The following is a 72,089-nucleotide window of genomic DNA, read 5'->3' as shown; positions in this document are numbered from 1 at the left end:
AAGCCATCGTCCTCTGTCTCCTTTTTCTTTCATCTCATCTCTCTGACCTAACTAGAAAAGGATTTCTGCTTTAAAAGAATTATGTAATTAAATTGGCCCACCCAGATTATCCAGAATAACTTCAGTGTCTCAAGCTCCTTACATTAATCGCAACTGCAAAGTCGCTTTTGCCATGTAACATGACATATCCACAGGTTCCAGGGATTCCGGAATAGGCATCTTTGAGGTGGCCACTATTCTGCCTCCCAAAGGGTCCTCTACATACATCCCCATAGATGGGGAAAGCTGAACTAAAGCCATATGTCTGCTCCATCTTCTGAGCAGACGTTGTCTAGGTGGACACATGAGCACCTAGGTGTATGGGGCATGTCAGGGAATGATGAATTTCCTGAGAGACCTCATGGAAAATGGAAGTCCTGTAGGTCTCACTGTACTTGTCTGAGATTGGTGAGAGTGAGTAAAAATCCTCAAGTTTACTTTAGGGAAAGAGAGAAACTTTGGATTAACCCATATGTTTTCATCTGAACAGCAAGCTTGTGTTGACGCACTCACACTTGTACACTGTCCAGCATGGTGTTCTTCCATCACTTCTCTCCCAAAGACCCATCTCCTGCAGCATCACTGTGTTTCATAGACATTGCAAGCACATTATGTCACTTCTGAGACCCAGATGTGCCTGGGCTCCTCCTTTACCAAGCCAAACATTCCTGTGAACAGGCTTGAGTGGAAGCCCTGGGGAGGGACACAAAGGCAAGCATCTCCATTCCAACTAGATGGAACCCAGGTGACCTGGAACCCTTTGTGGGCAGGGATGCAGCCAATCTCCCATTGTCTTTGACTCTTAAAATTTAATACCTCATAATAAGCTCTCCAAGAGAAAACTAATGAAAAATTTTGATGATTCGGTGGTTGGATGTTTCCTTCAGCTGCAGAATCTAGTATGCAGGGTGCTCAGTGACTGGCCTCACAAGCCTTGTGGTGGGAATTACAACCCTGGCTTTAGGCAGGGTTTAATTACATGGCATTATCAAACTCTTCTCTAAAAAGAGATCTGGTATCATGGCTTCATTAGGGATATTTGAAAAAGAGAAAAAGATACCACTCCAGAGACCCTGGAGACACCTCCCAGCAAGACAGACATCTGACTTGTCAACAGCAACTGTTAGTGTAAGAGGATCATGGAGTCATGATTTTCAAAGTGTTTCAGAAAAAGAATTGAGCTAAATTTTTTTATTTATTTTTATTTTTAACTTTTATTTTAGGTTCAGGGGTACATGTGCTTTTTTGTTATATACGTAAATTGTGTGTCACAGGGGGTTGGTATACAGGATATTTTGCCATCCAGGTAATAAGCATAGTACTTGATAGGTTGTTTGTTTGTTTGTTTTTTGAGATGGAGTTTCAGCCTTGTTGCCCAGGCTGGAATACAATGCCGCAATCTCGGCTCACTACAACCTCCGCCTCCCAGGTTCAAGTGATTCTCCTGCCTAATTTTTGTATTTTTAGTAGAGATGGGGTTTCTCCATGTTGATCAGGCTGGTCTCAAACTCCTGACCTCAGGTGATCTACCCGCCTTGGCCTCCCAAAGTGCTGGGATTACAGGCGTGAGCCACCACACCCAGCCGATAGGTAGTTTTTTGTTTTTTGATGCTCATCCTCCTCCCTCCCTCCACCCTCAAGTAGGCCTCAGCATATGTTGTTCCCTTCTTTGTGACCATATATGTACTCAATGTTTAGCTTTCACTTATAGGTGAGAATACGCACTATGAAATAGAACTTTATATTCAGGTATATTACCATTTAGGGTGAGGATAAAATAAAGATATCCCCAGATACACTGAGTCTCATAGAGTTTTACTATACAAAAAAAAAAAAAAAACCACACACGCAAACAAACAAACAAAACCCTTTTTGATAACACTCTTAGAGGAAGAATTCTAGCAAGAAGGGAAGTAGTAAATATAGGAAGGCACCTTGGAATAAGGGATATAAGGATGAGTGTATAATTTGGTAACATTTACTGTTTATAAATATTAAATTTACTGTTGTGTCAGTAAGCAAGAGCTTCCAATTTGCTTGTAAGTGTCTTCTCTTAAATATGAATAAGAGGGCCAGGAGCAGTCGCTTATGCCTGTAATCCCAGCACTTTGGGAGGCTGAGGTAGGTGGATCACCTGAGGTCAGGAGTTCAAAACCAGCCTGACTAACAATGGTGAAATCTCATCTCTACTAAAAATACAAAAAATTAGCCTAGCGTGGTGGCACATGCCTGTAACCCCAGCTATTCCAGAAGCTGAGGCACGAGAATCACTTGAACCTGGGAGGAGGAGGAGGTTGCAAAGAGCCAAGTTCGCGCCATTGCACTCCAGCCTGGGCAACAAGAGCGAAACTCTGTTTCCAAAAAAATACATACATACATACATACATACATACATACATACATACATATATATGAATATATATATTCATATATATATACATGAATATATATATGAATGAGAAACCAGAGATCACCTTATAATGGAAGAAAGCCTTTAACATAAAATATATAATATAAAATATATAAATCAAATAAACAACTAGAAAAAGGGGATTTGGAAACTAAGACAATGCAATGAGTAGAAGAAAATGTGTTAAAATTGAATTAATATTCTAGATAGATGTGATAGTTCATCCATTAAATAAGAAGAGGAGGCTATAAAAAAAGGAGCATTCAGAAAACAAGAGCGATCTCCTGGAAATTAGGAATATAATAGTAGAAACTAAGAATTCAACAGAATATTTAAAAGATAAAGTTGAGAAATTCTCCAATAAAGTAGAATGAGAGAGAGAGAGAGAGAAAACACAGAGAAAAGAACTATCAAGGAAATAATTCAAGAATATATAAGATATTTATGGAGACAAAATCTCAAATTAAGAAAATAAAGGAAGAAACATTTGCTTCTACCCAGGATGGGGTAACAGGAACCACATTTACACTCCCGCCTCAAACAAACAAGCAAACAAACAAATCAAGACAAAATATATGAAACAATGGGTTTTAAGACATTGGACAACAGGCAACAAAAAGATTAATCCTGAGAGACAGGAAACAGATGAGGTGAGCCCTATGGTTGTACCAACTTACTGCCTTGAGAGAGTTCCCAGGCTACAGCATTGGAAGAGGAAACCCAGGCACAGCCTAGCGGTCTCCATGAGTCAGAGTCAGAACTGAGAGTCCCAGGTAGATAAAAGTGGCTGAAGTTCTTAAGACAAAGAGAGAAACACAGATATTTGTAGATCGTCACCTTGCATATTCAGTGGAGCAGTGACCAGCACAGGAGTGAGAGGAACCTGCCCAAGACTGGGGGTCGGGGGTGGGAGGAAGCTAGCTGAAAGGATTAGAGAACAGTGCCTGGCATTAACACTGAGCTGGGAATAGTGCTTATTCTCACCAGCCAGACTGGAAAAACTTAATTCACAGACTATTGGATAGGATACCCAGGAAGGTCTTGCCTTAGTAGTGGGAAATAATTAGCCGTACACAGAGCACTACTCTGGCCCCATTAGAATCATAAAAGTAAGACCTGAAAGGATGAAACTATTTCTAAGAAACTTAACTGCATCCCAGAGCAGACCACAAAAATATTCACAGAATAAAAAACTATCAGCGGGCACAGTGGCTCACGCCTGTAATCGCAGCACTTTGGGAGGCCGAGGCAGGTGGATCACGAGATCAGGAGTTCAAGACCAGCCTGGCCAAGATGGTGAAACCCCATCTCTACTAAAAATACAAAAATTAGCCAGGTATGGTGGCGGGTGCCTGTAATCCCAGCTACTCGGGAGGCTGAGGCAGAGAATTGCTTGAACCCAGGAGGAGGAGGTTGCAGTGAGCCGAGATCGCGCCACTGCACTCCAGCCTGGGTGACGGAGCAAGACTCCGTCTCAAAAAAAAAAAAAAAAAAAAAAGTATCCAGCACCCAACAATGTAAAATTCACAATATCTGGCATCAAAACATGGTCATCAGGCAATGAAAAGAAGTAGGAGAATATAATTCACAATGAGAATAATGGATCAACCAAAACTGACCTAGAACTGACACAGGTGTTAGAGTAAGCAGATGAAGACATTAAAGCAATCATTAAACCTGTATTCTGTATTTTTCAAAAAGTTATATAAAAACATGTGAGTTTTTTTTTAAAAGACCTAAACCAAATTTCTAGAAATGGAAAGCTACACTGTTTGCAATAAAAATATGCCCTGGAAGAATTAATGGCAGATTAGACTTGACAAAAGAAAAGGAAAAAAAATAGCGAGCTTCATTAAACTGTGGAACAGCTTCAAGCAGCATGACATATGTAGAATAGAGTGCTCAAGTTCCCACACTGAAGCACGATGGCCAACTAGAAGCCCCTAGCACTCATTCCTCTCACAAAGACAGCCAGAACAATGAATAAACAACTATATTTTAATGAGATTAACTGAGGAAGAGCACCAGGGTGCATCAGAGGAGTAACAGAAACCCCAGTGAGCACAGAAACTTGGGATAGCCACAGAAGGAAACACTGGGCCTCTACAACCCCACCCCTCAACTGGGATCAGCTGGGAACCAGCAAGAACTTCTCCTTAAGGCAAGGAGCTAAGAAAGAAGATCCCAGCAACCCCCATCAATGCCTTGGACATCTAGAGACCTCATTACCAGGTCCCCTGCAGTCCTCACAGGCACTGAGCTCAGGTGAGGGAGCACAGTCCAAATACCTGTGCTTCTCCAAGAGAAGGAGCTGACATTCTGCCCTGCCCACTGTAGCTCACGTGGCTACTACACTATGCCATCTTGGAATTGGAACTACAGCTGAAGTGTCTTACTCTGGGTGTGCGGAGCCATAGCTCCCTTTCATCCCTAAGGCTGAGCCACCACCAAACCACCTCACCCCAGTCCTGAACTGAAGTGGCACATTGCCACCTGGTGAATTGGTGGCCTGGCCACACTGAGCAACTGTGTATCCCAAGGCTGAGCTAACATAGTACCCTGCATCCCAGAGAAATAGAGCAGTGGCTGAGGTGAGATGCCCTACCCTACAGGCCAAACGAATCTAGTATCCTGCTTCCCTGAAGCTGGACTAGCCCTCTAGATTCTGAGCCCTGGAGAGTCAAATGATCACAGTGCTGTGCTCTGCCCTCCCCAGGGCAAAACGACAGCTGTGCTTCACCATTCTGGGGTACTTGCTGTCAATGCATCTGCCCTCACAGTCTGGGACACTGCCAAGCCCCACCATCCCAAGGTCTATAGTCACTACTACATGGTGCCTTATCTCGTGGCGCTCACGGCACTCAAGTTGTTACTGAGCCCTATTGGCTCAGGTTCCTGAATTGCAGCCATACCCTTCTCCCCAGGCCCAAACCTCCAGAGCATCCCTTACTCCCTGGAGTTGGGCCAATGCTGTGCTCTGACTCCCAGGGATATAATCATAGCTACAACCCAGCCCTCTGGGCCTGAGCTGCCAGAAGTTACCTCAAAGTGACAGATTCTATCTCTGTGAGCAACCTACAACTAACCCCACCACAGAGAGCAAACCAGCACCCCAACACCCAGGTGCCAAAATAGGTTCACAAGACACTGAGCCTAGGACCCCAGCCTCACAACTACTGCAAGCACCTGCATCTGGAACCCAGTGTCATTGCAGCTGCTTGTAGGCTGTATCAGACCTGACACCAAGAGAGATTTCCTTGGCTAAATCCCCCCATTGTGTGGAAAATGAGAATATAAGGAACCCCAGATCTCATGAGAACTCACTCACTATCATGAGAAAGCAAGGATGAAGTCCACTCTCATGAGCCAAGCACCTCCCACCAGGCTCCTCCTCCAATATTGGGGATTACAATTCAACATGAGATTTGGGCAGGGACACAAATTGAAACTATATCACAGTGCATCTCAAGGAACTAGAAAAGCAAAAGCAAACCAAACTCAAAATTTGTGGAAGGTAAGAAATAATAAAGATCAGAGCATAAATAAATAAAATTGAGACATAAAAAGATATAAAATATCAATGAAACAAACAATTGGCTTTTTAAAAAGATAAACAAAATCAGCAAACCATTATCTAGACTGACCAAGAAAAAAGAAGATCTAAATAAATAAAACAGAAATGAAAAGGAGGTATTGCAACCAATACCACAGAAATACAAAGATTATTTGAGTCTATTACATTACAAACAACTATATGCCAACAAATTAGAAAACTGAATGGAAATAGATAAATTCCTGGACATATACAACCTATCAAGATAGAAATAATAAGAAACAGAAAACCTGAACAGACCCCTTATTAGTTATGAGTTTAAATCTGTAATAAAAAGCCTCCCATCAAAGAAAAGCCCAGGCCCCAATGGCTTCACTGAGGCATTCGACCAAACATTTAAAGAGCCAGTAACAATATTTCTCAAGCTATTCCCAAAAAGTAAAGAAGATTCAAGCTCAATTCTTTCTCGTAAAAAGGAAAATTAAAAGTAAAGAGGAGGAACTACTTCCAAACTCATTCTATGAGGTCAACATTCCGCTGATACCAAAACCAAAGATACAACAAAAAAAGAAAACTATACGCCAATGTCTCTATGGACTAGTATGCAAAAATCGCAGATGAAATACTAGCAAACTGAATCCAGCAGCACATTAAAAAGATTATTCACCATGATCAAGGGGGATTTATCCCAGGGATATAAAGATGGTTCGAATCAATAAATGTGACACATCATATCAGCAGAATGAAGAACAAAAACCATATAGTCATCTCAATAGCACAGAAAAAGCATTAGACGAAATCCAACATCAATTTTGGTGGGTTTTTTTTTTTTTTTTTTTTTGAGCTGGGTTTACACTTTGTTGCCCAGGCTTGAGTGCAGTGGTGTGATCTTGGGTCTTGGCACAATCTCCACCTCCCAGGCTCATGTGGGCCTCCCACCTCAGTCTTCTAGGTAGCTGGGACCACAGGTACATGCCACCTTGCCTGGCTAATTTTTGTATTTTTGGTAAAAGCAGGGTTTTGTCATGTTGCTCAGGCTGGTCTCAAACTTCTGAACTCAAGCGATCTGCCCACCTGAGCCTCCCAAAGTGCTGAGATTGCAAGTGTGAGCTACTGTGCCCAGCTAATTCTTGTGGGCTTTTTTGTTTGTTTTTTTTTTGTGAAAAAAAAATCCAAATCTCAGCAAACTAGGAATATGAGGGAAATTCTTCAACCTGATAAAGGCTGTCCATAAAAGACTTAGAGTTAGCATTATACTTAATGGTGAAAGACTGAAGTCTTTCCCCTAATATTAGGAAAAGGACAAGGACAACATTTAACATTGCACATTTCCCCTAATATTAGGAAAAGGACAAGGACAACATTTAACATTGCCAGTGCAATAAGAAAGAAAAATAAGTAACAGAAACAAAAATAAATTCCTTTTAGGAATGAACAATCATATATTGATATTAAAATACAATGACATTTCCAAAAAATGAAATACTTGGGATACATCTGACAAAAGATGTGAAAGAGCTCTACACTGAAAAATATAAAACAATGCTGAGATAAATAAAAGAAAATCTAAATAAAAGGAGATTATATTTTGTTCAGTGGTAAGAAAATACAACATATAGTTGTGATGTCAATTCTCCCTAAATTAATCTATACATTCAATGCAATCTCAAAATCCAGTATTATTCATATAGAAATTGATATTTTGATTCTAAAATTCACATAGAAATGCAAAAACCTGAAATATTCAAACAACTTTGAAAAATAAGAGAAAAATTGTGGTTAACTCTACCAGACTTCAAGACATTGTAATGCTGTGATAGTCAAAACAGTGCTGTATTGGCATAGCAATAAACAATCAGATAAATGGAACAGAATACAGAGTCCAGATATAGACTCAAACATATATTGACAAAGGATTTTTGACAAGGGTACAGGGAAATCCAGTAGAGAAAAAGTACCTTAGTTCATTCAGGCTGCTATAACAAAAATACCTTAGACTGAGTAATTTATGAATAATAGAAATGTATTGCTCACAGTTCTGGAGGATAGGAAGTCCAAGATCAATGCACTATCAGATTTAGTGTCTGGTGAGGGAATGATCTCTTCTTCCAAGGTGGCACCTTGTTGCTGCATCCTCACATGGCAGGTCAAGGCAGTTCCCTTCAACCTTTTTTATAAGGGCAGTAATCCCATTCATGGCGTCTCTGCCTCATGAGTTAATCACTTCCTAAAAGTCCCACCTCTCAATACTATCACATTTGTGATTAAATTTCAACATCTGAATTTTGGGAGGACACATCCAGATCATTGCAGATAGCCTTTTTAACAAATGATGCTGGAACAATTGCATATCCACATGAAAACAAATGAACTATTCATACTTCACACTATATATAAATATTAACTCAAAATGGATCTATATTAGTCCATTCTTACACTGCTATAAAGAACTGCACCGGACTGGGTAATTTATAAAGAAAAGAGATTTAATTGACTCACAGTTCCATATTGCTGGGGAGGCCTCAGGAAACTTAAAATCATGATGGAAAGAGAAGCAGGCATGTCTTACATGGTGGCAGCCAAAACAGAGAGAATGTGTGAGAGTGCAGGAAAAGCTACCATTTATAGCCAATTATAAAACCATCAGATGTCATGAGAATTCACTCACTATTACGAGAACAGCATGGGGGAAACGGCCCTCATAATCCAGCCACTTCCCTCTCTCAACACATGGGGATTAAAATTCAAGATGAGATTTGGGTGAGGACACACAGCCAAACCATATCAGGGTCATTGACTGTGGTAAGAAGAATTATGTCCACCAAAAAGTTTCTATACCCTGATCCCCAAGACTGAATATGTTACATAGCAAAAATAACTTTGCAGAGGTAATTAAGGTTACTCATCAGCTGACTTAGAATAGAGAGGCTACCCTGGATTTCCATGTGAGTCCAATGTCCAATGTAATCCACATGCGTCCTTAAAAGCAGAAGCAAAAGACAGAAATGGAAGTTAGAGGGAGTCAAAGCATGAAGAGTAGGTGTACCATTGCTTGTTTGAAGATGGAGCTGGGCCATGTGAGAAGAAATATGGACAGCCTTAAGTTGTTGAGAGAAAGGCCCTTGGCTAACAGCCAGCAAGGAACAGGGATCTCAGTCGTATGACCATAAGTAATTGAATTACTTCAATAAGTAATTACTTTGGCCAACTTCAATTACTTGTATAATTACTTATTGAAGTAATAAGGAACTGTTGATTCATGCTACAAGATGGATGAATCTCAAAATTATCAAGCCAAATGAATGTAATTACTTATTGAAGTAATTACACAAGAAATTGGCCAAAGACCTTAGTTTGCTTGGAAGAGGACTCAAAGACCCAGAACTGCAGCTTTAGCCAATATCTTGATTTTAGCCTGAAGAATACAGTCATGCCATGCTGGATTTCTAACCTATAGAAACAGTAAGATAAGCAATTTGCATTGTTTTAAGCTGCTACATTTCTGGTAATTTGTTATGCTGCAGTAGAAAAGTAGTAAATAGGCCTTAATTTAAAACCTAAAACTACAAAACCTCTAGAAGAAAACATGAAGTGTTCATCATAAACTTGAGTTAAGCAAAGACTTCTTATATACAACACTTACACACCACGCTTCTTATATACACAATTCCTTTACATACAGACGCATTTCATAAAATAACAATTTGATAAAGTAGACCTCATCTATAAAACAGTTGCTCTTCAAGAGACTGTTATGAGAATGAACAGACAAGCCAGAGACTGGGAGAAAATATTTGTAAATTACATATATAATAAAGAACTGCTATCTGGAATATATGTAGACTTCTCAAAGCACAATAAAAGAAAACAGACAAACCAATTTTAAAAGTAGGCAAAAGGCTTGAACACTCATTTCACTGAAAAGGATACATGAATGGCAAATAAGCAAAATATGCCCAACATCTTTGTAATTAGGAAAATGAAAATTAAAACCAAAATAAGATACCTCTGCACACCTGCTAGAATGGCTAAAATTAAAAAGACTAATCATATGACCTGCTGGTAAGGATTTGAAGGAACTAGAACTCTTACACTGCTTGGGGGAATATAAAATTATACCAACACTTTGAAAAACAGTCTGGCAATTTCTTAAGAAGTTAAACATAAACCTACCCTCTAACCCAATCATTTGCTTCCCATGTATTTACCCAAAAGAAAAGAAAGCATATGTTCCTGCAAACAATTTTATGCAAATGTTCATAGCAGCTTTGTTTGTAATAGCCAACAACTGAAAACAACTCAATTGTCCACTGACCAGTGAATGGGTAAATAAATTGTGTTATATCCATACAGTGGAATACTACTCAGCCACAAACAGGAAGGGACTGTTGATTCATGCTACAAGATGGATGAATCTCAAAATTATCATGCCAAATGAAAGAAGCCAGACAAAAAAGTACCTATTATATGATTCCATTTACTAAAAACTTTCGAAAACACAAACTAATCTATAGTGATGAGAGGGCATCACAGGTTACATAAAGACAGGGATGTGGAGAGAGATGGGAGAAAGGAATTACAAAAGGACAAAAGGAATTCTGAGGGGATTATGGATTTGTTCACTATCTTGATATTCCTGATGGTTTCATGGGTTCATCCATATGTCAAAACTTACCAATTTGTGTGTTTTAAACATATGCATGGTTTGTATGACAGTTTTATTTCTATAAAGCTTTTAATTATGAAATAAAAGAATATTTACATAAATGTACATGGATGTAATGAGAACACTTTGCAAAGTTGTTTCTTCCAAACTAATCTGTAAATTAAATGTAATCCTTACTAAAATTGCAACAAGATTTTTTTAAAGATTTGGCAAACTTATTCTAAAATGCAGTAGAATACTAAAGATTCTCAAACAGATTAGTCAATTTTTTTTTGAGACATGGTCTCACTCTATCCCCCAGGCTGGCGTGCAGTGGCATAATCATGGCTCACTGCAGCCTCGAACTTCCAGGCTGAAGCGATACTCCCACCTCAGCCTCCTGAGTAGCTGGGACCACAGGCACATGCCACCATGCCAGGCTAAATTTTTATTTTTGTCTTTTGTAGAAATGAGGTCTCACTATATTGCCCAGGCTGGTCTGAAACTCCTGGGCTTAAGCGAACCCTCCTACCACGGCCTCCCAAAGTGCTGGGATTACAGGCATGAGCCACTGTGCCCAGCCTGATAAGTCAATTTGATAATAAAAAGCAAAGAAGGACAAATTGTCTTACTAATTAATTGTGAAGACATACTGTAGACACAATATTAAAACAGTGGATATTGGCACAGGAGCAGGCAAATGGAAGATCACTTGAGCCTAGGCAGTCAAGGCTACAGTGAGCTGTGATTATGCCACTGCAGTCCAGCCTGGGTGACAGAGGGAGACTGTATCTCAAAAGCAAACAAACAAACAAAATAAATAAAAAACTTCATGCTTCGATGGTGGAAGTGAACACTGATGCAGCCATTCTGTACAGCAACCTGACACTATCTAGTGCAATTAAATGTGTACATACATCTGTGCACGGAAACCCCTTTATGTATACCCTTTATGTATACCCTGTCTGGAAAGCTGCACATTGCATACAACAATTAGAAGTGGAGTACTATATCAAATTTATGGCATAAATTTTAAATCAGCAAAAGTTAAAGTTGAGAAATCTTAAAGGAAGTGAATAATACCAAAACCAAAAACCCCAGGAAATGCAAATAAACGATAAAAGACTGGAAAGTTAGACTTTCGGTTCAGTAGGTCAAATTACAGGATTCTAAAAGCACACTGCCATTAATGTGATTTAAAACACATAATAAAGAGTACCACAGATTTTTTTCAGATTTATGAATTATGCAAGGATGTACATCAGAGATGTCAGAGTAGGACTCTGGAGGAGGGAGCCAAATAGGAGTGACACTCAGAGATGAGAAAAACACAGTTAAGCAAGACGGAATTCATGTGGGCTGATGAAGACCATGTGGGTTTATAAGGAGCATCTGCCCTTACAGAGACAAAAAGGGAAAGGTTATGACTAAAATAAGTGTGGTACTTAGAGAGAAAATAAATCGAAAGGTCAGCCATGTGAAAGCAACTTTGAAAGGGAACTTCTATATTTTCTCTTCCCTTCCTCATCTACTGCCTCACTCTGGCTCCAGAGGAACAAATGAAAGAGGAAATAAGATTCATTGCAACTGGATTCTTTAAAAATGGCAATTCAATAATATGTTCTCACAAGGGAGTGAAAGTACAGAGCAGGCTGAACCGGGCACTTATCTAAATTTCATTTCACTCATAGTAAAGTGGCAAGAGACAGTGTGATTTATACCTACACCAGGAAAATGTCAGAAAGGTTTTACTAGTGGTGTCCTCCCAAGAAACAAGGTAGAGATGCCACAGATACACCTCCAATACTTCCTATCACCTGTAAAATGAGATCATTCACCATCTCGCTCTTACTGACTCTTTCTAACCTCAATTTCCATTCTACCCCTAGTAACAGGAGGTCAGTTTTACCCAAGCAGACTGAATCAGTGTTCCAGCAACAGACCCTGAGATTTCCTGACCACTTGGCTGGAAAACATCACTTGCTAATGCCTCTTTAGTGACCTTCTCAAACCTTACCCATCTCCTGTGACCCTTTCACATCTCTCCTGTCCTAAGTGAATGTTCCCACTTATGAACTGTGGAGAACTTGTTGCCTAAACTATTCATTGGCTAATAGTTATTTTCTTTTAGCATTTAAGGCATCATTCCATTGTGTCCAGATTCCACTGTTTCTGCTTTGAAGTCAGCTTAATTTATGGCTTAATATCTTTCATCAACTTTTAAAAATTTTCAATTATTAACTCTTCAAATACTGCTTCTATTGCACTTCCCTACTCTTCTCCTCTGGGACTCCTTTATCTAACTTCTTTGTCTCTTACCCCAGCTTCTGCCTTTTCCGTCTTTCATCTCCCAATATTGTACTCTGGATATTGTCTTCTGATCCATTGAAAGTTCATGAATTCTCTCTTCAGCTATCTATTCTCCACCTAACTCCATCCACTGAGTTACGAATTTTGATAGTTATATTTACAGTTCTAGAATTTTCTTTTTTATATACTTTATATTTCTCTGTCAAAATCCTCAATCTTTCATCTCTCAATGAACACAACAAGCATAATTATTTTAAAGATTGAGTCTTTTAACTTTATTTTCTAGTTCTCCTGTGGGTAGCTGGTTTTCTTTCTTTCTTTTTTTTAATTTGTTGGGTTTTAATGTTTTGTCTTGTTTTGTTTTTTTGAGTTGGAGCCTCACTCTCTCACTCAGGCTGCTATGGCACGATCTTGGCTCACTGCAACCTCCACCTCCCACGTTCAATCCTCCTGCCTCAGCCTCTTGAGTAGCTGGGATTACAGGTACCCACCACCATGCCCGGTTAATTTTTGTATTTTTTTTCGCAGACACTGGGTTTCACCATGTTGGCCAGGCTGGTCTTGAACTCCTGACCTCAAGTGATCCATCTGCCTTGGCCTCACAAAATGCTGGGATTACAGGCGTGAATCACCGTACCTGGCCTAGTTTCCTTTCTTTCTTTTTTTTTTTTAAGTGAAATCCACATAACATAAAAGTAATTATTTTAAAGTGCACAATTCAGTGACATTTAGTACATTTACAATGTTGTACAACCACTAGCTCTATTTAGTTCCAAAATATTTTCAACCCCCTAAAAGAAAATCCATTAAGCAGTCACTATTCATTTCCTCCTCCTTATAGCCCTTGGCAATTACCAATTTGCATTCTGTCTTTGTTTCTGTCTTTATATTTAAAATGGGTTTCTTATAGGCAACATGTAGTTGGGTCTTGCTTTGCTTGGGTCTCCTTCCCTGTACTGTTGCCTAAAAATCTCAAACCAATAAGCTGGGGCAATCATTTGTTTTCCTTTTCTCAAGGATCACTGTCTTTTGTTGCCTGATGTCCAGTGTCTTCAAACAATTACTTCATATATTTTGTGTGTTTTTCCCTTTTTTGTTGTTGTTATTTCAGGTGGGAGGTTAAATATGTATCAGTTAGTTTACCTCGAATAGGAGCAGAAATCTGACCTTTAAAAACATAATTTATGTGCTTTAGTTTAGTAGTTAAATTTTCTGTTCAAATTTAATTTTAATTAATTAATTCAATTTTCATTGTAGCTTTTTTTTAAGGTATGGTGGTGTTTGATCATGTTTTAACCAAGACAAAGACCATTCTGAAATCCTCCCTGGTAGCTTGTATTATATAAAATATGCCCATTTCTTTCAAGTTAACCTCCTTTGCCTGTAACCAACAAATGGCGGCTTCTACAGTCTCTTTTCCCCAGCAGCTGGTGAGAACAGCACGTGTTTATGAACTGCTGAAGATGTCCCTAGTCATCAGATCAGATGTACTCTGTAGCTGGACTCTCTTCTAAACTGAGACCATCACATCCACTGCCCCCTACTCCAGTTGTCCATAGAACCCTTGGGCTCTATGCAAGCCTGTTAGAGCTCAGGGAGTTTCGATATTTGTTTTTAAATCCAGCATAATTAACTTGTAGGTGTTTGTAGATTTCTAAAAACAATCTTCATTTACATAAAGATATTTCTAAGTTGAATTATTTTCTTCTCTCTCTCTCTCTCTCTTCTCTCTCTGTCATCAGCCTGTAGTGCTTCTAAATAATCCAGGCACTCTCTGCTGCCCAGCCGAGACTCTCTTGGGGCAGAGGTTTGTCAAAGAACCACTAGAACTGTGGTATGCATGTGCTTAGGTGCCTTCTACCATCGTGTCAGAGGCAGAAACCTGAGCAAGTCCCTCCATGCAGGCTGACTAGATTATTACCTTGGCTTGAACACATTACAACCAAGGAGCATTTAAACAAAAAGCAGGCTTCCTGTCATGCTCAAGCCTCATTTATCATAAGAACACTCCCTCTGCAGTTATTGCCCATCTCTTCCTGCCCTTTCTTGTCCAGATTTCTTGAAAAAAACTTGCTTCCTCCTTGTCCTCACACCTGGCCCAGCTGCAATCTGGCTTTTACTCCCTACCCCCAGCCTTTCACAGCGTCTCTCACTGGCCCCTGCAATCTACCTTCAGGCCTCCTCCTGCTTGCACCAGCTGCATCTGCTGCAGCAGACCCCACCTTTGTTTTTTGCGTCTCTGCCACTCTTTCACTCTCTCCGTCCTCAACAAACCTTTAGTGTCTAACTCAAGGCCCGACACACTCCCCTGATTTACAGAGTCTTCTCCTTCTTCACTCCCAATCCTCCATCAGGAGAGGAGTCATCAAAGCCATGGGAGTCAAAGGTTCTCCTGAAAGAAGAAAAAGGAGTGAGGACAGAGCCCCCAGGACCTTCAACAAAACAGGAGGGAAGAGAATGAAATCAGCTAGAAGAGAATGGGGACACTAAGGACATGCCTACTGCTTCTAGGTGTGGCACAGAATACAGAAACTGTAAAATAGGCAAGATTCTTGTCTACAAATTATGATCACTTCTGATATTCCATGCAAGCACAGAGCAATATGTCAAACCAGAATGCTGAATAAGATTTCACTGTCTCAACATTGCTAAGAGGAATATGACATTAACATATTGAAACTCCTCCACTGTGGGAAAAGAACCATGCAGATGTGTTGGTTCCAATTTGCTTACACACATGTGTGTGGTACAGACAAGCAGCAGAAGACACTACCCTCCTATGGCGGGTTTAATCACCAGAACCTATTAACTACAATTTTGTCCAATTGCCAGTCTCAGCCTGGAAATCTTCTCCCTTTCTGTCAAGACTTTACCCTCCTTCCCAGCTCAGCTTGAAGCTGCCTTTCCCAGGAAGTCTTCCACTATCCCCTGCGCGCCCCTTATGTGTGAACATTCACACTTCACACTGTGTGACTCAGGTGACTCTTAGACAAGCCTTCTGTCTTCTGTAGGTCTGGAAGCTTCTCGGAGGCAGGGCTGATCCCTCAAGGCATCCAGCAAAGCACCTCCCCGACCATGAGCGCTCGATGAGTATTTGTGAACTGAAGTTTGTCTGAAGTTCCTGCAGGAGGGTGAGGATTACTGCAGAGGGGTGCCATTGCCGAGGCTCACCCCAGCCTAAGCCACCCATGAGCCACAAAATGCCACTAGAGATTCCTGGTATGGCACCTTCCTAGCCCCTGCACCAAGCAAATAATTCTGTACTTCAAATGAAGGAGGGACGGCTGAGGGAGAATATTTCAGGCCCTCTCTGTCTACTTCTGCAGCACTTCCCAGCCCAAGAGCCCTTGGAGGGCTTTTGTGACCTGGAGCATTAGGAGGGTCAGTCTGTCTGGGCTGAGTAATGGTCCAGGCTCTGGTCAGCTCAGGCTGTGTGTGTGTGTGTGTGTGTGTGTGTGTGTGTGTGTGTGTGAGAGAGAGAGAGAGAGAGAGGGGGGGAAAGAGAGCACGCGCTTAGTAATCAGATAATTCCGGTCATTCCAACTATCCAAATCCCTTTCTGATCCATTTCTCCTCCCTCCCAGTTGAGCCCTCTGAAAACCTCACCGCGCATGACCCTCCACTTGGTGACTCCACTCCCTTCCATCTCCTCCTCCTCATTGCATGGTGACTTGCACCTGACCAACCTGCTCCTCTCCACCTTCTGTCACTTCAGCACCATAGATGCGCCACACACTCTGGTTCCCAGTCCTCTATCATGTTGACAACCATCCTCTCCCTCCTCAACACCTCAGCTACTGACACCCACAGCCTAACTTCACAAGTAAATGCACCATCTTCAACAGCTTGCTTGGTAGCCTGAAGCTCGGTCATCATAATCCCCCACGGTTCTTGCTCACTATAGAATCCTGGCTCCAACTCCTCCATCCACCAGGCGTGGTCTGTAGGGCAAGCGTCTCACTTTCTTCCTCACTGGGCTAGCCCCACTTGCTTTCCAATGCCCTTACCTACTTTGCATCCTTTGTCTTCACTGGGGTGAAACGTCAGCACTGGTTAACCGGAACCATCAACCCCATCAGACCTGAGGAGCAGGTGCTGAGGGACAGCAATGTCACAGCCAGGAAGACCTTTCCAAAATGTCAGATGAGCAGCAGCCCTACCCTTCAGGCTCACCACAATCCTCGGACAAGTTCACACTCCTCCCCTAAATGGTCTACTTCCACCCTCTCCTTTCTCAAATCCTCTCTCCCACCCACCTCAAGCTCTGCAGAGACCCACTGTTCCTGCAGAAAGGTAGAAGCAAAGTCCCTCACTCCTAGGGGTGGTGCTGGAACCCTCTTGGGCTCAGGATCTTGAACCACAATAAAGCCCAAAGCCATTGCCACCCCTCCTAGCCACCCCATGAACTCTAAACCTCAGCATGTGTTGCCAGCCTAGCCTTTATGTGGAGCAAAGGGGCTTCATGGGAAGTGATGAGAAAGCATCATTCATTTCCCCTACAGTGGGGTTAGTTCTTCCCTTTTCCCTCCTCTGCGTGGCAGAGACCCACTGCAGACCAGCCGCCTGCAGGGAGACGCGTCCTGATACATTTCTCTCTTTCCTTCTCCAAGCTCTTTTGTTTCTTCAGCTCCACCCGTTGCTGTGGGTTTTGGCCGCACCCAGGGTGGAGCTAAGGAGGGTGGGGCAGCAGGATTCTCACATTACTTGGAACTTTGTGATGATCTGGAATCAGCCCTCTCTGAAGCAAGTTCTTTCCTCCCTGTAAGGAACTTTGTAGGTTTTTTTCAGAGACTCCTTAGTCTCTGGGGCTCTCTTTCCAGCTGGTCACTCGAGACACCTTCCTGAGCCTTTATATGATGAAGGAGCCTCAGACTTACTGTGCTGTGGGGTTTTGCTCTTCAGGCAGCCCTCTTGGGTGGGATATCAAATGACCCCAGCCAGCTTTCTCAGTGGAGCGGCCCAAATCAGGTCCTTGGGAAACACTCCCACATTCCCTTTGCCCCTCAAGGTGTCATGCAGGCCCCTCCCAGCAACCTTCTCAAAAACCTTCTCATCACTAGCCTTTTCTCAGCCTTTGAAACCTCTTTCTAGGTCAAAGACAGGAGGCCAGCTAGGGTCACAAAACCAGTCTTTGGCAGCTTCCTTCATAAGGGAGTCTCGAGCATGACTTGGGAATCAGCCCGTATCTATCCTTCAGCACCCTTTCAAAATCCTGCAGTGCCTGGTTGTGTGCACGATGAAGTTTAGTGCTTCATGGCTGCTGTGCTTCTAAAGCAGGAAGGCAGCAGAAAGCAAGGAAACACACATCCTAAAGGGGAATGCACAACCTGATAATTTAACATGTTAGCAAAGGTTCGACCCATTCCTCAGGCCCAGAAAGGCTGCCCCATTGCAGGCTGTATGGGATTTTGCACCACAATAGAAATGAATATATTTGTATACACCAAGTGTATACAAATAACATCTGTATGGTGCCCCCTGGCTCATATTAATGTCTAGAAACCTGCATGTGAGAAGAGGTGGTGACGATGACTGTGGTTTGGCTGGCCTGTGCACCCCACTTGCCTGGGGAGAGCTTTCCAGATGTTAAAGCCCCTGCACCCATCAATCAAGGTGCAGTCTGAGAACAGAAACCACTTGTTCTTTCAAGCAGAGAAGGATTTAGGGCAAAGAACTATTTACCAAGGTATTGCAATGGCTGGTGGTTGTAACTGGAGGGGTGCCAGAGGAGGAAAATAGAGGAAGGTTAACTAGAGATGAAGTCATTACTGACCCGGCCAGCCCCCAAGCCTACACCAGGTACCCATTGCCCCAGGAGCCAGAGGCTGCTGCTGTGGCCAGCATGGACAGCACTAAACCAAAGCCGCCTCTGTTCTCCACTGCTGGCAGGACCAAGCTGAGACCAGGACCAAAAGTGTGGGATGTGTTGGCCACACACTTCCAGCCCCACAGCACACAGCAGGCATGGAGGGCGAGTACAGGGCCCAGCAGGACAGAAAAGCTGCTGGAGCAGATTCCTGGGAACAGCATGTCCCTCCTCTTCAGAGGTCTCCTCTTCCTTTCTGAAGCTTTACAGATAGATTATAGAAAATGACCAGCATGCATGGTAAGTCATTGACAAACTCAGAAAAAAGATCTTGGAGGAGACTCTTGGAGGTCACTCAGTCCCCCCTTGGCAATCCCTCTGGAGTTTCACAGATAAGGAATTAATAGTAAAAATAATAATAGTTACTTTTTTAGTACATGTAAAATATTTCTTAGACACTTAGGGAACTCTACCTCATTTATTTCCCAGGGCAATCCTATGAGGTGATTACTCTAATTGCCTTTATGTTACTGATGAGGAAACAGACTCCAAGAGGCCAACTCACTTGCCTCAGGTGCCCTGGCCAGGAAGGGACAGCCTCAGCTGGATGGTCCATGCTAGATGACCTCTGGTCTGGCATGATTTCCATTACGCCAGTGCATTGCATAGCAGACAAGCTCAATCGGAAATGCTCTCCTAGACCCAGGCTTAGGGTCTGAAGGATGGTTACAGACCACTTTTCCACTCTTCAAGTTGAAAAGAGCCATTGCTTTGAAAATACTTGTGGTATTAGATTGAAATGCCAACGGCAGAGTATGAAGACCAGGCCACAAAAGGAAAAGTTCATTCACCTTGCGCCCTCTTGTGGAGAAAATGGCAAAGAATACTATAATACTACCTCATAAAATGGGAATTTAGTTCATCCTCTTCCTCTAACATACAGTTGCAATACAATGTAATGATATGTCTTCATCATAGTATGATTTTGAAAATTTTTCCACAAATGAACCAGGTAGTATTGTATTGTATAATTATTTTTCCTTGTCTGGAAACATCCTTCTGTGTTTTTGCTCCTGAAAAATCATAACATTGCTTTATTTTTTTGTTTAGTTTTCTAGGTACTTATCAAAATTAATGCTTAACATCTCTACTGAAGCTGTATGGTCCTCTCAATATTGTTAAACAAGTCTGAATTCTCCAATAATTCTCCTTCTGAAAAATTACTGGAGTTATTCTCAGTGCTACTGCTCAAATTGAGACTACTTTTTCATTTGTTGCACAGCTAACATCCTGGAATTCCACATTTGCATCTTTTCATAAATAAAAATCCTAATTTTTAATAAGTTGAATTTATCATTTTTTCTTTCCCTTTGAGATTAGAGTTTTAGTGTCATATTTCTAAAATCTCTCCCTATCCCAATATCTTGAAAATGTTTTTTATATTATATTCCATCATCTTTAATATTTTGCTTTTTACAGTTAGGTTTATAATTAACTTGAAAATGATTTTGTGTATGGTATGAAGTAGGGGTCAATTTTATTTTACATTTTCCATTTAGATAATTGATTCAGCATCATTTATTGAAAAAAAAAACTTTCTCCCACTCTTCTGCAAAGATCTTTGTGTCACATGTCAAGCCATCCATGTATGTATGAATCTTTTCCTGGTACCTTTAATTTCTTCCATTGGTATGTTTATTTGTCTTACATTAACACCATACTTTAATTTTAGTTATTACAACCTTTTAATGAATCAATGAATCTTCTTTTTTTTTTTTTTTTTTTTGAGATAACAGGGTCTCTGTTGCCCAAGCTGGAGTGCAATGGCACAAATATGGCTCAACCTCCTGGACTTAAGCAGTCCTCCGGCCTCAACCTCCCATGTAGCTGGGACCACAGGTGCGCGCCACCATGTCTGGCTAATTTTTAAAAACTTTTTTTAGAGACAGGGTCTCTCTTTGTTGCCCATGCCTGTTTAAAACTCCTGGGCTCAATCCTCCTGCCTCAGCCTCCCAAAGTACTAGGATTGCAAGCGTGAGTCACCACGCCTGGCCCTTTTAATGAATCTTGATAACAAGTAGAGCAAGTCTTATCACCTACATTCTCCTTTCAAAAGTGTCTTTGCTCTTCTTAACTCTGTATTTCCATATAAATGTTAGTATTCATTTTTCAATTTCCATAAAAAGTGTTTCAATTTTTATTGGGATTACATTAAGTCTACAAGTTAATTTGGGAAAAATTGCCATTTTTACAATATTAGGTTATAATAGGTTACAATTAAGTTATAATCAGTCCATGAATATGGAATTCACTCCATTTATTTAGGTCTTCTTTGTATTTCAGTAAATTTTTTTTTACTGGTTTCTCAATAATTTTCTCCATAAATATTGTTTTATAGGCTCTGTTGAGTTTTTTTAATTGTGTTAAAATATACATGACGTAAAATTTACCATCTTAACCATTTTTAAGTGCACAGTTTAGTAGTGTCAACTACATTCACATTGTGCAAACAATCTCCAGTACTCTTGTAATTCTGCAAAACTGAAACCTTATACCCATTAAACAACTGCCCATTGCCACCTCCCCCTCCTCCCAGTCCCTGGCAATCACCATTCTACTTTCTGTCTCTATGAATTTGACTACTCTAGGTACCTCATATAAGAATAATAATTCAGTATTTGTATTTTTTGTGACTGGCTTTTCTTCACTTGGCATCATGTCCTCAGGATCACCCATGGTGTACCATGTGTCAGAATTTTCTTCCTTTTGAAGGTTGAATAATAGTCCATTATACTAAATACCACAGGTTGTTTATCTGCTCATCCATTGATAGACATGTATGTTGCTTCCTCCTTTTGGCTATTGTGAATAATGCTGGCTATTGTGAATAATGCTGCTACTAACATGGGTGTCCAGATATTTCTTCAAGATCCTGCTTTCAATTCTTTTGGGTATATATCCAGAAGTGGAATTGCTGGATCATATGGTAATTTTATTTTTAGTTTTTTGAGGAACCACTGTTTTCCATAGCATGCACCATTTTACTTTTCTATCAATAATGCACAAGAGTTCCAGTTTCTCCACATTTTTGCCAACGCTTGTTATTTTCCAGTTGTTTGCTTTGGTTTTTTGCTAGTAGCCATCCTAATGCATGTGAGGTGGTATCTTGTGGTTTTGATTTACATTTCCCTAATTAATTGTGTTTAGCATTCTTTCAGGTGTTTGTTAGGCCATTTGTATATCTTCCTTGGAGAAATATCTACTCAAGACCTTTGCCCATATTTTAATTGGTTGTTTGTTATTGTTGCATTGTAGTTCTTTATATATTCTGGATATCAAAACCCTGTCTGAAATGATTTGCAAATATTTTCTCACATTCTGTAGGTTGCTTCTCACTCTGTTGATTGTATCCTTTGATATACAGGAGTTTTAAAGTTTGATGTAGTCCAGTTTATCTATTTTGGCTTTGTTGCCTGTGCTTTTGGTTTCATATTAAATAAATCATTGCCAAATCCAATGTCTTGAAGATTTTCCCCTATGTTTTATTCTGAGAGTTTTATAGCTTTAGCTATTGCATTTAGGTCTTTAATTCATTTTGAGTTAATTTTTGTATGATGTGTAAGGGTCCAACTTTATTCTTTTGCATATGGATATCCAATCTTCCCAGCACAATTTGCTGAAAAGACTGTTTCCCCACTGGATGGTCTCAGCATCCTTGTTAAAAAGCATTTGACCATGTGTGGGATAGTTTATTTCTGAGCTCTCTATTCTATTCCTTTGGTCTGTAGGTCTGTCTTTACACCAGTACCATACTGTTTTGATTACCGTATTTTTGGAATAAGTTTTGAATTTAGGAAGTATGAGACCTCCAAATTTATTCTGTTTCAAGATTGTTCTCATTATTTGGGAGCCCTTCAGATTCCCTCAATTATATTTCAAAACTTTTTGCTTAGAAGTCATGCCTATCTTCCAACCTATAGAATGGGAGAAAATTTTTGCAATCTATTCATCTGACAAAGGGCTAATATCCAGAATCTACAAAGAACTCAAACAAATTTACAAGAAAAAAACAAACAACCCTATCAAAAAGTGGGTGAAGGATATGAACAGACACTTCTCAAAGGAAGACATTTATGCAGACAACAGACACATGAAAAAATTCTCATCATCACTGGCCATCAGAGAAATGCAAAAACCACAATGAGATACCATCTCACACCAGTCAGAATGGCGATCATTAAGAAGTCAGGAAACAACAAGTGCTAGAGAGGATGTGGAGAAATAGGAACACTTTTACACTGTTGGTGGGACTGTAAACTAGTTCAACCAGTCTGGAAGACAGTGTGGCAATTCCTCAAGGATCTAGAACTAGAAATACCATTTGACCCAGCAATCCCATTACTGGGTATATACCCAAAGGATTATAAATCATGCTGCTATAAAGACACATACATACGTATGTTTATTGCGGCACTATTCACAATAGCAAAGACTTGGAACCAACCCAAATGTCCATCAATGATAGACTGGATTAAGAAAACGTGGCACATATACACCATGGAATACTATGCAGCCTTAAAAAAGAATGAGTTCATGTCCTTCATAGGGACATGGATGAAGCTGGAAACCATCATTCTCAGCACACTATCACAAGGACAAAAAACCAAACACCGCATGTTCTCACTCATAGGTAGGAATTGAACAATTAGAACACTTGGACACAGGAAGGGGAACATCACACACCAGGGCCTGACATGGGGTGGGGGGAGGGGGGAGGGATAACATTAGGAGATATACCTAATGTAAATGACGAGTTAATGGGTGCAGCACACCAACATGGCGCATGTATACCTATGTAACAAGCCTGCACGTTGTGCACATGTACCCTAGAACTTAAAGTATAATAAAAATAAATAAATAAATAAATAAGAAGTCATGCCTATCTTTTGTTATATGCTTTAGGTGTTGAATTTCTAATGACTATTTAAAAGATTTTTAATTTTTTTTTACTTTCCAACTTGTTCCTGAAATGTACAAATGCAGTTGCTTGTTGTATATTGAACTTGTTAATGCTCTTAATTTATCTATAGGTTATCTACAAATATTACCATGTCTTATTTAAAAATCCTCCTTTTTTTTTTTTTTTTTTTGAGACAGAGTTGTGCTCTAGTTGCCCAGGCTGGAGTGCAGTAGCATGATCTCAGTTCACTGCAACCTTTGCCTCCTAGGTTCAAGCAATTCTCGTGCCTCAGCCTCTTCAGTAGCTCGGACTACAGGCACCCGCCACCATGCCTGGCTAATTTTTTGTATTTTTAGTAGAGACTGGGTTTCACCATGTTGGCCAGGCTGGTCTTGAACTCCTGACCTCAGGTGATCCACCTGCCTCCCAAAGTGCAGGGATTACAGGCATGAGCCTCCACACCCAACCAAAAATCCTCCTTTCTAATCCTTAGCTTTTAAATTTTTTCCTTGCCTTTGCCTCTGCCAGGATCTCTAAGACAATGTTGAGTAGAGGTAGTAACAGTGGAATCCTTGTCTTGTTTCTCAGATCCTTGTCTTGTTTCCCATGTCTAGAATAAAACTTGATCATCTCATTATTAAAGGTAATGTTTGCTGTGGGTCTTTTGTGAATACTCTTTATTGTATTAAGGATTTTTCCTTCTATTTCTGGTTTGCTAAGAGGTTGGTTTTTTCTTTTCAACGTAGATAGAGATTTGATTTTATTAAACGCCTTTTCTGTATCTATTAAATCATATGATTTTTCTTCTTTGTTTTGTTAATACAGTGGATTGCATTTAATAATTTTCCAATAGTATTAAGTAAACCTTGCATTCCTGGAATGAACCCATTTCATCATGTATGTATTGCTGAGGGATTTTGTTAATATTTTATTTAGATTTTTGTAACTGTATTCATTAGTGAAATTACTTTGCCATTTTTTCTTTTTCTTTTTTGTAATTTTTTTATTAGCTTTTGGCATTTCAGCATTATCCTGGCCTTATAAAATAAAAATGAGAATATTTTCTATTTTTGTAACATCTGTAAGAATTTTTGAGATTGGCACTGTTTCCTCTTTAAATGTTCTGGAATATTTCATTAGTGAAACTATCTTGGCTTGTAGTTTTTGTGGGGTCGGGGGATGATTTAAAATTATAGATTCAATTTCCTTAGCAGTATTGGGCATTTAATGTTTCCTATTTCTACTTCTATCAGTAAATTGGAAAATTGTATTTTCAAGGAATTTCAAATGAATATTTCTAAATTTCAAATTGTTATTCTTTCAATCCCTGCCAATCTGTAACAATGTCTCCATTCTCATTTCTAATGCCAGTTATTTGTAGGGCTATCATACATCTTGATTTGCCTGAAATGGACCTGATGTGTATGGGACAGTCCCAGTTTATATCTATTTTCCTGGCATCCTATTCAGTTTAGCATTTTTCCCTAGAGAAACCAAATTTAACTACCATCAATAGTTGAATTTAAATAAGCCATAATTGTTTCGGTCAATCTTCACTTTGGAATTCATTCAGGCTTCAGCCATGATGTGGCCCAGTAGCATATAAGATACATGTGCACTGAGCAGCTTCCATCACGACTTTTGGCCTCAGGGCTGGTGACAGATACAATGCTTTCAGGGCCTCTCTCAGCTGGAGGGCTGCCTTGCCTAAGGTCCTGTTCTTCCTCCAATGGTCCATATTCAACAACTGGTGGGGGGTAAAGATCTGGACATTGTGGCACAAACAGGACAACTCTGACAGGTCATTTTAATAGCAGAGTTCCCCGTGGGGTTGATTAAGGCTGCCATTGGGTTGTATCACAGCCCAACTGGCCCTTCGCTCTCTCACCTTTCCTTCCTTTTCCTCCCGCACACATTGATCCCAAAGACATTCCTCAAACAGACTGCTCGGTCAACTTCATCTCAGAATCTGTTTCCAAAAGAACCCAACCCAATCCAACTATAAATTGATCATAGCTGAGGAAGCTTTGAAGCTCCTTCAAAGCTTCTTCCAGCTTTAAAATAGGATTGCAGGCAATTTTATATAGGTGCTAAAAATAATATGATCATGTTGAAAAAAATGCACCTGTCAAAAAAATTCAGTGACTGCTTTGCTATACATGCTCTTTTTATTTTTTTAGAAAGAATTTTTGAGAACAGTTTTTGAATAAAAGTATTTTATAGGTTCACTGGTATAATAAAATTAATTTGTTAATTATAAATGTTTCAAAAAAGTATATAATTTAATTACATTCAGTGGCCTTTCTCAGTGTAAACATGCCCTGGTGTAGACATAAATTACAGTCACTCTTATTAATTGTGTCTTCTCTTTTTTTCTTGAAGGGTCTCACCACTGGTTTATTGATTGGATGTCTTTGAAAGAACTATAGCTTTGTTATCATTTTTATTGTATGACAGTTTTCTATTTTTTTATTGTTTTCATTTTATTTCTAATATGTTCTTTCTTCTACTGTATTTTGCTATATTTTATTGTTCTTTTTCTTTTTTTTTTTTTTTTGAGACGGAGTCTGGCTCTGTCGCCCAGGCTGGAGTGCAGTGGCGCCATCTCGGCTCACTGCAAGCTCCGCCTCCCGGGTTCACGCCATTCTCCTGCCTCAGCCTCCCGAGTAGCTAGGACTACAGGCACCCACCACCACGCCTGGCTAATTTTTTGTATTTTTAGTAGAGACGGGGTTTCACCATGTTAGCCAGGATGGTCTCGATCTCCTGACCTTGTGATCCACCCACCTCGGCCTCCCAAGGTGTTGGGATTACAGGCGTGAGCCACCGCACCTAGCCTATTGTGCTTTTTCTAATCTTTTGAAATGAATGCTTTCTTTGTTGATTTTCACCTTTTATGCACTAAATATTACAAATTTTCTTTTCAGTACTGCCTTAGCTACATCTTACATTTTAATGTGTAGTGTTTTACTACCATTTAATTAACTTATTTTAATTGGGAGTTAATTGTTACTCATTTTAGTATTTTTAATTTATATTTAAATTATTTTAAATTGACAAATAAATTGGGTATATTCATCATGTACCACATGATGTTTTGAAATATGTATACATTGTAGAATGGCTAAATCAAGCTAATTAACATACTCATTACCTTACATAATTATCATTGTGGTGAGAACATTTAAAATCTACTCTTGGTGATTCAAGATATCACCATTTAATTTAAAATGTTTTATAATATTCATTATAAATTATTTTTGGACACATGGATTATTTAGAAATATATTTTATAATCTCCAAACATAACAATATTTTTAAAGTTATCTTTTTGTAATTTTGTAATTAATTTCTAGCTTAATTGCATTGTGGTAAGCAAACATTCTGTATAATTTTAATCCTGTGAAAATTGTGTATGATTTTCAACCCTGTGAGATCTGTTGAGACTTACTTTAGAGCCCAGCATATGGTCAGTTTTGGTGAAGATTCCATGCGTCCTTGAAAAGAAAATGTATTCAGCAGTTGTTGGGTGCAGTATTCTGTATATTCTGTATATATTAAATATATATTCTATATTCTGTATAGAAATCCAGTTTATTAATTGAATTGTTCAAATCTTCTAAATTTTTGCTGATTTTGTCTGTTCAATTCTATGTTTCCAAGAGAAATACAGGATATTAGTTACAAGACTTCTGTACATGCTAAGTAACAGTGACTTAAACAAGACAGAGAGTTTATTTCCCCTTGGTGTGAAAGTCTCAGTAGGTGGGTGAACCAGGAGTGTATGTGTCTCTGCATCTTACTATTATTCGGGGATCCAGGTTATTCTGTCTGTGGCTTCAGCCAACCCCTACAGGTTTGTTCACATCTACCAGATAGAAATAGGCCAATCATTTGCATGACCATTTTCTACTTTATAGAAATAAAATGTAGGCTGAGAGCAAGGAGCTTTCTTTTCAGGATATGAATGGGAAGTTACTTACACACATGGTCACACCTTGCTGCATGGGGGGCTGGGAGGTGTTTTGCCCTTGAGTGGCTGTATTCATTTCCTACTGCTGCTGTTACAAATTACCACAAACGTAGTGACTTAAAACAACATGAATTTTTTCATGTGTCTTTTGGCTGCATAAATGTCTTCTTTTGTGAAGTGTCTGTTCATATCCTTTGCCCACTTTTTGATGGGGTTGTTTGTTTGTTTCTTGTAAATCTGTTTGAGTTCATTGTAGATTCTGGATATTAGCCCTTTGTCAGATGAGTAGGTTGTGAAAATTTTCTCCCATTTTGTAGGTTGCCTGTTCACTCTGATGGTAGTTTATTTTGCTGTGCAGAAGCTCTTGACTTTAATTAGATCCCATTTGTCAATTTTGGCTTTTGTTGCCATTGCTTTTGGTGTTTTAGACATGAAGTCCTTGCCCGTGCCTATGTCCTGAATGGTAATGCCTAGGTTTTCTTCTAGGGTTTTTATGGTTTTAGGTCTAATGTTTAAGTCTTTAATCCATCTTGAATTACTTTTTGTATAAGGTGTAAGGAAGGGATCCAGTTTCAGCTTTCTACATATGGCTAGCCAGTTTTCCCAGCACCATTTATTAAATAGGGAATCCTTTCCCCATTGCTTGTTTTTCTCAGGTTTGTCAAAGATCAGATAGTTGTAGATACGCGGCGTTATTTCTGAGGGCTCTGTTCTGTTCCATTGATCTGTATCTCTGTTTTGGTACGAGTACCATGCTGTTTTGGTTACTGTAGCCTTGTAGTATAGTTTGAAGTCAGGTAGCGTGATGCCTCCAGCTTTGTTCTTTTGAAAAAATGCTCATCATCACTGGCCATCAGAGAAATGCAAATCAAAACCACAATGAGATACCATCTCACACCAGTTAGAATGGCAATCATTAAAAAGTCAGGAAACAACAGGTGCTGGAGAGGATGTGGAGAAATAGGAACACTTTTACACTGTTGGTGGGACTGTAAACTAGTTCAACCATTGTGGAAGTCAGTGTGGCGATTCCTCAGGGATCTAGAACTAGAAATACCATTTGACCCAGCCATCCCATTACTGGGTATATACCCAAAGGATTATAAATCATGCTGCTATAAAGTCACATGCATACATATGTTTATTGCGGCACTATTCACAATAGCAAAGACTTGGAAGAAACCCAAATGTCCATCAATGATAGACTGGATTAAGAAAATGTGGCACATATACACCATGGAATACTATACAGCCATAAAAAATGATGAGTTCATGTCCTTTGTAGGGACATGGATGAAATTGGAAATCATCATTCTCAGTAAACTATCACAAGGACAAAAAACCAAACACCGCATGTTCTCACTCATAGATGGGAATTGAACAATGAGAACACATGGACACAGGAAGGGGAACATCACACTCTGGGGACTGTTGTGGGGTGGGGGGAGGGGGGAGGGATAGCATTAGGAGATATACCTAATGCTAAATGATGAGTTAATGGGTGCAGCACACCAGCATGGCACATGTATACATATGTAACTAACCTGCACATTGTGCACATGTACCCTAAAACTTAAAAGTATAATAATAAAAAAAAAAGAAAAAAAAACATGAATTTATTGTTTTACAGTTCTAGAAGTTAGAAGTGTAAAATGGTCTAACTTGGCTAAAACAAAGGCATTGTCAGGGCTGTGCCAACAGCCTTGGAGCCTTCTAGAGGCTCCATGAGAGAATCTGTTTCCTTTTCTTTTCCAGCTTCTAGAGATCGCCTACATTCCATGGCTCATGGCCACTTCTTCCACCTTCAAGTCCAGCAATGTAGCACATTCGTTTCTCTGACTCCAACCTCTTCTTCTGCCTCCCTCTTCCATTTAAAGACCCTGTGATTACACTGGACCCACCAGGATTATCCAAGATAATTTCTTATTTTTAAAGTTAGTTAATTAGCAACCTTAATTCCATCTGCAATCTTAATTCCCCCATGCCAGGCAACATAACATAGTCACAGGTTTCAGGGATAGAACATGGCCATCTTTGGGGAACATTAGTCTGTCTACCACACCTGCCATTCTCAATGTGCTTGCATTTCATTTTTTGCTTTATTATCTCACGATTTCCAAACCGTGCAGCTTCAAGCATCACTTTCTTACACAACTGCATTGAAGTCAGGAAGAAAATGGCAAGAGGGAAAGGGCTTTCCTTTTATCAGCAGCAAAGTCTTTCCCAAATGCTTTCCAGGTCATTTTTCCTTTGTTCTCATTGCTAATAACTAGATCTCTTGGCCATTCATCCTAGCAACAAACGAGGCTGGAAATGTAAGTAGGTAATAAAAAGAGGAGTTGGATTACCATGACTGGTTTCAAAAAGAGAGAACTGCTATTGGGCAGGCATCTAATGGTGCCTGCTCAGAAAGTCACCAGCTCCTAAGCTTTAGTCACCTGCCTTCCCATTTTCTAGTTTTCTCATTCTACTAGCTGGTCACACTTTAACTCATGCTAGCATGCATTTTCCCCACTAACTGTTGTTTATGCTATGAACTTTGTATTTGAGATCCTTCAGATATCAGCTTTGGATTTTCAAAGATGAATTTTTATAACTCAAGAAAAGAAAGGAAAGGAATGAGGAAATTTCTCAAAAAGCCCACTATTTAAAAAAATAAATGTTCTATTGGAATTTTTAAAATATTGGTTTTAAAGACTATTGTTCCCACTATGTGGTTAAAAAAACTATTCGGAAAAACTCTAAGCTTTTCTGTCCCTTGAAACAATACCTACTTCAGGCTCATGACTTGAGTGATAGAAAGGATATGAGGTGAGAAGGAAATTTATTGAGAACAGCATCATCAGAAGTTCCTGTTTCAGAGTCTTATCCTGTCACAAACATCTATACTTAATGCCTCCTTTCTGCTCCTCTAATTTAGTCCTCAACTGATTGCAATCTTCACGTTCACTCAAAGCCTTCCCTGTAAACAGTTCTAGGAAAGGGGACCGATGATCTTCATACTGTCCAATTCGATGAAGATTTTCATGGTCCTGGGCAAGGAAGCCCTGGAAGAAGCCCCCATGGCAGACTCCTAGGACCTAGGAGCAGCCTCTGCTCCTGAAGCCACTGAGGAGCAAGCCTCCAGCCTCCAGGGTGCTCTGAAGCACAAAAGGAATGAATCCTGGAGAGGAGCTCAGCCCTAGCTCAATGGTTAACAGGCACTTCCTGTCTGCAGAGAGGATTCAGTGGGATGGTGTGTATGAGGCACTTGTCACAGTAGTATCAAGTGCCTATGAAATGTGAGCTATTTTGTTGCTAGGATTAGTAAGTTGATTTCTGATATAGGAAAAGGAGAATCTACTACTTACGCTCCCTGGCTGTCTTGTGTGGGAAACAATTTGGAAATGTATAAAATCTGTATTCCTCTCCAGCCTTCATTATCTCAGAGGAAAGAGTGTCTCTCTTTCTATAGCACTATAGAAAGGTGATCACTGTCACTATAAGGCAGTTCCTTCAGCAGGGAAAATATCTTTTGTTAACTGTAATTGGAGCCACATTTTAATACTGTTAGAAGTTCAGTCTCCTTATTCTGAGTTCCTCTTAGTGCTCTACAAAACAAAGCATTATTTTAAAATAAATGTGACTATGTGCATGACAGTGTTACAGCAGCCTTGCAAATTACTTAGGAAATTTCATTATGTCTCCATTTATAAAATTATGTTATTAAGTATTGCCCTCCTTTAGGAGACATCTATGACCCAGGGAAGTTTTGCAATTTGCCATTCCTAAATGATTTCTGAGAAGGGAAACTCATAGTAATAACTGTTTTGCTGTTTCACTCCACAGCCGTGATGACTGTTGAATTTTAATAAAGGTACTGTACTGGGTTGCAAATTAGAGAGAAATAAGTATAAATATAAAGGAGGAAGAAAACACTATCCATAGAGAGCAGGAATTCCAGCCTGGAGTGAAGTAACTGCCATGAACCACGTGTCTTTCCAAAACATGCCAGGAAATTTTGCTATCCAGATTCACCTGGACCTCGTAAGTCTCTTTCTGGACCCTTCAAGGACCCTGTCAACAGTGGCTGAAACCAGAAAAGTACCTGAAAGGGCAGCTTCTAGAAGAACTGTAACAGTTTCTGGCTTTTCTGTCTAGGGAGCTTCAGCCCACCTCCAGGAACAGAGACCATAGATTGAAGAAGCTGAAAGTCTGCTGGAGATCTGTTTTTCCAAGAGTGGTTCAAGAATCATTAGGGCACTCCAGTAAGAGCTCATTGTGGCTTTATTTTTTTATTTTATTTTATTTTATTTTGAGATGGAGTCTCGCTCTGTTGCCCAGGCTGGAGTATTGCGGCACAATCTCGGCTCACTGCAACCTCTGCCTCCCGGGTTCAAGTGATTCTCCTGCCTCAGCCTCCTGAGTAGCTGGGATTACAGGCGCACGCCACCACACCCAGCTAATTTTTGGATTTTTAGTAGAGACGGGGTTTCACCATGTTGGCCAGGCTGGTCTTGAATCCCTGACCTCAGGTGATCTGCCTGCCTTGGCCCCCCAAAGTGCTGGGATTACAGCGTGAGCCACCGTGGCCAGCCCCGGCTAGCTTTTGTATTTTTGGTAGAGATGGGGTTTTACCATGTTAGCCAGGATGGTCTCAAACTCCTGGCCTCAAGTGATCCAACCGCCTCAGCCTCCCAAAGTGCTGGGATTACAGGCATGAGCCACTGTGCCCAGCACCTCATGGTGGCTTTAAAATGCAATTTATCTAATGACTAATAATGTTGACCAAATTTCATGTGTTTATTTACCATTTTTTAAAATAGATTGTCTTACTGGTTTGTAAGAGTTTTACATATTCTGAATATAAATCCCTCATCAGATATATGTTTTGCAAATATTTTCTGTGTCTTCCTTAATGTTGTCTTTTGAAGAGCAAAATGTTTTCATTTTTGATGTAGTTCAATTTATCTGTTTTTTTCCTATGGTTCTTACTTGGTATGCCCTATCTAAGAAACCTCTAATTAACCCAACATCACAAAGATTCTTTTTCTAGATTTTCTCCTAGGGGTTTAAGTTTTAGCTGTTATATTTTTAGGCTAATTATCCATTTCAAGATAATTTTGTATATGATATAAGGTAAGGGTCTACATCATTTTTTAGTATATTTTCCTATTACAGAACACTGCAACTTTCCTTTTAGAGAACTAACAGGGTAAGGGGGACAGATACTGCACACAGTTAGGAGTCAGAGGAAACCTTCCTTGAAGTGGGAGTGAATTATAATGCTTTTGTGCAAAATTACAGGCCACTTTTGAATCACCTAGGTTGTTCAGGAAATCTCAGTGCTTTTGTATGATTTGAGATGGTCCTGGATAGGTAGACTTCCTGCTGTTTTGTGAGTGGCAAATAAATATATTCTCTGGAGGAAAGTACCATCATCCTCATCTCAAATTATTTCTACAAGTAACTTCAGTTATAGTCAAAAGTCACAAAACATGTAAGAAAACTAGAATGCTTGAGAAAGAAACAGCAAATGCAACAATTTCAGTTGCTAAAAATATCAGATACAGACTACAAAACAATTATATATACTATGGTTTTTAAGAAAGACAATTCAACAAAAGAAAATTAATAAATGTAATTTATTTATTAATTACAAATTAACAAAAGAAAATTAATAAATGTAATTACACCATATCAATAGAATAAAAAGCAAAACCCACATGACCATCTCAATAGACACAAAAAAAAATTGACCAAAAATTCAATATCCTATCATGAGAAAAACAAACCTAGAAATTGAAGGGAACTTCCTTAACCTAATATAGAGCATTTATGAAAACCCATAGCTGGCCAGGCGTGGTGGCTCACACTTTTCCCAGCACTTTGGGAGGCCAAGGCGGTTGGATTGCTTGAAATCAGGAGTTTGAGACCAGCCTGGGCAACGTGGTGAAACCCCATCTCTACAACACAAAAGTTAGCCAGCCATGGTGGTGTGCACGTTTGGGCTCAGCTACTCGGGAACCTGAGGTGGGAGGATCACCTGAGCCTGAGGAGGTCAAGGCTGCAATGAGCCATGACTGGGCCACTGCACTCCAGCCTGGGCGACCGAGTGAGACCCTGACTCAAAACAACAACAACAAAACCCTCACAGCTAACATCACACTAAATGGCAAAAAATGGAAAATTTTCCCCCTAAAATCAGGAATAAGACAAAGATGTTCATTTTCACCACTCCTATTCAATATCGTACTGCAGGTTCTAGCCAGGGGAATTGGGTAAGAAAATGAAATAAAAAGCACCCTGATTGGAAAGGAAGAAGTAAAGCTATCTTTATTTTCCAATGATATGAATAATACAAAGAACATTCTACCAGCCTGGGCAACAAAGCAAAACTCGTCGCTATACAAAAATTTAAAAATTAGCCAGGCATCATGACACATGCCTGTAGTACTCCCTACTCAGGAGACTGAGATGGGAGAACTGTTTGAGGCTGGGAAGTCAAGGCTGCAGTGAGCTGTGATTGTGTTACTGCACTCCAGCCTGGGCAACAGAGCAAGATCCTGTTCCTAAAAATAAGAAAAGAAAAATTCTAAAGAAGCCACCACCCACCTCGGCCTCCCAAAGTGCTGGGATTAGAGGTGTGAGCCACTGGGAGGCAGGTGGATCACCTGAGGTCAGGAGTTTGAGACCAGCCTGGCCAACATAGTGAAACCCTGTCTCTACTAAAAATACAAAAAATTAGCTGGGCATGGTGGTGCATGCCTGTAATCCCAGCTACTCAGGAGGCTGAAGCAGGAGAATCATTTGAACCTGGGAGGCAGAGATTGCAGTGAGCCGAGATTGCGCCATTGTACACCAGCCTGGGAGACAAGAATGAAACTCCGTCTCAAAAAAAAAAAGAGAAAAAAAAAAGAAACCACCAAAAGAACTATTAGAACTAATAAATAATAAACAATTTCAGCAATGTTGCTGAACCCTTGTAATTGATACAAGATCAATATACAAAAATCAACTGTATTTCTATACAGCAGCATTGAGTAATCCAAAAATAACATTAGGCATTCCATTTACAATAGCCTCAAAAATAATGAAATACTTAGGAATAAATTTAACAAAGTAAGTCTGAAGGCTTGTATACTGAAAACTACAAAACACTGTTGACAGAAATTAAAAAGACTTTAAAAAACAGAGAGGCATTCTATATCCACGGATTGGAAAACATATGATATTAAGGTGGCAATACTCCCCCAGCTGATCTACAGATTCAGCACAATGCCTATCAAAATCACTGCTGCCTGTTTTAGAAAAACTGACAAGCTGATTCTAAAATTCATGTGGAAATGCAAGGGACCCAGAATAACCAAAACAATCTTGGATTAGAATGAAGTTGGAGAATTTACACTTCTTGATTTCAAAACTTACCACAAATCTGCAGTAATCAAAACTATGTGGTACTGGCATAAGGACAGATACATTGATCAAGAGAATGACATTGAAAGTCCAGAAATCAATTCATATGTTTATGGTCTACTGATTTTTGACAAAAGTGCCAAAACAATACAATGGGACAGAATGGGTTTTTCAACAAATTGTTCTGGGACAACTGGATTTCCACATGAAAAAGGATGAAGTTGCACCCATACCACACACACCACATACAAAAATTAACTCAAAATGGATCTAAGACATAAATGCAAGAGCTAAGGGTATAAAGTTCTCAGGAAAAAAATAGGAATAAACTTTTACGACCTTGGATTGGGCAGTGGTTTCTTAAATAGGACACCAAAACACAAACAACTAAAGAAAAAAAAATTGAACTTCATCAAAATTAAAAACTTCTATGCTTCAAAGTAACTATCAAAAAAGTGAAAAGACAACCCACTAAGAAGAAAATATTTGCAAATTATATATCTGATAACAGACTAGTATCCAGACTACACAAAGCACTGTCACAACTGAACAATATAAAGACAAACAGCTCAATTTTAAAATGAACAAAGAATTTGAATAGACATTCCCCAAAGAAATAATATAAATGGATGATAAGCACTTTAAGATATGCCCAACATCATTAATCGTTAAGGAAGTGCAAGTCAAAACCACAATGAAATACCACCTTAAAACCACTAGGATGGCTATAATAATAATTTTAAAATAGAAAATAAGTGTTGGCAAGCATGTGGACAAGTTGGAACCCTCATACACTGGTGGTGAAAATATGAAATTGTGCAGCCACTGTGGAGCATAGCTAAGCAGTTCCTCAAAAGGTTAAACAGAGAGTTGCCATATGATCCAACAATTCCACTCCTAAGTATATATGCAAAAGTATTAGAAACACATGTTCACACAAAAATTTGTATACCAATGTTCATAGCAGCATGATTTAGAATGTCCCCAAAGTGGAAACAAGCCAAATGTCCATTAACTGATGAATAGACAAAATGTGATATAGCCATATGATGGAATATTATTTGACAATAAAAAGAAATGAAGTACTGATCCATGCTACATGATGAACCTTGAAAACATTATGGTAAGGGAAAGAAGCCAAACCCAAAACGACACATGTATGATTCCTTTTATGTGAAATATCTGGTACAGGCAAATCCATAGTGATATAAAGTGGATTAGTGGTGGTCAAGGGCTGGGAGGTGGAGGCACTGGGGAGTGACTGATAATGGAACTTATTTGGGGTGTGATTAAAATATGCTGTAATTAGACAGTGGTGAAGTTATACAACTTTGTGACTATACTAAAAACATTGAATCATATACTTCAAAAGGGTGAATTTTTATGGCATGTATATGTTTCCTATTGCTGCTGTAACAAAATATCACAACCTGGCTGGTTTAAAACAAGACAAATTTATTATATTCCAGTTCTGGAGGTCAGAAGTCTGTTACAGGTCTCACTTTGCTAAAAGCAAAGTGTCAGCAGTGTTGCATTCCTTTCTGGAGCTTACTAGGGAAACGTTTCCTTGACTTTTCCAGCTTCTAGAGGCTGCCTGCATTCCTGGCTCATGGCCCCTTCCTTCATCTTCCAAAGAAGCAATAGCAGGTTGAGTCCTTCTCACACCAATCTGACCATTCTTCTGCCTCTCTATCACTTATGTGGACCCTTTTGATTATGTTGGGCCCAACCAGACAACCCAGAATAATCTATTTCAAGGTCAGCTAGTTGGCAACCTTAAATTCACCTGTAACCTTAATTCACTTTTACCATGTGGTACAACATGTTCACAGGTTCCAGGGATTGGGATGTGGGTTTCTTTGGAGTGCCATTTTTCTGCTTACTACAGTATGTAAATTATATCTCAACAAAAACATTTGTATGGGAAAAAAAGTAAAGCAATCTTCAAGTTAAGAAATAGGAAATTATATTAAAAACTAGAAATGGGTGTAGGCCGGGTGTGGTGGCTCACGCCTGGAAACCAACACTTTGGGAGGCCGAGGTGAGCAGACCACCTGAGGTTGGGAGTTCGAGACCAGCATAACCAACATGGTGAAACCCCATCTCTACTAAAAAATACAAAAGTTAGCCAGGCGTGGTGGTGCAGGCCTGTCTTCCCAGATACTCAGGAGGCTGAGGCAGGAGAATTGCTTGAACCCGGGAGGTGAAGACTGCAGTGAGCGGAGAGCCACTGCATGCCAGCCTGGGTGACAGAGTGAGACTGTGTCTCAAAAAAACAGAAACTAGAAATGGGTAAAAATGGAAATTCTATAGTAACACAAAAAGGTAGATTTTTTTTTTCCTAGGCAAAAAGTCTTGTCACATGTAAGGAGTCAATTTTCCAGTAATACAGTATGTTAGTGAATACATAACATGACTGATGCAGTCTGTTATTACAGAAAATGGGAATGAAAGTAATAATTGCACTTTACAATTGGATGAGCTCACTTACAATAGATTACAGATAGCTGAAATTTTTTTGCTATTTCTCCCTTTACGGGGTGAAGTCTAATTCTTCTCTCCTTGAATCTGGGCTGACTTTAGTGACTTCTTTGACCAATAGGATATAGCAAAAGTGTGATATTCTGGGTTGCGTGAGGCTAGGTCATAAGAAGCCTTGAAACTTCTCCCCAGGTCTTTTGGAATGCAGACTCTAGAGGAAGCCAGGCGCCATGTAAGAAGTCTGACCACCCTCACATTGTCATACTTTGAGGAAGCCCGACCTGGCCACATGGAGAGGCAGCACGGAGAGATATCTGGATAGCCTCCAGCTATGCAGACACGTCATGTCCAACATACTATCACATGCACCACCAGACATGTGAGTTGATAGGTCTTCAGATGATTTCAGCTTCAGGATCATCTGACTGCAGCTACTAGCCACTTCCCTAGTCCCCCTTCCCCAGCCCCTGGCAGCCTCCATTCTACTTTTTGGCTCTATAAATTTAACTAATCCTGGTAACTCATATAAGTGAAATCATATAGTATTTTTTTTGTAACTATCTTATTTCTCTTCACATAATACCCTCAAGATTCATCCATGTTGTAGCATGTGTCAAAATTTCCTTCCTTTTTAAGACTGAATAACATGCCATTAAATGCATACCACATTTTGTTTATCCATGTATCTACTGATGGACACTTGTGTTGCTTTCACCCTGTGGCTACTGTGAATAATGCTGTTATGAATATGGGTGTACAAATATCTTTTTGAGTCCCTGCTTTCAATTAATTTGGGTATATACCCAGAAGTGGAATTGCTGGATCATATGGTAATTCTATTTTAGTTTTTTGAAGAACTACAGTATAGTGTTTTAACTCTGCTTTCTTACTTATTTCTAAATAATGGAAAAAAGTCATATTACAAATGTAGAATATGTTTTTAAAGAATTTTATGATATGTTAATTCAAAATAAAACATTTTATGTAAATCATTTTTACATATCAAGCAAAAATTGACAAATTATCTTTTGAGTCCCAAGTGGTTTTGAGAAATTAGATATTGATGTCAAAGATGCTCTCTAGTCAAATTAGGTTGAAAAACACTGTATTGGCGGAAACACTGAATTCGGAGCAAGATGGAGATTGATCAGTGCAGCAAGTGGGTAAGGACAGTTATTTAATTAAGAAGTATTCATTGAGTAGTGACTCACTGTATGTGTGTTTTCAATGGACAGTGCAAAAAAGGAATGAGATATCATCCTAAAAGAGCTTAGGGTCTAGTGGACTGGGGCAGGTGGGGCAGGGGATGGAGAACAGTATAATACATCCAATAATTAAAAGATAATTATGTTCAGAATGTATAATTAGGTACTAAATGTATGATACTATCAAATCCTTCAGGGAGACAGAGAAAGAAATCACTGCAGGGTAGGGTAACTGGAAGAAACTTCATGATGAAATATAAACTGTGTCTCAAATTTGAGAGGATGGGAGGAGTCATTTAAGGTGTATACATGGGGAACTTCAAGTTTTTGGAAAAACAAAATTAAGAGATAAAAATTGAAAAATTAAAACTTTATTTCTCAACATAGGCTCCAGACACTTTTGTAAGTGATGAGACCCTCCTAAAGAACTGAGGGTCCTGGGAATTTAACCATGTCAATGCAGTCTTTTTTACATTATTAACTGATGAAAAAAAATGGGTGCCCTTTACAGATTTTTTTTAGATTAGAAAATAAAAAAAGTCAAAATGAGCCCAATCAGGACCGTAAGATGGATGATGTCTAATGATTTCCCATTGAAACCTTTGCAAAACTGTCCTTGTTTAATGAGAGGAATGAGTAGCAACATTGTCACTGTGAAGAAGGACCCTCTGATGAAGATTTCTGGGTGTTTTTCTGCTAAAGTTTTGGCTAACTGTCTCAAACCACCCTCATAATAAGCAGTGTTATCATTCTTTGACCCTTCAGAAAGTCAGCAAGAAAAATTCCTTGAGCATTCCAGAAAACTGTTGTCACAACCTTTGCTGTTAACCAGTCCACTTTTGCTTTGAATGGACCACTTCCACGTCTTGGTAGCCATTGCTTTGATTGTACTTTGTCTTCAGAATCATACTAGTAAAGCCATGTTTCATCTCCTGTTACAATTCTTCAAAGAAATGCTACCGGCTCTATATCTTATTTGTTTAAAATTTCCACTGAAAGCTCTGCTCTTGTCTGCAGTGGATCTGGGCGCAATGGTTTTGGCACTCATAGAGTGGAAAGTTTGCTCAACTTTAATTTTTTAGTTAGAATTATGTAAGCTGAGCCACTTGAGACATCTATGGTGTTGGCTATTGTTTGTGCTGTTAATAGTCAGTCCTTTTCAACTAGGGATGAACAAGATTCTTTTTTCCCTTGCAAATTGATATGGATGGTCTGCTACTGCAGGCTTCATCTTCAACATCATCTTGTCCTTCTTAAAGTGGTTTACCTATTTGTAAACTGCTGATTTATTTGGGGACATCGTCGTCATAAACTTTTTGTAAAGCATCAGTGATTTCACCGTTCTTCCATGCAAGCATCACCATAAATTCGATGTTTGTTCTTGCTTCAATTTTAGCAGAATTCATGTTGCTCCAATAGGGGCTCTTTTCAAATTGATATCTTATCCTTCTTAGTGCCTCAAACTAGGTTCAATTCAGACATGTCATATCAAGTTAGTATGAATTTATTTCCAAAAAATTTGAAATCCATGCATAGCTTTTCATAATACACTTTTTCCATGAACTTTTTGAAGTTTCCCTCATAGAATAGCTTGAGCAAAAGCACAGAGATTCAAATGAGAATAGGACTCTGACTACTTAACCTACACGTGCAACCTTCTTCACATCTTTGAGCACATCTGTACATCAACAAAGCAACTCTAATTTTCTTCTGTAATAAAATACAACTATCTTTTTAAAGGCAAATTTCTCACCATTTCCTCAAAATGTAGAGATGCACAGTCCTGGCAGTCATTGTATTCATTACTGGTTATATTAATTACTCCCCAAATTCAGTCATAGTCCCACTAAATATTCTGTAACCTAAAGAATACATTGTAAAGTTAAGTTTAAACTATTTGTATATAAAATGAAAATGTGGAGAGAGAAGATGAAAATGGTTAGAACATAAAATAAACAAATGTATATAATAAGCAAACAGAAAATACACAAAGCTATTACTGTCCTTGGTTTTGTAATCTGTTGTGAAACTGAATATCTACCTCTTCCTTCTTCCATTAACTAGTCCACCTATCCTCCATCCTCAGCCAGAAACACAGCTTGCTGGGGTTCTCTACCCAGTATAGTGACCCAAACCTTTATTCCTGGAGAATCCAAGTTGTTAACCCTGACTTTTTTGGTTTCTGTAGTTTTCCATTAACCTTTACTAGTGGCCACAGAAGTATAAGAGGCATCCCTAGATAATTCCCTGAGTTTCAGACATAGTCTTTGCCCCTATAGTGTAGTAGCAACCCAAGTTCCTCTTGGTAACCATGATCAAGCACCTCCCCTATATAACTCCTTTTTATTTTCCAGTTGTTTCAATGGCATAAGAAGTCTAATATGTCTAGGAAGCAGTTTCACCTTCCTGAATGGTCCCATTCCATTGAAACACTGCGTCTGCTAGTAGAAGAATCCCTCCCTTGGGGACTATGACTTCCAAACCAGCATAGTTCTAAGTTTCTGAAAGAGGAAGACAAATTCTGAAAATGGATTATTGGGTATAAAAGTGAGAGGAGTCATGCTCACTTTTACCCCTTGATGCCCAGATCCACGTAATCTGGCTATGAAGAAACAGCATCATATAATGATCTCAGATTCCAAGCATGTATGATACCCTGTAAGACAGAATGATGTTGTTTTGGGGCGCTATCTCCCAACTGACACCATAATTGAGTCTTCAGTAAGCCATTCCAACTTTCAGTTAGGCCAGCTGCTTCTGGATGTTGGAGTATGTGGGTGGTAAGACCAATTGATTCCTTCCATAGACATGAACTCACTGCTATCCTTCATTTGCTGTGAAATGAGCTCCTTGATGAGAAACAATGCTGTGCAGAATACCAAGAAGATGACTAAGGCATTTCGTAAGTACATAGATAGTAGGGCAAGCTGAAGAATAACAGGCAGGGAAGGTGAATCCATATTCAGAATATATGTCTATTCCAGTGAGGATTAATCTGTTTCCTCTATGAATAAAATGGTCCAATGTAATCAACCTGCCACCAGGTGGCTGGCTGGTTCCCATGGACTATTTGAAGGGCTTAGTGTTGCCCCGGAGGACCATTTGAAGGGCTTAGTATTGGCCTCTGCTGTTGACAAGTAGGTACACATGGTGGTGTTCGCTACATCAGTTTTGGTGAGTGGGGACAGTCCCTGTTTTTGAGCCCATACATAGCCTCCATCCCTGCCACTGTGGCTACTTTGTTTACAGTCCGTTGAGCAAGCACTAGGGAAAGAGACTGACTTATATTCACCGAGAGTATCATTTTGTCCACCTGATTGTTAGGCACCTCCTCTGTGGTACATAGCCTTGGCTCACTGGATAGCAGAAAAGTCACTGTTTTGCCATGGTAGTGAAACTTTCCTGAAACCTGCCCTTCAGAACTTACCAGAAGTCTTCCTTCTAGGGTGCAAGAGACAGCCATTCACTGGGAGGCTTCTCACTGGAGGCACTTGGCTACAAAACTGCCCAAGAGGATGCAAGAGCAAACAGGGAGGAGCTGTTACTGGATGCTAGATAAGCTGTGCGCACCAGACCCAGAAGGGAAGCCCTTCCTCCTGCAATGTCTCTCTAGCGCCTCCTGCTGACAAATTGTAACATCACGCCTACTGTTAAGGAGCTTTTTTATTTTTCCTCCTGTGATTTGGTTTATCAAACACTGTTTCTACAACTTAATATTAAACTAAGAAATTAAATGAACTCTCCCTCACACACAGGTGAATTAAAGGCAAATTTCTCACCATTTCCTCAAAAATGCCATTTCCTCAAATCCTCTTTCTAGGTAATAATTGTCAGAACTTGCAAGAAGTATGTTTTTATTTTATTCTAATCATTTTCCTGAGGGGCATCAGGATAAAATAGGAAGAACAGAGTCAGGAGATATGGGGTCCAGTTTGGGTTCTGCCACTTAATAGCTGGCTAAATTGGGATAAGCATTTTCACTGTGGGGGTCTTTAGTTTTGTCATCTAGAAAAGAAAGGAGGCAGAACAACTGCTCAGTGCATTGCTTCCAGTTTGCCTATTCTCATTCCAGTTTCCTGCTTCTGGGAAATTTTATGAATGTAAAAAGTGAGTGATGATTAGTTATAGACCACCTTCGTTTCCATTTCATCTCCTCCACAAGGCAGAGCCCTGTATTTTCCTGTGGCTATAAATACATCCCATCATAGCCTTACATTCTGTTTACCATATTTTGTCGTGGCCTTTGCCAAGGGGTAGATTCCAAAGGCATCAGGCAGTTGGATAGAATGACTTGTATTCAAATTTGTGGTCTGAGTCTCTCCACCCATCACAGATGTTGCTTTCCCAGGTGTCATAATCCACCTTCCATCCAGGACTTGCCACCTTTCTTAGGCCCCTTCCTTCATTCTCTGCCTTAAGGAAATAGATTTAAAAGACCCATTTCATGTTACATAGCAGTCACAGAAGGGTGAATTTCAACAAATTACTAACTGGCAAAGGCAGTGTGCTGGGTTGAAAAACCCCAAAATTTGTGTCCACCTAGAACCTCAGAATGTGACCTTATTGGAAATGTACATTTTTTGCAGATGTAATTAATTAAGATGAGGTCATACTTGATTGTTAGGTGGGTCCTAAAGCCAATGACTGGTGTCTTTTAAAAAGATGATACATGGAACCACACTCAGACACAGAGGGAAGAAGGCCATGTGATGAGAAATGTAAAAGACTGCCGGCAACCAGCGGGAATCATACAGACAAGGAAGTCTTCCTCCCTAGAGCCTTCACTGAGGGTGTGACCTTACCAACACCGTCATTTCAGACTTCTAGCCTCCAGAACCATGTGATAATAAATCCCTGTTGTTTCAAGCCACGAAGTTTGTGGTAGTTACAGTATGAATTTCCTAGGGAGGAAACTCATAGAGGAATCACCTCACATATAGCTAAATATTTAGTTCCAGTCTGTGGAGAACAAACTTAAAGATGAAAACATGGAGCCCCATGCCTTGAAAGAGAGGTGAGGAGCAAGACTTCATACGGGGCAGTGTGCTGAGCACTCAATGTTATAGCAGATCCTGAAGCTCCAACACGTCTGTTTCTTAGCATGCTTTACTGTCTTCCCTGACATGAATTTTCAGTATTGCGTGAGATGTATTCTCTTCATCCCTTCACATTCAAATTGTCATGAAGCCATTATGCTTTTTTTTTTTTTTGAGGCGGAGTCTTGCTCTGTCGCCCAGGCTGAAGTGCAGTGGCACGATCTCAGCTCACCACAACCTCTGCCTCCCGGGTTCAACCAATTCTCCTGCCTCAGCCTCCCGAGTAGCTGGGATCACAGGCACGCACCACCACACCCAGCTATTATTTATTTATTTATAGTAGAGATAGGGTTTCACCATGTTAGCCAGGCTGGTCTTGAACTCCTGACCTCAGGTGATCCTCCCTCCTTGGTCTCCCAGAGTTCTGGGATTACAGGCGTGAGCCACTGCACCCGGCCCCATTATGCTTTTTATTCCAAAATAAATCCTCCTCATGGATCATCTGTCTTCTCTGGTAACTATGCCTTTAAATCTGAATCATCTTTGTTAAATTTCACATTTAAGATTTTGACCTCATCCTTCATTTCCTTCCTATCTTACACTGGGCTCGCATTACGAATATGAATCAAACTTCACATCTTCCTGTTTCCAGTCCACTCTCATAAGCTCATTGCTATGAGCAAACTGACTCTTTTATCAATTTGTTCCTCTCCTTTTTTTATTATGTTTTTATGGAGCACGGACATAGACAGCACAAGGATAAATGAGACGCAGACCCTGCCTAACATGTACATGAGTGAAATAGACACATCATAGAAGATTCCAAATTTCTGTTGGAGAAAATGGGTGAATGGCAGTGCTAGTCCAGAAGATAGAAGATACAGGAGAAAAGAGGCAGGTTAAAAAAAAAAAAAAAAAAAAAAAAAAAAAAAAAAAAAAAAAGGGCAGGTAGAGGGAAAGAGAGGAATAATTCATAATCAGTGTAGGGTGTCGGAAAACAAGCAGTTATGTTTAGTAGCAGTCAACTCTCTGGAGAAGAGACTAAAAAAAAAGGTGAGGCTCAAGATATAGGTTGGAACTAATTACTTTAGATATGGTAGTTGAAGCCTCATAGGTGGCAATAGATAAGCTAGCCACAGAGAGCCTACGGCATGAAAAGTGCGGGAACTAAAGGCAGAACAATGGAGAACGCTAATAATATGTGAGGTTGCAGAACAAGAGGAACAGTCGGGGTGCTCAGAAGATGGAGGAGAGAATTCCCTTTCCTTTCTTTCTCCTCCAGCTGCCCAAGATGCCCAAGGAAAAGAAGGCCAAGGGGAAGAAGACGGCCCCAGCCCCTGCTGTCTCAAAGAAGCAGGAGGCTAAGAAGGTGGTAAATCCCTTGTTTGAGAAAAGGCCTAAGAATTTTGGCATTGGACAGGACATTCAGCCCCAAAGGGACCTCACTTGCTTTGTCAAATGGTCCAGCTATATCCGATTGCAGCGGCAAAGGGCTATCCCCTATGAGCAGCAGAAAATGCTGCTGGGACGGCTAGTCTCGAACTACTGGGCTCAGGCAATCCTCCTACCTCGATCTCCCAAAGTGCTAGGATTACAGGCATGAGCCACCATGCTTGAGCCAACCTAAATTTCTTAACTTTCTAATTCCTTATCCTATAGAAACATGGCAGCTGTGTATAATACATCCGCTTCATGCACCTCTGGTCAAAAGAAACAAGGGTTATGTGTTTAGACAAACACAGATCCATGCCCCTAAAAGCTTCTACCCAGGTGGAGAGCAAATATGTCGGGATGAAGGGAGTGGTGAAGAGTACAAAGTTGAGAAATAAATATCTCTACAATGTCATTGTAGAGTGATTGCCTTAGAAATGGTTCATAAAAGTCATAGAGATCTTTACATACCTGTATAAGGGAAGCATTCAGATATAAAGCATGTTTGATATTTATTTTCACATGATCACACAAAATGTCCAATTATGTGCAGTTATTGATGATAGCATCCCATTCAGCTTCTGATCCAGTCTACCCAAAAATCCCCTCAAATATCCACATAAGCCATTGTCAAACATACTCTGTTGTTTAACTTCCCTGAATGACACATTATATACCCAATCATCTGTCAGTCTTCCATCTAAGCAAGCACCAGCCTCCCAAGTGTTTCCAGAATCTGCCTCCATTCTCGTCCCCTCTGTGCTAGTTCAGACCTTCACCAGCTGCAGCCTGGATCTTTGCAACAGCTTCAGAGCTGGTAACCCTGTCTTGAGTTTCGCATCCCTTCAAATCTATCCTTCGTGTTGCTATCAGAGAGCCCTACCTGAATTGCAGATGTGCACATGCCACTAATTCAAGTTTCTGCTTAAAACTTTAGTTCATGGCCCTTTACTTGGCCTGTCAAACCCTTTAAAACTAGGCTGCTGTTTGCCTCTTCAGCCTCATCCTCAGCCACTCATCCTGCTGTCCTTTAATCCAGCAAATCTAAACAACATCCCACACTGGTGCCTCAGTCTCAAATGTATCAACACTAGCTTTCTCCATCAACTCCAATCCCAGTCTCTCCCCAGGACCTCCCTTTCTTTGTACTTTGATAGTATCCTGCAGTTGTCTCCATCAGAATGTTGCCACATTGTTTAGAAAAGTTAATTTATTCATCTTTCTCTTTAATTAGTCTATTAGCCCCTAAAGGGCAAGAATCTATATTTTACCATTGAATTCCCAGTGTTTCCCATACAGCTGGTATATAGTAGGTGCTCACTCTACTAGGACCTTATTCCTGCTAATTTCTTTTCACTTTACCCCCAAACATTTTTAAAAAATTAAAACAGCAAACAAAAACCTGTTCTTGCTCTACCTACCTGACTGTGAAACTTTTCTAATCAATCTTTTATGTCTGCTCCCTTTTTTGTTGTTGTTTTTAACTTTGGCCTCTGATATCCAGCTGTTTGGTGGACCATACCCATGAATTCATCATCCCTGACCTCTTGCCACATCTTATAGTTCCTCCTTCTCCTTGAAGCTTCTGACTGTCGTTCATATTCTCCTTAAATTGTCTCCTGTGACTTCACGCCACTGCCAAGCCTTGCCCTCGTTTCAAATTCTCCACTGACGTGAGTCATTTAACCTACCCTACCCACCAGCGCCAGAAACACATTCCCACCTGCACTTTCGGGCTGTTTGCTATTTGTGTTGGCAGCTGCCTCAGCAAAAAGTCTTATCCTGTGAAAGCCCCTTGTTTGAAGCAAGAATTTCTTCAAATTTAGTTTTATTGTACTTTAATTGGGATCCAAACCTCTCCCTAGGTCCCTTAGCGTCACAGACTGAGTAAACCAGCCTCTTCTTTCTTCACTTCAGATTCCAGTACTAACATACTTTTGGGGGGGCGTCATACCAAAAGGGATTTTTTGTTATTGTTGTTTATTAATTAGCAAGTGCTTTTCAAGCATCTCCGTCTTCTCCCTAATTCCTCAGTTACAAGTACAAGTACATTTTCCAGGAGTCCCTAGGGAAAGGGGCTAGAGGAGGAAGTCACGAGGTGGGGCTGTGGTGCATTTAGGCTCAAATTTACTTTTATTTTTATTTTTTTGAGACGCTCTGACTTTGCAGCCCAGGCTGGAGTGCAGTGGTGCAATCATGGCTCACTGCAGTCTCCATCTCCCCAGATTGAGGTGATCCTCACCCCTCAGCCTCCCAAGAAGCGGGGACTACAGGCATGCGTCTCTACACTCGGCTAATTTTTGTATTTTTTGTAGAGATGGGATTTAGTCATGTTGGCCAGGCTGGTCTCGAACTCCTTGGCTCATGTTATCTGCCCATCTCGACCTCCCAAAGTGCTGGGATTACAGGCATGAGCCACCGCGCCCGGCCTCAAACTTATTTTTCAATTGCGGTTAAGATTATCTGAGGAAATATATGTGTATGTATTGTGACAAATTTTATGTGGGTCAATTCTCACTTTTTCAAGGGCCATTGTGTTCTCCTGTGAAAGCATGGGGGTTGCGGATGTCAAACTTGTCCCTTAAAACGTCAGTACTTGGAGCGTAACCACTTCGGGAGTGGGAATGGTATTAGGGATTGTACTCAGCGGTAGACAGCACAGCATTCGCCCCTCTCTGTAATCCTTGGCAAGTCACAGGACATTTGAGTTTATTTTCTGTAAAATGGGAATAACCTTACTGAGTTATCGGAGTAAATGAATAATGCAAGCAAAGGCACTTTCCAAAGCAACAATGCTAGTTTACCGAACGGAACACTGAGCAGAGCAGCTGGATTCCCACCGGTTGAGCCTTCGAGTTCTCTTTCCCTGTCCCAAGCGCGCAGCCACGGCGGCTCATCTCCATGGCAACGTCCCCGCGTTCTGGGCCCCGCCCCCATCCGCCACCAGAACCGGAAGTTGTTGCGCAGCTGGCAGTTCCCTGGTTTCTCCCCGACGGCGTCGGGAGGTGAGACCCGAGGCCTCTTTAGGGCCCCCAGGCTGAGGTCAGAAGCGGTGGTCCCCGGGCGGTGGAAGGGGGGCGCGGAGAGGCGGCCGCGGACTCGGCGCCACCCCTCCCTTCGCGCACAAGTGCAGCACCCTTACACCGTCCCAGATCCCCAGGCCCCTCCCCTACGCTGCACCACCTCGCTGTCTGCCCCTGAGTCCGCGCACCCCTTCCCCTAGTCCTTCCCCGGCGGACCCCGGGCGCCTGCCGTCCCAGCTGAACCCACGCCCCCTGCCGGCGCCACGCGCCGCCCGTCGGCCCCACGCGCCACCTGCCGCTTCGCCCCAGCGGTTCCCAGCCGGGGCGAAGAGCCGGAGCGGGAGGTCCGGAGATGATCGGAAGCCAGCCCTCCCAGAGCCGGCCCGCCACAGCAGGGTAGAGCCGAGAACGGCGTCCCCTGCGGAAAGACCCCTGCGTCCCAGGCTTTGATCGAAGCCTCCCTGTCAGGGACCCAGTTCTTTCTGGCCGTCGTGCGGTGTCGGGGGTTCCTTTCCCCCACCTCAGGTTTAGCACAGATTCTGCGCCTGGTGCTGAAGTGACAGGGCGGCCACTCTCTTCCAGAGGCTGCTTTAGCCCCGGGGTCCCTCATATATCCCTTAGGGTACCTAACGGCTCCAAACCCGTGACCTCAACCCTTCCCACCTCTCAGGTCTTGTTCCCCAGACTCTTCTGGCCCCGCTTCATCTGGGAGCGCGGCTGCCTGCCGCCGCTTCCTCCTCTGCACTGAGACAACGCGCAGGGGTCACCACAAGGGCCCTTGCTGCCTATGGCCTCTTAACCACACAGCACCATGGATAAGTGTGGACGGCCTGGATTCAGACCCCATCTTTGCCCTTGGCCAGAGTACCTGGCTTTGCTGTGACTGCTTGCCCGTCTACAACATGGGGGTAAAAATAATCTAGGGCTTTTATGAGGATTTAACCTTTGTTTATTTTTACTAAGGTGTTCAAAACAGTGCTTGGCACATAGTAAATTCTATTAATATGTGTGTCTGCTATTGTTTGTTTCACAGCACATCATTGTGTAAAGTTGTATCATTTATTTGGTAACAAGCTTTATGAACTCACAGGCTTTATACAGGGCCTAGAACAATACTTGGTGAAGTGAGAAAATAAATTAAATGGCAGGATACATCACAATGGAAGATGGAGGCACACGTAAGATTTTTAAAGTAGTCATCATTTGCTGAAGTTTTACAAACACTATCATATACCTCCTGCCCAATTTTAAAAATGTGATTAGACCGGGTGCAGTGCCTCACGCCTGTACTCCCAGCATTTTGGGAGGCCGAGGCAGATGGATCACCTGAGGTCAGGAGTTCGAGACCAGTCTGGCCAACATGGTGAAACCGTCTCTACTAAAATTATAAAAATTAGCCGGGCGTGGTGGTACACGTCTGTAATTCCAGCTACTTGGGAGGCTGAGGCAGGAGAATCGCTTGAACCCAGAAGGCAGAGGTTGCAGTGAGCCAAGATCCCGCCATTGTACTCCAGCCTGGGCAACAAGGCCAGACTCTGTCTCAAACAAAACTAAACAACAACAACAACAAAATGCGATTAGTTACTGGTGATACTTAACAGTAAAATGATACAAAGAAAAGTGCCGCCCCCCCCCCCCACTTTGTTGCTAACGAGCTAATAATACTTGAAGAAATCATTGCCCTCACAAGTCACTATGATTGTGATGGTATTGTGAATTGATAGTCTTTGTGCAATATTTTGATAATACATAGCAAGACAGAATTTGCTATTCTCCTTTGATCCTCAACAAGCAGAGGCCTTGGGACATGCTTGAAAGAAATACTTTGAAAGGAGAAAAACAGTATATTCATAAAGATGTGCCTCCCAGCATTAATTATAATAGTGAAATTAGAAACAATCTAAGTATTTTAAAATAGTTAAGTAAATAATATGGATACGGAAAAAATGGAAATACATTCAGATGAAGGAACGTGATTGCCTTTTTTGTCGTTGTTTTTCTTTTTTTTTTTTTTTGGTGGGATAGAGATGGGGTCCCACTATGTTGCACAGGCTGGTCCCAAACTCCTGGGCTCAGGTGATCCTCCCATCTCCCACCTCGGCTTCCCAAAGTGCTGGGATTTCAGGCATAAGCACAGTGCCCAGCTGATTGGTTTATTTTTTTTAATGGCTCCTTTAATGTCAAAGTAATGTTTTAACAGTAAAAGCTGAAAAAAGTCACACAAAAGTACTTCCCTCATGAGACTATTTCTTTGAGCTCTTTGCAGCACACTAAACACTGATTGGCTCTTTGAACTGGCTCCAGAGTTAGAGCATTTCTCAGGCTTCCCTTATTTCCATTATCTGGGAGCTTCTATGCAATCCTGGCTGATCTCTTATTGTAATATTCAGTAGCTTTGTGGGCATGGTTTTCAGAATGAATTGTGAATCACTTATGCATATGAATTAATGAGTCTTAGCTGTTTGGTTCTCTTAAAGAAGTATTATTCAAAAGCATGGTTTCTGGGCCAGGCGTGGTGGCTCAAGCCTGTAATCCCAGCACTTCAGGAGGCCAAGGCGGGTGGATCACCTGAGGTCAGGAGTTCGAGACTAGCCTGGCCAACATGGTGAAACCCTGTCTCTACTGAAAATACAAAAATTAGCTAGGCATTGTGGCGGGTACCTGTAGTCCCAGCTACTTAGGATGCTGAAGCATGAGAATCACTTGAACCCAGGAGGCAGAGGTTGCAGTGAGCCGAGATCACACCACTGCACTCTAGCCTGGGCAACAGAGCAAGACTCCGTCTCAAAAATAAATAAATAAATAAAAGCATGGTTTCTGTTAAGACTAAGGTCAGTATTTCCTATACAGTCTTATGTTTCTAATCTTAGTTGTTTTGTTCTAAGAAGCATTTGTCTTTTGTCTTCTTTCCACTTGTTTCTTTAATCATATTTAAGGAGTGTCCATCAGAGAGCTTCACCTCCTTGAGGATTAAAGCCTAACAGTACTGAGCTATTCGCCTGTCAAAATGTCTGCAAAATTAGGAAAGTCATCATCGCTCCTAACACAAACTTCAGAGGAGTGTAATGGGATTCTGACAGAGAAGATGGAAGAGGAAGAGCAGACCTGTGATCCAGACTGTAGCCTCCACTGGAGCAGCAGCTACAGCCCAGAGACCTTCCGCCAGCAGTTCAGGCAGTTTGGCTACCAGGATTCACCTGGGCTCCAGGAGGCTCTGAGCCAGCTCCAGGAACTTTGTCATCTCTGGCTGAGGCCGGAGGTGCACACCAAGGAGCAGATCCTGGAGCTGCTGGTGCTGGAGCAGTTCCTGGCCATCCTCCCAAATGAGCTTCAGGCCTCGGTGCAGAAGCATCATCTAGAGAATGGAGAGGAAACTGTGACTATGCTGGAGGATGTGGAGAGAGAGTTTGATGGACCAGAGCAGGTAAGAAGGATGCCTGTGGAGATGAACCCCCAGGCTGAGTCAAGAGCGCTGGCACATCATTGGGAGTAGAGCTCTCAAACTGTATTCCCACTCAGCACAACCAGATGTATAGAGGTGAAAGTACTAATAGGTGTCCCAGCAAATAGAAGATGGCTCTACTTTTTCCCTCCCTTTTCCTGTGTCCATGATACTTTTTGCATAGTTTCTTCTCTGTTATTTTATCCTCAAGTCCCAACCTGATGGTGTTCTTCAGCCTCAATTATTCCTGTTTTTAGATCTTTTTTGGACGAAGGAAGGACATGATTGCAGAGAAGCTAGCACCTTCAGAAATCACTGAGGAATTGCCAAGTAGCCAGCTCATGCCCGTGAAGAAGCAGCCCCAGGGAGCATCATGGGAGCTTCAGTCCTTAAGACCACATGGTGAGGGGGCAGGATTCAGTTCATTGTGGAAGGTGTGGGGGCCCTCTGCTCACCACACACATCTCAGTTGATTTATGCAAGAGGCCTCAAATCTCCCCCTCTCATCTCCTTCTTACTGTGGGAACTTCTGTTATTTGTCCTACTAAATGAAGATCTTCAGTATTTTGTTCTTGCTTCTTTTTCAGAGATTCTTATAAAATCTTCAGATTTTAAATCCCTGACATCTCCATCAGGGTTTTCATGCCTTTTTAAAGTAGCCCTTTTATCTTCAGGCAGCCCTTGAGGCCTTTCTGTGGGACCCCAAGGTACACAGCCCAGAGACCACTGATCCTCATCATCATTTCCTATATAACTGCTCAGTTACTGGTGGGATCTAGTAGCAGAATCGCCTGTATTGCTGCTAAGGTGACTTTGCTCTCATACGTGCTTTGAATACACTTCTCTACTCCCTCACATCTTCAACTGGCCTCAACTGCTCTTTGCATTGCTTTCTATAAGTGCTCCAGAATAGCTGCGTAGCAATCTATTCTTCCATTGCAGATACTAAACAAATAAGTGGTATGGGGAAAAAATAAAAACAAAACAAAGAATAAGGGGGTTAGAGGGAAGCTAAGAAGTGGAAATAAGGCTGAGTTAGAGGCCTTGTAGGCTGTGACTGCTCCTGCTTCAGACAGAGTAGCTGTGTTTTCATCTGTTTTATATATTGGAACTCAATGTAAAATTTCATTTGATAAAAGGGCCATGCTACTTTAAACAGAATGGCGGGGATAGGATCTTATTATATAGAGTGGTAGAAAGACCTCTCTGATGAAGCAACATTTGAGCAGAGACCCTCCTTCTAGATGATCATCCTGGATAAAATAGGAGCCAGAGATTAAGAGGGAAATCCTACTTGGGAGTATCTCCTTCCCTCCCTCCAGCACTGCTTCCATAGTTCAGGAGTGGCTGATAGCTAAGCAAGGTTAGAGTTTTTCCAAGGGAATTTTTATAAGAAACTATACAAAGGAAATACAGTAATTTAGAAAGAGATTTAGAAAACATTGTTCCCCCTAACTTGGCAAGTACTGGCTCTCTGAAGGCTTATACTGGGACACGTAATACCTCCAGTCTAGAAATTGTCTTGGTTTACTTAGAAAAGTGAAAGTCTTTTCATGAAAAAGTATTTTCCATCAGGAAAGGGAGGGAGACCATCCCAGCCTCAGCAGCTTGGTGTGGTGGTGACTACAGAAGTGATCAACCTCAAAGCCAGGTGTGGCAAGAACCACATCCTACCTGTGAATGTCCTCGTGGAGGCCTTTCGTACATTTTTTTTTAAGATTCATAGAAATTTGAAACAGAATGCAACGGGTCCAGGATCTTGCAGTACAAGGCAGAGAGAACCAGAATCATTTAATAGAATAATAGAACCATTTCTTAAGGCCACAACATGATTTCTGTGGTACTGAGTCATGTCTTATCAAAGCTTCTGGGAGATGATCTTGGTCTCAGTACTGTAGAGTACTAATTGATGCCAGGATTTTGATAGTAATGACTAATAATTAAGGTCACTTTGGAATATCAACTATCAAAAATGAATTTGAGACAGAATCCTTACCATTTATAAAATGATTTCCACTTAAACTAGTAATAATAAATGAGTATGCCATATGCTATGGTTTGAATATTTGTCTCCTCCAAAACTTATGTTGAAACTTAATCCCAAGTGTGGCAGTATTGAGAAGTGAGGCCTTTGAGAGGTCATTGAATTATCACCCCTGCCCTCATAAATGGATTAACTCATTCGTGGATTAATGAGTTAATTGGTTATCATAGGAGAACTGGTAACTTTATAAGAAGAGAAAGAAAGGGCTGAGTTAGCATATCAGCATGCTCAGCCCCCTCACCATGAAATGCTCTCCACTGCCTCAGGACTCTTCAGAGGGTCTCCACCAGGAAGAAGGCTCTCACCAGATGCACCCCTCCACCCTGTACTTCTCAACCTCCATAACTATAAGAAATAAATTCTTTTTATAAATAAATTACTCAAGTTCAGGTATTCTATTCTAAGCAACAGAAAATGGACTGAGACACCATATTTGTGAATAAATACAAGAAATAATTTTAAATTCCTTTTGTAATAACTATTTAGACCCATTTGATTTGATTTGATTTTTATGTATTTTTTTAAGTTAGGTTTATTTAGTTTGCTGCAGCAAGAAAGAGAACACGGCACAGAAACTACGGGATGTGTCATTAAGAAGGAATTGGGAAGGGCTTATGTTAAGATTTGAGCTTATGTTGGGTGATTCTAAGGAGATTGTAGAGACAGCAGGTAGATCCATTTTAAGTAAATTCTAAAGAGTAAAACAACAACTCAGTTTTCTTATTCAGTATCACACTGCATCACTAACTGTTCTCCCCAGACCACCTTTCTCACCCCATCCTTTTGATTAGGCCTTGAGAGGGCCCAGGGGATCACTTATCATCAGTACCTCTCTGGGTTGCTTTTAATCTTATTTATATAATTACTTCAGATAAAGCCACCCCCAGTAGTCACAGTCAGCCCCAGCCAAGTCATCTCCCCAGTCATGTCCAAAACTCTTGTACTTTGCTTTTATAAACTCATTTTAAGCTCCTGTCTTTCAGCAGCTTCAGTTAAAATGCCACCATGAGGATAACTGAAATGATTTCTTCAGGTAATGCATCCACATTACACTGGCATTTTCACATCCAAGTTAGCAGTTCTGCTGGAGCTTTAGGCACCCTGAGTCGTAAGGTCCTCTGCATCAAGCCAGATTTGTGTGCCGCCTGAGTGGCCTCAGCCCATAAGCAGCCATGTACATTTTTCATGGATGTTAAATGTAATACAAAATAATACAACAAACAGCGATTCAACCAGTAATATAAAATCCATACAGGAGTAGAGGTTTTTCATCAATGGGTACTCTGCTACCCTTGATCTTTTGAGGTACTAGTTATCCTAGTCTATAATCTTCCTTTTATTGGCCTAACTTATATTTTCTTACTTTATTTTCCACATTCCTTTTTGGCCCCTTGGCTTTCTTCAGCTCATTTATTTGCATAGTTATTGATTCCTTTATGATTATTAAGCTTTATTTGTTTATTGATACCCCAGTACTAAATCTTGTTTCTTACTCCCACTGGCACATTGGATTCCTCTCCTAGCTGTCTCTCTGTCTCCAATCATTTCTTCTTTCTAAGCCCTTTCTTTCCTTCCAGACTTTCCTTAGTCTCTGACATATCTTTTTATCCTTATTCTCTATTCTGTCTTTTCCATAGAATTTTGCATCTTTATAGTTTAGTTGACTGCCTCCTCAGTATGTAAACCTTTCTCTTTGTCTTATATAATCTTCTCAATATTTTGTCTGATACTCTCCATCCTTCACATTGTGTGTAGTTTTATAAACATGCTAGCAATAATCATGTATATTTCATTTGGATCATCCTTTCTCTTTGCTGGTGACATTTGTTTTTCTATTTCAGATGAAGACATCAAAACTACAAATGTGAAATCTGCTTCAAGGCAAAAGACTTCTTTAGGCATAGAACTGCATTGCCATGTTTCCAACATCTTTCATATGAATGCCTCCCAGAGTTCCACATATAGAGGAACCTATGAACAAGATGGTAGGTTTGAAAGGAGACAAGGAAACCCTTCTCGGAAAAAAACAACACAAATGTGATGAATGTGGCAAAATCTTTAGTCAGAGCTTAGCCCTTATTTTACATCAGAGAATCCACAGTGGAGAGAAACCTTATGCATGTGATGAGTGTGCAAAGGCATTCAGCTGAAGTGCGATTCTGATTCAGCATCGACAAACCCATACTGGTGAGAAGCACTACAAGTGTCATGACTGTGGCAAAGCCTTTAGTCAGAACTCGAATCTTTTTAGACATAGGAAAAGACACATTAGAAAAAACGTCCCATAAGTATCATGAGGGAATCAAAGCATTTCCTCACAGCTATTTCAGCACAAGGGAAGACACAAGGTGCAAACGCTCCTTAGTACAAATCAGTGGTCTTAGTAAGCACCAGTCTCCTTTCAAGAATCATGAAAGCCACAGGAGAGAAGGTTGAAGATCTCATGTCAGCATTATTTGCTTTTCTGCTTATCAATACAGTCTCAATTCTGATGTTTGCAATTCCAAAGCTTAATTCAGATTTCCATCCCTATGCAGCCCTTGAAAAGGCATTCTCAGACATGTTCTACTATTTTCATTATTAACACATATAATGAACTAGTATATATCTTTTTAGACAAGTGTGTTTTTGCCTCGTTGAGAAGGAATGTGTGAGTTACTCAGTATAAAAATAGACATTCTCCTCCATTTCATAACTTGAGCACTAGAATTCTAAAGACCAAAAATTAAAGCACTCAAAAAAATTCCTGGCTGGGTGCGGTGGTTCATGCCTGTAATCCTAGCACTTTGGGAGGCCGAGGCGGGCAGATTGCCTGAACTCAGGAGTTCAAGACCAGCCTGGACAACACGGTGAAACCCTGTCTCTACTAAAATTCAAAAATTAGCCGGGCATGGCAGCGTGCACCTGTAATCCCAGCTACTAGGGAGGCTGAGGCAGGAAAATTGCTTGAACCCCTCAGACAGAGCGAGACTCCATCTCTAAAAAAATAAATAAATAAAAATAAAAATAAATTCCTATTTTGTCTTCTGTTACCAGATTCAAAATATGAACATATGATTGCAGAGGCCCAAAAGAATATGTACTTCAAGACTAGGCTGAAGTGTCCCAGGTCACTTTCAGGAGGCAGATAAATAAAGGGCCTTAATCTCTTATGAAAGCACACAAGAGCCTCCATACTATTGATATCAAGTTAATTTCCCATGTTGGAAAAAAATAATCTCCTTTGCAATGTAATTTGGAAATAAGTCAATGGAAACATGAAAATGACTGCCTGTCTACAAGGAGTCGGCTAAACATGAACGTTTTCATAACAATATTATTCTATGGGTGCTTCTGTAAGGTGGATGATCATCTTAATATAAAGAAAAAAGGGAGATGAACAAAATTGTCAAACACGACTGATATACCACAAGTGTTGACAAGTACAGTGTGTGACGGAGAAATGTACCACAGCTTAACTGGAAAAGGAACCCCTTAACTGCTGATGACAATGCTTCAATGTCCCCTTTTCTGGCATAAATCAGCTATGAATATGTTTCAAGCATCACAAGACAACCTTTTCAGAGTCTTCTATATTCTTAGTAAGATGAGTTTCTAGACATGCTGTCATGAAACGAGACCCTGGATTTTGATGCTCTTGTACATATGGACAAATCTCTGAAGTTCAGTTTAAAGGGTCCACTGCAGTCCCTTATAAACAATTGTTGAACCTAACCATTATAGTTTATAAGTTTTAAGACATTTATGGGATATCTTATTTGGCTTATCTATGGGATATGAGTAGCTATGTTTTACCTGTATTTGATTCAGCCAGATTCCCTGTTTAAAAATATAATTACTGAATCGTACATTATTAAAATTATTCTGACAGTATACAAACAACATAATTATCTATTTCCCAGAGATTCTTGATAAACCTCTGTATTGTTACTACAATAATACATGTATTGTGTTTTCCATGGTGCTGCAGTTACCCAATATGGAGGCAAACATCAGAAATCAAAGTCCTTGGAATAAGGGAAGAGACTCATAGTAAACTTCTTTGTCTGGTTGGGTTCCTCATAAAGTGTAAAACATTTCATTCTCAGAAAATCCAACCATATCTCAGAGTATCTCCAGAAATTGGCTTAGAGGAGCTCCAAACATTTGGAATTACCACACTCTGCTTAGTTAGTATGCTGATAAATGTAAGATTAGTAGGAGGAGAAGTGAATGTAAATTTTATTATAGAATTTTCTGATAGCGATTATGATTTGTAGCTCTAGTGAATATGAATTTTATATTGAGTTGTGTGTACTTTGAGTCACTAAAAATGTAGGATACTTTTTATTTGGGGCTCATTGTCTTTGTAATTACGGAGAGGAACAAACCATCTATTGAAACAAGTGCCTCAGAGATGTATATATTGTGAATTACTGCTTAATTATGGAAAGAGTTTCTTAGGTTCTATGTGAATAAGATGGCAGAATCTAAATCAAGTATTTTGAAGGAAGCACCCATCTTCACTTGGTGCTGCCGTCAACTTTGTAAGGTTGCATTCTCTTTATTGTGAATAATTTGAATGTCTCCACCAGAAAGTGGTGTGAATCATATCATCTAAGTATATGATGAATCTTTAAAGGGTGTTTCTGTGTACTTTGAATTATTTCGCAGTTATATAGGTATCCTAATGAGTGAATGGTACTAGTTTATATAGAAGGAGAATTAGTTGAGCTAACCTTGGTTTTAAAAATCAGCATTTTATTAGTACCCCCATTATATTGATTAATTTTCAGGGATAGTAAATATTCCAAAATGAAATTGGTATTCTTTTATGGCTTTCACTTCATCTGGGCCTTCAAGATTACCAATAATCCTATATGGTTTGTTTGTTTTTGTTTACCACTCCCATTCTCTTCAGAGACCAAGTCAAATGTTCATCACTGTCCTTACAACAGTGGCTTAACACAGCAAGCCTTTCTGTGTTAGGAATGCTTCTGGATGCAAAATCCATCTTTGGTGGTTTAAACAAATAGGAATTTTCAACCTGAAATCTGGAAGGTGGGTTGCTGGCTCTCAATCTGCAGCTGGAATGACGACTGGTCTAGCTTTACCTCATGCTATTTTGTCCGATTTTCGAGAGAGCTGTCACAGCTCTAGGAACTGGAATTAAGTCAGGAAGAAAGGAGAAAGACAGCCATGCTAAGCAAAAAGGTTTCCAAAAACCTAGCAAAATCTGGCTTATGTTTCCTTGTTGCAAGTGTGTCTGGTAGGGCAAGTGTTTTCAGCCTCTAGAGGGAAAGCAGGCCAGATGGGGGTTGAGGACGACATTGAGTTAGCCAACCGTGTTTGCCATACTAATCCTTTGCCACCTTCCTCCTTACTGGCAGACAACTATGTTTTGCTTCCTGCATTAAAGGAAAAAAAGATAAGAACTCTTACAAGTTCCTGTGACTAAATTTGCCAAATTATTTATACTTTACCCATCATTTCCTCTCCCTCTTGTGAGAATGAGAGAGGGGTCTCTCCCCTCTGAGCCTCAGCATTCTCACCTCTGAAAGGCCTTGGCTGCCAGTCATTCTTCCTCTCTTCTATTACTTTACTCTCTGCCTTCCTTCTGCTTCCATCCCTTCAATACTTAAATATACTGTTGTGACCCTGCCTCCTACCCTATATTTTTCCAGCTTACACTGGCAAAATTCAAGATGGTGGCTAGTCCCTGAGTGAGGGGAATTATGTGGCCCTTAACTTTGCCCTCTTCATATGCATTCATCTCTCAACCAGAGTAATCTTGCTAAGGCACACATTTTATCATGCCCTTTCCCTGTCTAAGACATAGGCTTTCCCTTGTTTTAGGATAAAGTCAGAACTGCCAAACAAGATTGTTAAGGCTCTTTGTGATCTGACCACAGCTTACCACTTCAGCTTCAGCTCTTGCCATTGCCTCTATGCTTCAGCCATTTTGAATTATCAGAAGTCCTCCAGCCTTTGGACCTTTCCATGTACTCCTTTTGAACTCCTATCTAGCTTTCACATGTTACCTAATTCCTGTGTGTTCTTCATGTTTTAGTTTAGGTACCACTTGTTCCCTAACACCCAAAGAGTAGGTCGGGGAGCACCACCACACTCTTATGTTAATTGCATATCAGTCTGTTCTTATCCTTACCATTACATTTATCTCATGAAATAAAATATTTTTAAAGTATTAAATTGCAAATATGGCCGCAAGGAAGAGGAGAATAAATGACACCTTGGGATGGAAAAAGTTATGGAGTAGCAAAAAGTAAAATTTTTAAGGCTCTCTTAGTCCTGGGAAGAGTGAGTGAGACAATGAGAGGGTCAGGCACAGGGTGTCCTTTCACCTCTGTTGCCCAACCCCTGCAGAATTTTGGAGGGGGTTAGGAGAGAATCAAGGGGAGAGGGCTGTGTCCCCTTGCCATTGAGTGCATTGGGAGGAAAATTGTTGAACAGACTGCTGGTGCTCCAACACTGAACTCTCATAAAAACGGCAATTCAGTGTTAGGTAAATGGCCTCTATCAGCTAGTATGTGGCTCGAAAGAGAGATGGCAGTTCTCTGTGCCCAGTGAGAACCTTGGAAAATAGCTGACTATAGAGCTGGAAAGTTGGGATAGTTGAGCAAGTAACCTTGTGGATCCTGTAGCTAAGAGCTGCAGGGCCCACCAGACCTTACTGGGGACCTATAGCTCTTCCTAGGAACAAAGTGGAGGCAAATCACCAAGGAAGAGACACTGGCCCCCAGCCCAACCAAAAAAAACAAATGATTTGTTGCCACAGGTTTGGTGAGCAAGCACCACAGAAGACCAGCTGCCCAGAATAGAAACCAGAGAAGATCAGAACAGCAAGACTACCTAACACCTAATCCATAGCACCACCTCATCACAGGGAATGTATGCCCCCCTCACCTTCCCAAGCAGGTGGCAGAAAAGGGCAGAGTGAGAAATAGCCATGAGAGGGAGTTGAACTTAAAATGGACTGAATAATTCAATTTAATAATAACTAAATACAACAATTTAATTCAGCTCTTTCACCACCCACCCACCCACCCAATGGGGCAGGGATTCAAGAAAAAAAGATGATCAGTTATAAAAAATAAACTACATTTTCCTTTGCTTATTTGAGAAGCAATGTGATAACTTTTTGCCCTGCTAACTGGAGATTATATCTATTTCTGTATTGACTCCACTATTTCATGCTGCCTGACAGCATAAGCTGCCTCATTTACCATTGTTTCCCAAGCATCTGGCACAGTACGTGGCCCATAATAGGCACCCAAATACTTGTGGAACAAAAATATTTGAAAATTATATATCTGATAAGGGATTACTATCTAGAATATATAAAGAACCCCTCCAACTCAACAACAACAGAAATTTCAAAAATGGGCAAAGGTCATGAATAGACACTTCTCCAAAGAGGATACATAAATGGCCAATAAGCACATGAAAAGATGGCCAACATCACTAATCATTAGGGAAATGCAAATCAAAAGCACAACGAGATACCACGTCACAACCATTAGGATGGTTATTATTTTAAAAAGAATAGGTATTGGAAAAGATGAGGAGAAATTGGAACCTTTGTGCATTGCCATTAGGAATGTAAAATGGTGTAGCTGCTAAGGAAAACAGTTTGGTGGTTCCTCAAAAAGTTAAACAAAATTCCCATATGATCCAGTAATTCCACTTCTATGTATATACTCAAAAGATCTGAAAGCAGAGACTCAAACAGGTATCTGTATACCAATGTTCATAGCAGCATTATTTGAAATAACCAAAAGGTGGAAACTACACAAATGACCATCTACATATGAATGAATAAACAAAATTTGGTATAGACATACAACAGAGTCTTATTCAGCCATAAAAACAGATGAAATTCTGATACATGCTACAAGGATGAACCTTAAAAACACTATGCTAAGTGAAATAAGCCAGACAAGAAAGGACAAATACGATTCTGCTTATTTGAGGTAACTAGAATAGGCAAATTCATAAAGACGTAAAGTCAAAAAAATGATTACCAGGGGCTAGAGGAAAGGGGGAATGGAAGTTATTGTGGATACACGGTTTCTGTTTAAGATGATGAAAAAGTTCTGGAAATGTAGAGTGATGATTGTTGAATAACATTACGAATGTTCTTAACACCACTGAATTGTACACTTAAAAACGGTTAAAATGATAAATTTTTGTTATGTATATCTTATCACAATGAAAAACAAAAGCATTGGAAGAAACAAAAATGAAGCTGCTTTTTTATAATCCCTGCCATAATAAAGCTTATATTCTAGCAAAGAAAAAAAATCCTGTGGAATGAATGTTATTCAAAAGCAAAGAATCTGAAAGATAAAATCCAGATGTCCTTGGTGAAAGGACTGACTGACTGTAAGCTCAAATAATGTTCCCTTTGCCACTAAACATTGAGGACAGGGGATGATGAGATTACCCAAGGAGCCCTGGAAGAATGTTCAAATGGACCATATAGGCCGCAAATCCTGAATGGCTAGGAAATAATATAAAAATTGATTGTAATTTCTTAGATTCAAAATTATTTTCTTGTATAAAGCTATATGTTTAATTACTTTGCTGATTACTGAGATTTTGCTCAATGGATGTACCTTATTGTCTGGGTGTATTAATCTTAGTTGTCTTTGAATCTAAATGGTTTGTCTTCAACTGAAGGGTCATTTTTATTCAAAGGTGACAATGACATTGAGAGACAGCTTACATAAGGTGTGGAACTCTAGTGTCATAGTTAATGATCAACCACATAGACATTTGGTATCTTTTCCTATATAGCTTTGGGGGCTCCAGTCTATCCATCTTAGAAGTAGTTGTCAGGATTCTAGGTAGAATATCTCCAGTTGGACATGTTAATGTGCTGCATCAGAACTGGATCAGCCTATTAAACTTTTTTTATTTTTTGGCTATTACCAGTCTTGTCACCTAGGTGGTTTTACAGTTTGACTTCTTAATACTTTTTCTACCCCAAATGATTAGTCCAAGCCAATCTTGATCATCCAATTCCACCTGTGGGCCAGGCATGGTGGTTCACACCTGTAATCCTAGCACTTTGGGAGGCTGAGGCCAGAAGATTGCTTAAGCTCAGGAGTTCAAGACCAGCTGGGCAACAAAGCAAGACCCCATCTTTTTAAAAAGAAAAAAAAATTCAAAAACAATTCTACCTGCCTGCTTTTGGTTTAGGAATGAGTATTTCACCCAATCCAGGCCAATGAGACATCAGGAGAAGCCTGCCCCCTGACTTCTGGGAAAAGCTTGCTTTCTTCTTAAAAAAAAAAAAAAAAAAAAAAGAGACATACAGATGATGTCATCCTATTCCCACGTTACTGTGACTGGTTATGATGCTAGGAAATGCTGCATCAGCTGGAAGATGAAGCTGACACATGTGGAGGAAAGAGCTATGAAAACTGCAGGATTTTAAGCAGATAAATGTGAAGGGAAAAAATAGAAAACTACAGGAAAGCAAGACTGAAGCCCTGATGTACGATTCCTTTAAATAGCTATATTACAAGAGAATATTTAAAATCAATTATCTAATCATCCACCTTAATAAACTAGGGGGGAAAAAAACCAAAAAGCAACTTAAACCAAGTAAGTAGGAGGGGGTGTAGAATGACAAAAACAAGAACAGAGGCTCCGACTCCAGGGAAGATAGAGTAAGCACACTCTCGGAGCCCAAGCTAAGCCATCAAATCCCCTGTGACCTGCACGTACACATCCAGATGGCCGGTTCATGCCTTAACGGATGACATTCCACCACAAAAGAAGTGAAAATGGCCTGTTCCTGCCTTAACTGATGACATTATCTTGTGAAATTCCTTCTCCTGGCTCATCCTGGCTCAAAAGCTCCTCTACTGAGCACCTTGTGACCCCCACCCCTGCCAGAGAACAACCCCCCTTTGACTATAATTTTCCTTTACCTACCCTAATCCTATAAAATGGCCCCACCCCTATCTCCCTTAGCTGACTCTCTTTTAGGACTCATCCCACCTGCACCCAGGTGAAATAAACAGCCTTGTTGCTCACACACAGCCTGTTTGGTGGTCTCTTCACACGGATGCGCATGAAATTTGGTGCCGTGACTCGGATTGGGGGACCTCCCTTGGGACATCAATCCCCTGTCCTCCTGCTCTTTGCTCCATGAGAAAGATTCACTTACGACCTCGGGGCCTCAGACCAACCAGCCCAAGGAACATCTCACCAATTTCAAATCCGGTAAGCGGCCTCTTTTTACCCTCTTCTTCAACCTCCCTCACTACCCCTCAACCTCTTTCTCCTTTCAATCTTGGTGCCACACTTCAATCTCTCCCTTCTCTTAATTTCAATTCCTTTTTCTGGTGGAGACAAAGGAGACACATTTTATCCGTGGATCCAAAACTCTGGTGCTGGTCACGGACTCGGGAAGGCAGCCTTCCCTTGGTGTTTAATCATTGCGGGACGCCTCTGATTATTCACCCGCGTTCCATTGGTGTCTGATCTCTGCGGGGATGCCTGCCTTGATCATTCACCCACATTCCCTTGGTGGCAAGTCAATTGTGGGGACGCCTGCTTTGGCTGCTCACCCACGTTGCAGCCCAGGGCTGCTCCCCACCCCCTTCTCCATGTCTCTACCCTTCTCTTTAAACTTGCCTCCTTCACTATGGGCAACCTTCCACCCTCCATTCCTCCTTCTCCCTTAGCCTGTATTCTCAAGAACTTAAAACCTCTTCAACTCACACCTGACCTAAAACCTGAACACCTTAGTTTCTTCTACAATGCCACTTGACCCCAGTACAAACCTGACAGTGGTTCCAAATAGCCAGAAAATGGCACTTTCGATTTTTCCATCCTACAAGATCTAAATTATTCTTGTCATAAAATGGGCAAACGGTCTGAGGTGCCTGACATCCAGGCATTCTTTTACATATCAGTCCCTCCCTAGTCTCTGTTCCCAATGCAACTCGTCCCAAATCTTCCTTCCCTCCTGCCTGTCCCCTCAGTCCCAACCCCAAGTGTCACTGAGTCTTTCTAATCTTCATTTTCTACAGACCCATCTGACCTCTCCCCTCCTCGCCAGGCTGAGCTAGGTCCCAATTCTTCCTCAGCCTCCGCTCCTCCACCCTATAATCCTTTTATCACCTGCCCTCCTCACCCCCAGTCCGGCTTACAGTTTCGTTCCATGACTAGCCCTCCCCCACCAGCCCAGCAATTTCCTCTTAAAAAGGTGGCTAGAGCTAAAGGCATAGTCAAGGTTAATGCTCCTTTTTCTTTATCCGACCTCTCCCAAAAAAATCAGTTAGTGTTTAGGCTCTTTTTCATCAAATATAAAAAACCCTGCCCAGTTCATGTCCCCTTTAGCAGCAACCCTGATATGCTTTACAGCCCTAGACCCTAAAAGGTCAAAAGGCCGTCTTATTCTCAATATACATTTTATTTTATTACCCAGTCTGCTCCCGACATTAAATAAAGCTCCAAAAATTAAGTTCCGGCCCTCAAACCCCACAACAGGACTTAATTAACCTCGCCTTCAAGGTGTACAATAATAGAGTAGATGCAGCCAAGTAGCAACATATTTCTGAGTTGCAATTCCTTGCCTCCACTGTGAGAAAAACCCCAGCCACATCTCCAGCACACAAGAACTCCAAACACCTGAACCGCAGCTGCCAGGGTTTCCTCCAGAACCTCCTCCCCCAGGAGCTTGCTGCAAGTGCCGGAAATCTGGCCACTGGGCCAAGGAATGCCCACAGGCCGGGATTCCATCTGAGCTGTATCCCATCTGTGCAGGACCCCACTGAAAATCAGACTGTTCAACTCACCTGGCAGCCACTCCCAGAGCCGCTGGAACTCTGGCCCAAGGCTCTCTGACTCCTTCCCAGATCTTCTTGGCTTAGCAGCTGAAGACTGATGCTGCCCGATCGCCTCGGAAGCCTGCAGGACCATCACAGATGCTCTGGGTAACTATCACAGTGGAGGGTAAGTCCATCCCCTTCTTAATCAATATAGAGGCAACCCACTCCACATTACCTTCTTTTCAAGGGCCTGTTTCCCTTGCCTCCATAACTGTTGTGGGTATTGATGGCCAGGCTTCTAAATCTCTTAAAATTCCCCAACTCTGGTGCCAACTTAGACAATACTCTTTCAAGCACTCCTTTTTAGTTATCCCCACCTGCCCGGTTCCCTTATTAGGCTGAGACAGTTTAACTAAATTATCTGCTTCCATGATTATGCCTGGGCTACAGCCACATCTCATTGCCGCCTTTTCCCCCAGTTCAAAGCCTCCTTCACATCCTCCCCTTGTATCTCTCCACCTTAACCCACAAGTATGATACCTCTACTCCCTCCTTGGTGACTGATCATGCACCCCTTACCATCCCATTAAAACCTAATCACCCTTACCCCACTCAATGCCAATATCCCATCCCACAGCACACTTTAAAAGGATTAAAGCCTGTTATCACTCGCCTTTTACAGCATGGCCTTTCAAAGCCTATAAACTCTCCTTACAATTCCCCCATTTTACCTGTCCTAGAACCAAACAAGTCTTACAGGTTAGTTCAGGATCTGCGCCTTATCAACCAAATTGTTTTGCCTATCCACCCCATGGTGCCAAACTCATATACTCTCCTATCCTCAATATCTCCCTCCACAACCCATTATTCTGTTCTGGATCTCAAACATGATTTCTTTACTATTCCTTTGCACCCTTCATCCCAGCCTCTCTTCACTTTCACTTGGACTGACCCTGACACCCATCAGGCTGAGCAAATAACCTGGGCTGTACTGCCGCAAGTCTTCACAGACAGCCCCCATTACTTCAGTCAAGCCCAAATTTCTTCCTCATCTGTTACCTATCTCGGCATAATTCTCATAAAAACACACGTGCTCTCCCTGCCGATCGTGTCCAGCTGGTCTCTCAAACCCCAACACCTTCTACAAAACAACTCCTTTCCTTCCTAGGCATGGTTAGATACTTTCTACTTGAGATACCCAGTTTTGCCATCCTAACAAAACCATTATATAAACTCACAAAAGGAAACCTAGCTGACCCCATAGATCCTAAATCCTTTCCCCACTCTTCTTTCCATTCCTTGAAGACGGCTTTAGAGACTGCCCCCACCCTAGCTCTCCCTGACTCATCCCAACCGTTTTCATTACCCACAGCCAAAGTGCAGGGCTGTGCGTCAGAATTCTTACACAAGAACCAAGACTGCGCCCTGTAGCCTTTTTATCCAAACAACTTGACCTTACTGTTTTGCCTAGCCCTCAAGTATGCATGCGGTGGCCGCCACCACCCTAATACTTTCAGAGGCCCTTAAAATCACAAACTATGCTCAACTCACTCTCTACAGTTCTCATAACTTCCAAAATCTATTTTCTTCCTCACACCTGACACATATACTTTCTGCTCCCCAGCTCCTTCAGCTGTACTCACTCTTTGTTGAGTCTCCCACAATTACCATTGTTGCTGGCCTGGACTTCAATCCGGCCTCCCACATTATTCCTGATACCACACCTGACCCCCATAACTGTATCTCTCTGATCCACCTGACGTTCACCCCATTTCCCCATATTTCCTCCTTTCCTGTTCCTCACCCTGATCACACTTAGTTTATTAATGGCAGTTCCACCAGGCCTAATCGCCACACACCAGCAAAGGCAAGCTATGCTATAGTACAAGCCACTAGCCCACCTCTTAAAACCTCTCATTTCCTTTCCATCATGGAAGTCTATCCTCAAGGAAATAACTTCTCAGTGTTCCATCTGCTATTCTACTACTTCTCAGGGATTATTCAGGCCCCCTCCCTTCCCTACACATCAAGCTTGAGGACTGGCAAATTGGCTTTACTCAACATGCCCTGAGTCAGATAACTAAAATACCTCTTAGTCTAGGTAGACACTTTCACTGGATAGGTAGAGGCCTTTCCTACAGGGTCTGAGAAGGCCACCGCAGTCATTTCTTCCCTTCTGTCAGACATAATTCCTCAGTTTAGCCTTCCCACCTCTATACGGTCTGATAACAGACCAGCCTTTATTAGTCAAATCAGCCAAGCAGTTTTTCAGGCTCTTAGTATTCAGTGAAACCTTATATCCCTTATGGTCCTCAGTCTTCAGGAAAAGTAGAACAGACTAAAGGTCTTTTAAAAACACACCTCACCAAGCTCAGCCACCAACTTAAAAAGGACTGGACAATACTTTTACCACTTTCCCTTCTCAGAATTCAGACCTGTCCTTGGAATGCTACAGGGTACAGCCCATTTGAGCTCCTGTATAGATGCTCCTTTTTATTAGGCCCCAGTCTCATCCCAGACACCAGACCAACTTGGACTGTGCCCCAAAAAACTTGTCATCCCTACTATTTTCTGTCTAGTCATACTCCTATTCACCATTCTCAACTACTCATACATGCCCTGCTCTTGTTTACACTGCCAGTTTACACTGTTTCTCCAGGCCATCACAGCTGATATCTCCTGGTGCTATCCCCAAACCGCCACTCTTAACTCTTAAAGTAAATAAATAATGTTTGCTGGCAAGGCTATGCTGAACCTCTTTAGGCACTCTCTAATTAGATGCCCTAAGTCCTCGGAATTCTTAGTCCTTTAATACCTGTATTTCTCCTTCTCTTATTCCTTTTAGTTTTTCAATCCATACAAAACTGTATCCAGGCCATCACCAATAATTCTACACGAAAATGTTTCTTCTAACAACCCCACAATATCACCCCTTACCACAAAATCTTCCTTCAGCTTAATCTCTCCCACTCTAGGTTCCCACACCGCCCCTAATCCTGCTCGAAGCAGCCCTGAGAAACATCACCCATTATCTCTCCAAACCACCCCCCAAAATTTTCGCCATCCCAACATTTTACGACTATTTCATTTTATTTTTCTTATTAATATAAGAAGACAGGAATGTCAGGCCTCTGAGCCCAAGCTAACCCATCAAATCCCCTGTGACCTGCAGGTACACATCCAGATGGCCGGTTCCTGCCTTAACTGATGACATTCCACCACAAAAGAAGTGAAAATGGCCTGTTCCTGCCTTAACTGATGACATTATCTTGTGAAATTCCTTCTCCTGGCTCATCCTGGCTCAAAAGCTCCCTTACTGAGAACCTTGTGACCCCCACACCTGCCCGCCAGAGAACAACCCCCCTTTGACTATAATTTTCCTTTACCTACCCTAATCCTATAAAATGGCCCCACTCCTATCTCCCTTAGCTGATTCTCTTTTCAGACTCAGCTCACCTGCACCCAGGTGAAATAAACAGCCTTGTTGCTCACGCAAAGCCTGTTTGGTGGTCTCTTCACACAGACGTGCATGAAATTCCCCACTTGGCATCTCTTTGCTTAGACTCAAAGGCAACCTGAAATCCAGAAGTGCACACCGAGAATGAATAGAAAGTTCCGAGATAAGAGTTCTGTCTCTGGCCTAAGGAATTATACACTTAAAATGGTTAAAATGATCAATTTTTATGTTACATATATTTTACCACAATGAAAAACAAAAGTATTGGAAGAAACAAATTGAAGCTGTTTAAAAAAAAAAAATCCCTGCCCTAATAAAGTTTGGAGTGGGAAAGGGGGGGTTCTAAGGGTCAGAGAGAATGGGGAAATCCCACATACAGTATTCTTTGCTTTATTTCCCTTCTCTTCTACCCCAGTCTTCAGGGAATAGTATGGCAGTAGCATTGGCATCAGCAGCACTGCAATGACAGTAGTCTTTTGGAAGGCATTTAATTAAATTAATTTATTTAATGATCTATTTATTTTAGAGACAGGGCCTCACTCTGTCACCCAGGCTGTGGGAAGGCACTTTAAACTCAGAGGGAGATGAACACTTTGTTCTGAACAGAGTTGCTTTGGTCCCAGAAGCATGGAGCAAATCCCCATTGCTTTTATTTTCTCTGTGTCCTCTGGCTGCTTGGACCAGGATGCAGAATGCAGTTGGGAGAAGTAAACAGCAGAACTAAACCAGGAAACTAAAACCCCAGCTTTCTAACTGAAGAACTGGTAAGAGAGGCCCCAGGAAGCCAGAAAAGTGATAAAGTTATTGCAAAGAAGATGGAGATCAAGTGAGATCCCCTAAAGTTTTGTATAAGCCCCGTCTGCTCGCCTCTAAACTGCGCATGTGTGAAGCTGACCCTAACTGGCACATCACAGGCATTGAGAACTGAGCTACAAGACAGACTACCACTTAGGCCCCAGATTGGCCACTGGGTGGCACACACAAAGACCCAAATTGAACTGGAAATGTTTGAAACCTGAACTGACATTGGAACTACAGCCCACACAATGCAGATCAGAACTTGCAACCTGACCCTAACTAGGGCAGTTGCCTGTTAAACAAAAACATCAACATTCTCCTTATGACTTAAATAATGCCCAGGATCTGACAGCATAATATTGAAAATGTGCAGGATACAATGCAAAATTACTAGGCACAGAAAGAACCAGGAATATCTCAACTTGCAAGAGAAAAAAAAAGCATGTGATGCCAACATCTAGATGATACAGATGTTAGGGTTCACAGAAAAAACTTTAAGGCAAGTTTTATAACCATGCTTTGAAAGTAAGGGTGAATGAATGGAAGGATATGTATCAGGAAAGAAATGGAACATATAAAGAGGAAACAAATGGAAATTTTTGAAGTGAAAAATACAGCAATCAAAATAAAACATTCACCTGATGGGTTCAATGGGAAAATGGAGATGACAGAGGAAATAATGATAAATCAATAGAAATTACTAAATCTAAATGACATGGAGAGTAAAAGACTGACAAACAAAAAAAGGACAGTACAAGAAAACTACAATCCAATATCCTTCATAGACATAGGTACAAAACTCCCAACAAAATACTAGCAAATTTAATTCAGCAATGTATAGAAAGGATAAAACATCATGACCAAGTAGGGTTTACCCCAGAACTGTAAGGTTGACTCAGTACTCAAAAATCAGTGAAGCTAATTTACCATATTAATAGTCTCAACAGGAAAAACCACATGGTCATATCAATTGATGCAGGAAAAGTATTTGACAAAATTCAACATCCATTTATGAAAAGAATAGAAGGAGGCTTCTTCAAACTTGTAAACGGTATCTACTAAAAATCTAGAGTTAATATAACACTTAATTATGAAAGGCTGAATGTTTTTCCCCTTAAGACTGAGAACAAAAAAAGGGATGTCTACTCTGCACTCCTATTCAACATTGTAATTGAAGTCCTAACCAGTACAATAAGGCAAGATATGAAAATTATGCACAGCTTGGCATGGTGGTTAACACCTACAATCCCAGCACTTTGGGATGTCAAGACAGGAGGATCACTTAAGGCCAGGAGTTTGAGACCAGCCTGGCAATACAGCGAGACCCCATTTCTACAAAAATTTTTAAAAAGCCAGATGTGGTGGCAACACCTGTAGTGCCAGTTACTCAGGAAGCCGAGGTGGGAGGATCACTTGAGCCCAGGAGGTTGAGGCTGCAGTGAGCCATGATCATGCCATAGTACTCCAGCCTGGGTGACAAAACGAGACCCTGTCTCTAATTTTAAAAATTAGAAAAGAAAGTTATGCAGACTGTTTATTTTAAAAATAAGTACTCCCAATTTGCAGGTAACATGTACATCTACCTAAAAAAATCCCACTGAATCTATAAAAATCTTCCTAATAATAATAATAATGGAGTATAGCAAGATTGTAGAATATAAAGTTGTCTTAGTGAGTTTGGGGTCCTATAACAAAAATACCATAAGCTGAGTGGTTTAAACAACAGAAATTTATTTCTGTACAGGAAGCATGATGCTAGTAGCATCTATTTGGCTTCTGGGGAGGCCTCAGGAAACTTACAATCATGGTGCAAGATGAAGGGGAAGCAGGTACCTCTTACATGGCTGGAGCAGGTGCAAGAGAGAGGTGGGGAGGTGCTACACACTTTTAAATACCCAGATCTCTTGAGAACTCAATCACAAGAAAAGCACCAAGGGGGATGGTGTTAAATCATTCGTGAGAACTCACCCCCATGATCCAATCACCTCCCACCAGGCCCCACCTCCAATATTGGGGATCACAATTTGACATGAGATTTGGGCAGGGACACAGAACCAAACCCTATCATTCTGCTCCTGGCCCCTCCCAATTCTCATGTCCATCTCACACTGCAAATACAACCATGTCTTCCCAACAGTCCCCAAAGTCTTAACTCATTCCAGCATTAACTCAAAAGTCCAAAGTCTCATTTGAGACAAGGCTAGACCGTTTCACCTATGAGCCTATAAAATAACAAGTTAGTTACAACCAAGATACAATGAAGGTATAGGCATAGGGTAAATACTCCTATTCCAA

The 72,089-nt window shown here is 40.8% G+C and overlaps 1 protein-coding gene and 1 long non-coding RNA gene across 2 annotated transcripts; both read left to right on the top strand.

Moving 5' to 3' along the window:
* The first annotated feature begins 48,269 nt into the window (after positions 1-48,269).
* ZNF396 (zinc finger protein 396) lies at positions 48,270-56,171 on the top strand. The gene is given in 6 exon segments (XM_024236014.3): positions 48,270-48,286; positions 49,301-49,445; positions 51,204-51,691; positions 51,967-52,111; positions 55,595-55,770; positions 55,772-56,171. Coding segments are annotated over 4 exon segments (1,008 nt in total). The 5' UTR covers positions 48,270-48,286; positions 49,301-49,445; positions 51,204-51,274; the 3' UTR covers positions 56,042-56,171.
* A 9,395-nt stretch (positions 56,172-65,566) lies between these two features.
* Positions 65,567-69,030, top strand: LOC129051664 (uncharacterized). The gene is made up of 2 exons (XR_008516094.2): positions 65,567-65,704; positions 68,712-69,030. It is a non-coding gene; the product is annotated as an uncharacterized LOC129051664 (long non-coding RNA).
* Positions 69,031-72,089: the final 3,059 nt, after the last annotated feature.

The sequence above is a fragment of the Pongo abelii genome, chromosome 17 (assembly GCF_028885655.2).
Source record: "Pongo abelii isolate AG06213 chromosome 17, NHGRI_mPonAbe1-v2.0_pri, whole genome shotgun sequence".
Taxonomy (NCBI): Eukaryota; Metazoa; Chordata; class Mammalia; order Primates; family Hominidae; genus Pongo; species Pongo abelii.
This window is presented reverse-complemented; position numbering and strand designations above follow the sequence as displayed.